This window comes from Cebidichthys violaceus, unplaced genomic scaffold (genome assembly GCF_023349555.1).
Source record: "Cebidichthys violaceus isolate CVI_PGR_0920_01 unplaced genomic scaffold, fCebVio1.0.p SCAF_8, whole genome shotgun sequence".
Taxonomy (NCBI): domain Eukaryota; kingdom Metazoa; phylum Chordata; class Actinopteri; order Perciformes; family Stichaeidae; genus Cebidichthys; species Cebidichthys violaceus.
This window is the reverse complement of record NW_027176964.1, coordinates 3,756,355-3,828,443: the sequence shown is the minus strand read 5'-3', so window position 1 is coordinate 3,828,443 and position 72,089 is coordinate 3,756,355. Positions and strand designations below refer to the sequence as shown.

The 72,089-nt window shown below is 40.8% G+C and overlaps 2 protein-coding genes across 7 annotated transcripts; one reads left to right on the top strand and one right to left on the bottom strand.

Annotated features, from left to right (window-relative positions):
- The first annotated feature begins 12,777 nt into the window (after nt 1-12,777).
- LOC137892831 (homeobox protein engrailed-2b-like) lies at nt 12,778-18,658 on the top strand. Its single transcript, XM_068738221.1, has 2 exons — nt 12,778-13,625; nt 16,115-18,658. The coding sequence occupies exons 1-2, from the start codon at nt 13,130-13,132 to the stop codon at nt 16,429-16,431; spliced, it is 813 nt and encodes a 270-aa protein (XP_068594322.1). The 5' UTR covers nt 12,778-13,129; the 3' UTR covers nt 16,432-18,658.
- Nucleotides 18,659-33,711: 15,053 nt separating this feature from the next.
- cnpy1 (canopy FGF signaling regulator 1) lies at nt 33,712-56,127 on the bottom strand. Of its 6 annotated transcripts, none has more exons than XM_068701617.1 (7): nt 55,974-56,063; nt 55,423-55,640; nt 52,781-52,883; nt 51,621-51,736; nt 36,245-36,457; nt 34,443-34,539; nt 33,712-33,891 (listed from the first exon to the last, which is right to left on the bottom strand). In XM_068701617.1, exons 3-7 carry the CDS (start codon nt 52,872-52,874, stop codon nt 33,851-33,853), a joined length of 561 nt encoding a protein of 186 aa, XP_068557718.1. In that variant the 5' UTR covers nt 52,875-52,883; nt 55,423-55,640; nt 55,974-56,063; the 3' UTR covers nt 33,712-33,850. The 6 variants fall into 6 exon arrangements, with proteins under 6 accessions (XP_068557718.1, XP_068557721.1, XP_068557720.1 ...); XM_068701620.1 differs by having other exon boundaries at nt 55,487-55,640; XM_068701619.1 differs by having other exon boundaries at nt 55,505-55,640.
- Nucleotides 56,128-72,089: the final 15,962 nt, after the last annotated feature.

Below are 72,089 nucleotides of genomic sequence, written 5' to 3'. Positions count from 1 at the left end.
GTAATACGAATACAATAAGTGCAACAAGCTAGTATGAATACAATAAGTGCTAAGTGGAAGGCTCAGGGTAGCACTTCCTGAAGAGGTGGGTTTTCAGCCTGCGCCGAAAGATGGGCAGCGACTCTACCGTCCTGACGTCAGTGGGAAGTTCATTCCACCACTGTGGAGCCAGGACAGAAAACAGCCGTGTCGATCGGCCACAGGGACCTCTGAGCGACGGGGCAACCAATCGCCTCGAGGCAGCAGAGCGAAGTGGTCGGGCGTGGGTGTAGGGCTTGACCATGGCCTGGAGATACGAAGGAGCTGTTCCTTTCACTGCCCTGTAGGCTAGTACCAGAGTCTTAAACTGGATGCGAGCTCTTACAGGGAGCCAGAATAGAGAACGGAGAAAGGAAGTTGTGTGGGAGAACTTGGGGCAATTGAACACCAGGCGAGCTGCGGCTTTCTGGACAAGCTCCAGAGGTCTGATGGCCGACGCCAGGGCTCCGGCGAGTAGAGAGTTGCAGTAGTCCAGGCGGGAAATGACAAGAGCCTGGATGAGAACCTGCGCCGTCTCGTCAGTGAGGAAGGGACGAATCCTCCTTGTAGAGCAGGAATCTGCAGGAGCGTGTTACGGATGAAATGTTTGCTGAGAATGACAGTTGGTCATCCAGGGTCACACCCAGGTTCCTCGCAGTCCGAGTGGGCGTCACCACGGAACAGTAGTTTGGTTTTGTCTAGGTTATGGGACAACAATGGAGCTCTATGGCACAGAGGAATATCAGGCTTTGAAACACACAATACTGTTATTAGGTACATTCACTGTTGGTTTGGTGCTACACATAATCTTCTTGTCAACCAATAACATTATTCTTATTGGTTGACAAGAAGAATAATCTTCAGACAGACAGGAGTCATAACTTCTACAGATTCTAGAGGGCTTTGCCACTTGAACATAAGCAGCTGCTGTTTCGGAGCATTTGCTTAAACAAATGAAGCTCTAGCGTAAGTTCAGACAGGAAGACTATACTCTTGCATGCCTGAGCCCATAGCTATTTACCATACATCTGCCATCTCTCCTCATGCAGGCACACTCATTATTTCCTTGCTGTTATTGTTTGGGGCTGTCAATCATGATATCAGCTGTCTAGATCAGCTGGTCTCTTCTATCCATTAGCACAACAACACAAGGACAACGTTTGCCTATCATCTTGCTGTCTCTCTTAAATATGATTGTCTCTCTACCTTCAGTAGTTCATGCTACTATTATGCAACCCTCCACCTCCCCATCTCCGCCCAATCTTTTCAGATTCATCAGCTTCATCAGCTTCATCAACTCATCATTCTATCAACCTCATCAGCCACCATCACCACCAGTGTCTGGACTCCACGGGGGTATTTACATTGTTGCCGCTCAGGGCAATCACAACTCAATCACAAATCTCCTTGTCGAGTTCAAGCGCCAAATAATTTCTGTGTAACTCATTAACGCAGCATGTGCCATAATAAATGTTAACTACTAATCATTCACTTGTCTCTCCTGATTGAACTAATGCTGTCACCTTTCTTGGGAATCATGCTGCACAGAAAGATGGTTTGAATTCACTCACAGGCCTTTCAGATTGGAATATGTATGTTCTTCCCATCTGTGGATTATAATCAGAAAAATTACATATTTAGATTTAGTGCCATCTGCAATTTACACTAGGCCTTTCGATGAAGCACAAAATCCAAATGGAACCGGCTTCTTCTTCCACTACTTCCAGTTAGCAAATAACAAAATTCTGCATTTCCATGCCATCATCTGGTAAGGAGAGGAGTTTCAGAGTCAGGTTGGCTCGGCCTGTGCTGCTTTCATTTTCACCATTGTTTTCAAACCTGTCTCTTGTGAGTCCCCCTACCGTATTGAAGTGCCATAGAAATTGTTGGAGTTCCCAGTTCATGTAGCCAAATGTTGCTTAGATCCTTTTGCAATCCTAACTCAAGGTCCACTGAATGGCTTTTTCTAGAGCTTTCAACCATATGACAGTCTTTATCAGCAGATGAAGTCCCTGTCACTGAGATGGATCCAGATTAGTAGCTGTTGTGATTTCATCCATTACATACACCATCAGAATAAGCTTTATAGGCCACCAATGTGTACACATACAAGCAATGTGACTTTCGGTTTTAACTTGCGCTCCATGTTCACAGTTACAAACCGTTCCATGAACAATTTACAGCCGGGCTAAAGACATTGACAATGAAGCAAACCAAAGAGAGGTACAAAATAAAATACTGTTATGTATATGTGAAAAGTGTATATATGAAAATAACGAAAACAATGACCAACAACATAAAACATCTATATGTAAGGCAAATCTTTCTGTAAACTATAAACAACTAGCACAGTGGAATACATATTGAACCGGTATTGTACTTTATATACAAATGACAAATATAAATTCTGTATAACATGCAGGAGTTATATTTGACAACACTAGTTGTTATGTACATGTTAAAGCACAATGTGTGTGTTAAACTGTAAATATATAATTTATAATTTGTAGGTAAGTGAATGTTTTGGTGTTTCAGGATTATGGACACTATGTGACTGATATCAGTGCTCATCAGAGGGACGGCCTGTAGGAGGAAACTGGTCTTGTGTCTGGTTGTTTAGAGTTCTGTAGCGCCTCCCAGAGGGGAGACGATGAAACAGGTTGTGTCCACACTGCTCTGCAGTGATGCATTATGATATTTCTGATAGAAACAGGTAATAAATACAATAATGTGTTAAAACATCAAGCCAGGAGAAACTGTCATGCATGATAACATTTCAACATTTGCTCTTAATCTACAGCAAAGAACCAGATGAGCTACACTGTTCTGTAATATTTCTTTAGATTACCTGCAGAAGTCCCCAACCATGCGGACAGTAATAGCACCAAGGTTTGAATCGCTTGAAGCAGCATTTACACCATCATGTTCATCAGAAGTCCAGAAAATAGAACTGAACAGAGAAATCCAAATAATTCAAAATATTCTAGATGCTTACATTTTTATACATTTTTTTTTTTTTTTTGAGCAGACAAATTAAGTATTTCAAGGGAACTACATTGAGGGAACAATAGATGTATATTGAGCAGTGTAATAGTGTAGGACACAAATTCCAAACATGGCAATGAAGAATATATAAAGGACGAGCTGAACAGTGTGTGTGAGTAACCATGGCCGAATGAAGGAAAGATGAAGATGAAATTTCATAAAAATTCAAATTGATCTGCCCACACTGTTTGATTGACACAATGCAAAAGCATCACAGCAGGGAGAGCTGTGGAGTTATATGCCTTTTTTTAAATGAGAGGCTGATAAGGTAAGAAAAATAGAAAGCTCCTGTTGTTGTACAGATTCTTCTACCAGTACAGACGTCCTCCATACACTGCCAGTGTATTCTCTGTAGACGAAATGCTGTTATTGGGCCATTGTGGAGCAGCAGTACATTTTAATACCTGGGTGTTAATAGAAAAAAAAAAACAGAGAATGACCTCCAAGAGCCAGAGTGGAGAGAAAGAAGCCTGAGATTGTCTAATAGAAAACCTCCCCAGGGTTTTACAGACAGTGGTACTTACTGCCACCCATATTCAATCAGCACCATCAGATTAAAGACACAAAGCAACACAGTTTTAATTAGGGCACTTAAAGTATGATATTCAGCTGGAATGATAATAGCTTTTGGCTGATGGTTGGTGTGAAGACGACAGAAGGAGAGAAGATAATGGAAAGTAAAAGGAGATGGTTGTGATACATCAGGCCAAGGTCAAATTCCTGCTGCAATGATTCTCTTTTATAAATGTCATACACTACAGCCTTCATTGTCATTTTAAAATAGCTACGAAATATTAATCAAATGTCTTTGTTAGAGTTTGTGTTGAAATGATTTTAGACATTTGAAAAGGGTAATTTGATTTGCACTAAACCTTTGATCCTGCCTCCATCAACAGCTATCACTTTAAAACACTTTAATGTGCTTGTTGGAACATTTGTGTATGACAAACCACACTTAAGGAAATCCATATCACATGTAAGAAATATCCCGTCATTTTCAGATTAGAGTTTTTCACATGATGAAGGCAAATGTGGTTTTGGGACATTTCACATAACGACTCTGTGGATCCTAATACAATAAATACAATTCATAGGCAAAAAATCCCCTCAGAGGGGATTTAAATTATTTAATTTGTTTATTATATGTTTATTCACATTGGATAAGAAAAATATCCCCCAAAAAAAGTTTTAATAGGGAAAAAGGAAGAAACCTCAGGTAGAGCAATAGAGGAGGGATCCCTCTCCCGGGTTGGGCAGAAGAGCAATAGATGTCATATGTAAAGAATGAACAACATAATCATATTTTGAGAGTAGTAATAGCAGTAGTAGAACTAATAATAGCAGAATAATAATATAAAAATGATGACTGCTAATGATAACAATAAAATAAGTGCACACAAAACAATGAACACAGTACAACACACACCTGCATGTACATGGCTATTGCGTAAACCCTAAGCCAGTTCCATAATAAGTACAAACACACATACAAATTAATATTCTGTCTACGTTGGGACTCTTTATATCTTGAGCCAGAGTGTAGAACTCTGAAGTAAACAGAGGACTTGAATGACCTCTGTGTGTGTGTAGAAATACACTCAAACATCTCAGGTATTTAGGCATCAGCTTCCACTTCATTAAATGCACACAACAATGTGTTTCACTTTGTGTTCCTTGACTGTGATGATGTTGACTCCACTGTGCAGAATCCTGTGCCATAAATATATGACATGGTGTTAAGTAATGTGAGAAGTACAACTTGTTGTTTTTAACTCAACCACTGCAGCTTAATTGTATTATATATATTAACCTTCTTCCCCAGCTTTGTTATTCATCTTTTTTTCTTTTTTTTAATACTAGCTGTTGTTTTTTTTGCATGGATGTCAGTTTGTGGCACATCTTTTGTTCACTTATGACTTTACATGAAAGATGAGGGGGGATTTTTCAGTTTACAGTACATGTAACACATTACTAATTCAGATACACAAATAAATTCACTGTATACATTCAAGTCCCTTTGTACAGTGCTCACTTTTTCCAGTAAATTCTGACCTACTGAAACAGGAATCTAAAAGTCTCACTGTGAAAGACTTCAGCTGGAAAACACTGATAGTCTTGTGTAGTACAGTCAACAGAACAAAACAGAGAGTTGTATATAAGAAACATTTGACTATCATGGTAAAGAAACGTGAACATTTTTACCAGTACGGTTCAGACCATGACAAAACATCTTTTAATTCTTTGATTTACTGACACAATAACCAGGTTCTGAAGCATGATGGGAATGTTTTGGTGAGCTACAGATATGCTATAGAGTTGAGATGTCAACTGAGATGCCAGAAACTGTTAACAAAAGAATATTTGCTTATTTATATTCAGAGAGTCATTTCATGAACTTTTTTCAAGGTATGTTATAAACACATGAACGAACACGAGGAATATAAGATACAACAAGAGTAAATAAAATACAATTGATAACACAAATGAGTTTAAAGCAACACTACATACCACCTCAACACTAGCCATGTTTGGTCTTTTGTGAGACAGTGTGACTAATGAATGAAAGAAGATCACAGCCTCTGATAATATCAGGTAACACTCCTCACGTCTGCATTCATAACAGTAAATCTTTTTAGATGATATGAAAAGACTCTGGATCCAAAGCAGTACATATGTGGAGAAACCAGAGCACGTAAAGGGTTCTGCTGGCCTTAAGAACCTGGTCCTGTTCCTTCAAGACGCAGTAGGACCAAACAGCAAACAGCAGCTCAGCTTCGGCCTTTCTAACAAGCGTTTCCTCCACTTCAAACACATCCCTGTTAGGCTCCTGCTATAGAGGCCTGTGTGCTGCATCCTTTTCTTCTAAAGAAGAGAAGGTTAGGGAGGCCCTTTAAAATTAAAAAAGCAACGGAGCAAAACCTTCCTTTGTCAGCCAGCACTGCTGTGAACTCATGCAGGACCGAGCTACGGTCCGGGATGCCAAGCTCCGCTGGAGCCTGGGAGGCCCGTCAGTCTGGCCTACAGGCTGCTTTCAGCCCGGGTTTATCTACGGCACGACGATCAGGAGGATTAGAGCAGTAACTGATAGCAACAAGGCTGCTCACGGCCTTTTGAACATGCTGTCAGATGCCAGGAGAGAAAGACACAGTCGAGTGGAGCTGGAAGAGCCGAGGACAAGGACAAGGACTGAGTCCAGGTAGGACTGTGTAGACTGTTACAGTAAGACTTTATGCTGTTATTGATGAAAGTGAATGCACCTAAAGTAATTATATCAAGGTGGTGGAGGTTCATATTTATCTATATTTCAGTTTTGTAAATTGTTCATTTTAATTCAGTATTGTTTTTCAGTTACAAAACATAGACAAATTAAGTAGATAAATAAATGTCAGGTTTGGACAGTCAATATCAAAGTTATGAGATAGATATCAGAACCCCAACTGGTTTTAAATCAGCTGTTAACTGAAGTACAAATGTAGACAAATAATAAGATATGTATGTGTATCATTAAAACACAGTTGAAACACAATAAAGACATGACTTTACATAAACATCAGGCCTGAAAGAAGGAATGAGGAAGGAGTGTGTGTGTGGAAACACTTCTAGTCTGACGGCGTTAAGATGCTAGAACTATTGTTCCACATGTACCTTTTCTCCTGAAAGGGATTATAGAGCCAGCTTTTGGACCAACATGTCAGTCTGGTTCAGCAATCGTGCTGCTCCTCCATCGTACTGTAACTGCATCAAACAGGACTTCCTATTGACCTGGAAGAACCTCGGTTTCCTCAGGAAATAGACCCTTTTAAACACAGCATGAATGTTTTTAGTTTGATATCAACATGAGTATCCAGATGTGATTTTGGTGATATAGAGCCAACAAACTATGTCCTTAGTCATACTAATATTAATATCCAAGTGTCTCAGCCATGTGTTAGGTCTGCTCCTCAACATTTATGAGGCCAGAATTCAGATGACATGACGTCTGGCTCAGCCCCCACTCACATTGTATTCAGCATTTGTTTGAAAATGTTCTATTTTGTAGTGATCTGCTTCAATGACATTTGGCCATTTTTTTCCTGTTTGAGAAAAATAAGTCTTAAAGGAATAAAACCAAAAAACGATCTGAGACAGCTGTTCTTACAGTTAGACGTTCTCTTAAAGATATGAGAGAATAAAAGAAACACACAAATCATAAACTACACACAAAGCTTTCTGTTGGTCTTGGTTATTCTTTGCCTTGGTCATAGTTCAACCAGCGTTTTCATCAAAGTGTGTGTCCCTGCACTAATTCCCCTGTCCCTGCGTAAACAGAGCAGACAGAGTGGAATAGGAAATGTCCCCTAACCTCAGAGCTCCCCTGGTCCCTCCTCCCCCTCAGGGAGGTTTTGTAAAGTGGACAGGAAGCTGATGGTCCCGGCTGACCTCTGCTTTGTCTCCCGGCTCATCTCACATCTGGGCACCAAGACAATGTAGGAGACAGCAGCATTCAGTGTGTTACAAAGCCTGTCTCTCATTCTCCAGAGGCTGAGATATGGAATTGATATCAGAGATGTTGTTGTTGGTCATCAGGTGTGCGTCCTGTCGGCTCTCTGCTGGGTTTTATTTCACATAAAACCTGTACAATCCTTTCGCTCATCTTTTCCTCCATGCTGCTTCCCATACACTCCCAGCAGCAGCACACATACATGCTGCTGCTCCTTTACCTCACCATCACCTCTCTATGAGATCAAACACTACTAGTTACATCTTTTTTACATATAGGTTATTAACTTTCATGACACTCATAACACATTCTGAAATGGAATCACATTTGTCAAAGTGTATTCGTTTTAATGAGGCTGAGAGAGAAAAAAACATTTATGTTTTTATTATTTTCTTTTTGAGAGCTTTTTTTTTACATATGAATTATATGACTTGTTATTGTCATTAATAGTAAATGGACTGTTTAGATCACACTATGCTTTAGATAATACGTTTATATCAAACACAACATGGCGGGCCTGAAAGTGAGACTGTGTTGTGAGGATTGTGAATGTCTCGTGGAAACACCTCAGATCACATGCAGCGTTCAAACCTTTCTATAAATGATTGCCGTATGTACTTTTGCTATGATGGGTTTGTGCCGCTCCTTTGGTGAATTACAACCGCACTGTTTTAGATAAGGCAGCGGAAGTGTTCACCGCTTCAGGTTTAACTGTCCGAAGGTTAGTGACGTGTGGAAACTATAACCAATCAATATTAGATGATAAGATCACACACATTGCACATTAAATAGCAATACATTAATACCAACAACACATTACATGCATACTAATAATTATAATAATTAATGTGTGCATATTATATACAGTCTGATACACCTATAAAACAGGAGAAGACTCAGTATAGTTCATATATATATATATGTGTGTGTGTGTGTGTGTGTGTATTCAGGGTACCTTTGTCCTCGATATGTTTCAATGAATATGAATTTGTGTATGATCTATATATTTATTTATTTATATATTTTTGACGTGTCAAAATAAACCAGATCAACATATTGTGCACACAGCAGTCTGTCTCTCACCATCATGATGGTGATGTCAGTTATATACCATGTCTCTCATTATATTAATAACTCGGGACTTAGTTTGTTCATTTAGTAAAAAGACACCTCTGTGTCTGAGCTTTGATACTCTGGTGACTATTTCAGGAACACACTCCGACCTTCCTGTTTTGTTTTATTTGATTTCTTTTTTGGGGGATTTTGTGATTGCAGTCTTTTTTGTTGTCGTCTCATTTTCAAATTGGAAACATTTGACTCACGTGTTAAATGGATCCTGCTCATCAGCTTTTGAGTTTCAATAAGTTAACTAAATTATAAAACATATAAATTAATATAAATACATTATACATGTAAATGTTCATACCTCTAATCATAAAAAATACCTTTGCATAAAGTCACCATAATCAGCAGCTTTTGATCTGGGGTAGAATAAGTGTGTGTGGAAAGTGTGTTAGCTGTCAGTAGCTGTAGATGTTTTGTCTAAACTCTCGACTAAAGATTTGGATTGGCTTAATAGAGACCAGGGGCGGCAAAGTTTAACTCTAATGCTCACTGTTCACTTGAGACATGCACGCGGAGAAGCGCTCAACATGAAAGCTCCGTGTCTGTCAGAAAACATAGGCAGTGGGTTGATTTTAAGCAGGGAAATACAGCAGGCTGCTGGTGAAACCAAGCTATTACTCGCATAGGTTGTAGTTTATTTAATCAGGCCGTCTGGTAGGATGTGGTTTTTGCAACCCGCTTTATTGAGTTAAAATCCGTTCATCTCCAGTTCTGCTATCGTTGTGCTTTGGATCAGTTGCGATCGTTCATCCTGAGCCCTCTTGGCTTCATAACAAACCTTGGAAATGCTTTGTCACTTTTCACTTTTTCATTTGAGAATTTGTATTTAAATCGTGTGGGATACGTTTCACCCCGTTGAGTTTACTTTGCTTTACAGTTAAGCATGTGATAATGTGTCCATGAATTATCTCTGTTCGAGTCCACTTTGAGCTTGGTGATATGGTTTAACATTTCGCGAGGAGTGTGACCTACATGCTACAGTTATGAAGGGACCACTCTCTTTTCGATGGGCTGAGCCCTCATTACTGCTGATCATTTTTTCCTGAATTATATTTCAATATTTTTTCGTATTATTGCTACTTCTATATTCAAAGTGTTTGGGGCTTCTTCAGTAACGACAGTTCGGCTGAAACAAGTCTTTTACGAACAAGTTGTGGAGATACAGGCCTTTCATCTGTGTGCTTCAGGGGCTTCAGCTCAGTGACACACATGGGCTGCTCCAGAGTTTCTGATGCAACTCCGTCACATGTTGTCCTGAGACAAAATTAAGTTCCGTTGTCAATATGTTTACTGTGAAGAGCTGGATCCTCACCATTCAAATAAGCATCTTTATTTTTTTTAAAGCAAAGACACATACATCAAAGCCGAACACCACTGTTAGGCCTACAGTGTCCGTGAAGAGGGTAACTCATCATCAACAGAAAATCAGCAGAACAGAACGATCGGGCCTGTTGTATAGGCCACATTAAATAGCAATTAACTGTGTATTGCAGCTTTTAAATGAACGGCCAATGTGCATATAAATGAGCATATATATGGACATATTAGGCCAAAATCAATGATCTCAGCAATATACTCAGAGGTCGGGCTTTGAGATGAAACAGCCTTTATTAAGTCATGGATGGAGCCAGTGCAATATCTCATCATTTCACTTCGTTGCTTAATATATCTCTGAACATGAATGTGAAAAAGAAACATTTTAAGCGGCGTGGTTATCTGTTAGTATGTCAGAGGCTACTCCTTCAGATAAACAGCCGTGCATTTACAAGCACGTTAACGGAAGTGCTTTGTATGTTCGCTAATAGCCCTACAGATGGAAGCCCACAATGTTCAATTCAATTCAATTCAATTAATTTAATTTCATTTCAATTACATTCAATTACATTACATTATGTTTGATTTAATTTAATTAAATTCAATTCATATTACATATTGGCATGAAAGCTTCAAAACAACAATGTTGCCAAAACATCAAAATACAAAACTACGCAATAACAATACAATTATTATTATTCTCTATCTCTCTCTTTGTGTGTGTGTGTGTGTGTGTGTGTGTGTGTGTGTGTGTGTGTGTGTGATGAGGGGGTGTCACTAGGTTAAATGTGACTGTCACCACTTCAGCAGTATTCAGTTTGTTCTGAGCTGTGTTTAGGTGTAATAACAAACGCATTTTCCTCTGGCTTTAGTTGCGCAAAAAAACGACCACCGGAATGTTTCACTCAACCAACGTAGTGTGCTGACACATAGCGGAGTATCTCACTCACACACACACACACACACACACACACACACACACACACACACACACACACACACACACACACACACACACACACACACACGTATTGCGTCATTTCCCTCCACGTCCACGCGTTCCTTCACAGAGGACTCATCCAGATCGGAGACTCGGAGCGGATCTTCGCCTCAGTTCGCGCTGGAAGCAGCGAAGCCCGTCTCTGTTCGGCCGCTCGCGTGACAAAATTACTTGGTATGCATCCACGCGCTGGTTTGTAACGCGCCTTCTCCGTTCCAATAGGCTACTATCTGTTCACATTTGCTTCATTATCATATCTATGTAGAGTGAACTGAAACATTCCCAAATGCAATGAAAATAGCGGTCACTTAGCAAGCATAAACCAGCTTACTGTAACAGCTACATTATAAACTAACTATATATTAATAACACATTACCTATAGATATATCCCATGTATAGCCATAAATGGTGCTGAGCTATTTGTGTTAAGAAACTTGACCTAACAAACTGGTTGAAGCAAAGCCTTTTTGTCTCTCATATTTAAAAAAAAAAGATGAAAATATAATTATTAATATAATGAGGACCTCACAGTTCTAGTATGCAAAAAAGAGGGAGATCGCCCACCGTATGGCTACAAGCAACACCACGTGATCCCCAGCAACATGCAGAATGCCTCATTCGGACCGGAGGCCGGGTCACTTAGCCTGCAGTTCACCCATCAATACCTCTGACGTCACTGGGACACAAACACATGCAGGCATTCAAAGCAGTGATGGCTTAAAGGCACACTCCATGATGTAATGTAACTATTTACAATAAGCAGACAACTACTACATGTTGCATAAATCAGGAAACTGGCTGATGAATATTTATATTATTCCAAAATGACTGCATGAGTCTTAAAAGAAAAAGCATGAGGAGATTGAGATGCTGCAGTCACTGTGTTATGATCCACTATATTTTGTACTCTGGTAATATGACTGATGGATGCTGCATTTAGGCTATGTGGGGAAGATGATGCAGCAGAGCCTGCAGGTCACCCCAGTATTGAAACTAAATGTAAATTATACATTTCAAGTGGTGAATAAGCCACCAGTAAATACATTTTACCTCAGCCTGGTTTAGCACTCCACAGCTGGAATTCATTTTCATGACTTTTTCAATTCAGTCAAGTTGTAAAATAATAATACTGTTAAAATACAAACCAGGCCTACTTGGACACTTAACAGCACAATCAGCCCTGCTCACAACTCTTTGGGCCACTGGCCAGGAAATATACCATAATATAACATCAATCTCTCTGTCCTTTAACAACGTGTATTAACTGTTTTACATGTCTTTGTTTTAGGTAAACTGAGCTATAAATCATGTTGGGCCCACACCACCAGCTCTCACAAAAACTTGGAATTATATGTTTAGCTGTATTCAAGGAAGCAACTGTATTTCAGTTTGGTCTGTAAATGTCTCTTAATGTTCATGTGATGACTGTAACTATCTGAGAGCTGGGCTGAACATTATTCTCCACTAACAACCTTAACCTTATTAAAAATTCAATCTGTGCCTTTAAATGTTCAAATAATAAGAAATTTCCGCTGTAACCTGAATGCATCATAAACTCACTGGGTGGATTGGATTAATCTGCATCTCCAGGGAATTCCGGGAAACTCACATGACACCAACTCTCTAGTTCTATTGGTCCGAGGCACGTGTCTGAGAGACCCGTAGTGCAACGTCATCACAGTGTCTCGCAGCCAATCATAAATGAGAACCAAAATCTGTAGTGAAAGTATTCAGCGGCGTCTTCATCAGGGCAGTTAGTTCTGCTGGAAGCATCAAAAATTGTGTGCAAGGACCCGGAAAAAATCAAGAGGCTAGACTCTAGTTTTTTTCAATCATTTAAAACATTTTTTAGATACAATTTTTTTAGCACCAGGTCCAGCCATGAGAAGTAGGCTTTAACCAGAAACTGAAGCATGATTTTTCTTTGTCAAAATCATAAGAGGCGCGTTTTCACAGCAAAAGAAATATCCGCTATTCTGCCCCAAAAGGAATTAGTCTAGCTCATCGACGTGTTTGTTTTTGGAGTCAGAAATATAGTAGAGTAATTAACTGATAAGAAAGTGAACGGGACAACACGAAATTGGAATTACTACTTTGTAGCAGGGCGCAGAGAACGAGGTGCTGAGGGTGAGTAGGCTTCATCATTATGGAAGAAAATGCTCGCCGAGACCCAGAGCGCCCAGAGGACTCCGGCGAGGAGTCCAACCGGGCCATCCTACCTCTCCTCCCACCTGGCAACCAGTCCCACCGGATCACCAACTTTTACATCGACAACATTTTAAGACCGGACTTTGGCCGAAAGAGGAAGGACGGGACTCTGGTGCGAGATGGAGACAGTCTGGGAGTGATCATACGAAGAGAGGAGCAGACAGGGAGAAAGTCTTCCAAAACTGGCAACCCGCAGCAGGGTGGAGCAGGAGGTGAGGAGGAGGAGGACGACGACACGGGAGCATCCGACAACCAGCATCCGGACACTGAGGCCAGGAGGCCCGACCTGATAGCCGGTGATGTGGCCGTGAAGGGTCGTGTGGGCAGCGGGGACCGCTGCCGCAGCCCCGAGGCCGGCTCGGCCCCTGCGTCCAAGCCGATGCTGTGGCCAGCCTGGGTTTATTGTACCCGCTACTCAGACCGTCCGTCAGCAGGTTGGTGGGAAAATATTGTTCGGCCACTTTTTGTTAATTGAAAGAAGAAAGAAAAGAAGAAATAAACAAATAATTAATTAATTATTGAAGGTAAATGAAGAAAGCCTACTTAATTTAGTCCGTTAAAAAGAGGTGAATTACAGAAAGCAGTAGTTCTTCTTTCAGAGAGAGAAAAGCTCCCATTGCATCATTTTTTAATTTAAAAGCTGTGGAGGTTCATTCTTTAGAAAAAAGAGTGACATTTTATTCTCTGAGCTCTGCAACCCCCAATCCTACTTAATAGACATATCACTTGTAACAATTGACAACGCAGTTATTGCACCATCATTACTAGTATTATCTTAATTATTTCACTATTTCAATATTTAAAAACATGATATAGCATTGCTAGAAAAGACACGGACATATTTTACATAAAACAAACTACTTTAACGCAAATTAGAAAGTAATTCGAGTTATTTTTGGTGAAATTGGATTTTTGGCTTTAAATGACGATAAAGTGAACGATACGATACGCTGTTGTTGAAGATTGTTGTGAAAATGAAATTAAAATGAAATACGAGTCGAACATTAAGTGAAAATTATGGAGAAGTGAAGTAAACCCAAGTTTAACGCCATTGTTCCTCAGTCTTCTTTGTTGATGTTCTATTAGCATATCTTTTTGACAATGGGGGGTCTAAAAAGTGAGGGCCGTGTGTCCCAAAAAAAGCAGCATTCGATGCGAAATATTAAACAGAATTTCAATGTCTTTTCACCCGCCAACGAAATAAAAAACGATTTTTGACAACATGTCTACGTTATGAACACAATCTGAAATGTTTGGTTTTGAAACAGTTGGTATTTCAGACGTGAAGCTTGTTGTGTTGCCGCACCGCTGTGCTGTTTTATCACAGCTTTTAAATGAACAGGATTCCGTTTTATAAGATTAAGTGAAACGTTTGCTCTATCCATTTGTTTGAAATGAAAGCAGGCGCACTTGGACTTTTCCTTTGTCGTGATTTCAAAAAGGCCTTCAACTGTTAAATAATGTTTCTCAAACAAACTAGCAGCCAAGCTGAGGGAAATATGTATCGAAGAAGCGTCTGAAAAAACTCATAACGAAGCGGAAACAGTCCGAAATGTTGTGTTTATATGGAAAACAAACCAAAAAAGTTTCCATCGAGGTCCAGGCCGAGCTTATGGAAATGACCACAAAGGGCCTTCAAAGAGGTCAGGGAGGCTGCTGCTAAACGAAGCACAACTTTGTAGGAATTAGTAAACACTTTTATATTATACTATAAGATTATATTTTATAAGATTGTATACAAGTGTAATGATTGTTGTCAAACCAAACGCAGCCCTTTACTTTAATGGGATAATACATAACTTTTAACTGTTGGATGACACAATGCTATATTTTTACACTTCCGTAGCAAAGCTGAAATATATTTTATTCCGTTCATTCTCGTGCATTTGCTCGTTGACTTCGTCACGATAGAACCGTCTGAATATTATAATAGAAACAACGCTCTTTTTAGGAAACTACTTTTTTTAAAATGGAGTTCCTATGGTAACAGAGAGGGAAAGAGGCGCCTAACTCCCCATCCTCCATCATATCCTAACCCCACCCCCATCTGCACCCTCCTCCTCCCGTTCTCACTGAAGTCTGCAGCAGAGCCGGAGGACGTGCAGCCTGCAGCCTGATGAGTTGTTACTCTAAACTCCATTTCAGTGCTGTTGAGGGTGGAATGAAAAGTTCTGATTGGGAGGTATATCTCATAATATTTCGCTTCAGAATGACGTAACCTCCTCTTTCAAATATTTGACTTACCGGTACAACAAAATGATAAATGATCATAGAATATATCAAGAAGAAGACAACTTTAGTTTGATCAAGAAAAGTCAGATCGAACCCTCATAGCCCATGAGATTGGTTAATCATTTTACTGAGAGGTAAATCCTTATCTACAACTATAATTTCAATTCTTATACATTCCATAACTTTTTTATTGAGTTTATTATACAAAAATTATTCCTCGATCTCGAAGCAGAGGGACTCCTGAAAACCCTCCTGACCAAAAGTGCATTCCCCCCCAAACGCCCAGGGATTCTTTAGCCATTATGCATTTAAAGAAATAAATAAAATCATATTCAATTACACACACACACACACACACACACACACACACACACACACACACACACACACACACATATATATATATATATATATATATATATATATATATATATATATATATATATATATATATATGTGTGAATATATATGTGAATATTAATATGCTTGTTATTCCTTTCCTATTAAGGCACCATGTTATCATTAACCTGACAGTCACACTAATGAATAATGTACAGGCTACCTTATAACTACTGTAATAACTAAAGTGATAATAACTTAAGTTATTATTATGTGGTAAAGTCTGCCTATATGAAGCAAAATGTTTTCAGAATCGTAACGTGTTTTGTCTTCACCCCCGCCCTCACCCAAGGTCCCAGATCCCGTAAGCCAAAGAAGGCCCCGACCCCGAGTAAAGAGGACAAGCGGCCCCGGACGGCCTTCACCGCGGAGCAGCTCCACCGGTTAAAAACTGAGTTCCAAAACAACCGGTACCTGACCGAGCAGCGGAGGCAGAGCCTCGCCCTGGACCTTGGCCTTAACGAGTCTCAGATCAAAATCTGGTTTCAAAACAAACGGGCCAAAATCAAGAAAGCCACCGGGAATAAAAACTCTCTGGCGCTGCATCTCATGGCGCAGGGACTGTACAACCACGCCGGGTCCAAGGATGGCAAGTCGGACAGCGAGTAGAGGGGGCCCGGGGACCGGAGGGGGTTCTGAACCATGCAATAAAATCACTCCAGTACCAGCATTCATATTTAAAACTCAACCAGAGACGATATTGTGACATTTGCTTTGTCCTTATGTGTGCGCGCGTGTGTGCGTGCATGCTATACGTGTCCTCGGGGCTGTAGTAATGACGAAGTCCAATCCGAGCCAAACATTCTACTGCGGTCACGTCACAGCCAGAAGTCGGAGTTTTCTATAGAACAACTTACAAAACGCAACTTCCGTAGGTAGACGTCCACCTAAAAAACAGCTATGGGTGCGTGTGCACTAACCTTTACTGTTAGCACGCGACATCCATCCCGGTTTAAGTCCGTTTAGACGGCCTACGAGTGTGTCACATAAGGGACACTCTTTAACATCATTTAAAAAAAGACTGTGGACCATTTGCTTGTTGCTGGTTGAAACATGCATTATTTGTTGGCTAAAATGTTAGGAGCCGCTGGCAGATGAGGCACTACAGTTGATTTCCGATAGGCTACCATTTATATTAGGGATAAAACACTGATAGGACTTAAATGATGCGCTAATAAAATAAGGACTACTTGACATTTTTCAACATTATAATTAATGTTACCATACGGTGACGTCAGATGGCCTGACGTTTCAGCCTACTGGAGTTGTATTTTCCAGAATAGCGTTATTGACGCGTATCGAACGCATGCACTGTCGGGTCTAGCGCGAGAGTCGAGTCGAGGTCCAAAGACGTGGACACCCGGGACACATCACGGTCAAATGTGGACCAGAAACAGTGGCCGGAGCTTTCGCCTGATGGTTCCGGACTTTAGAAAGTGTCCCTCTGCCCTCCGACATTATGTACAGACGAATTAAAAGATAACGGACAGCCGTTCTCAGTGGACACACTGAACTTTTGAATGGTAGAGAAAAGGTAAACATAAATGGACCGAGTGTCTCTGATGTTGTTGGAGGCGGGGAAAGCGAGTTAGCGACATCCAATAGGAGCCGAGAAGACGACGAGCTCGAGGCATAGGAAAAGTGGACTGGACAGCCGTCACGCACACTACAGCCCCGCGTCCCGTTAGGCTCGACTGTTGTGTGTGAGGAACTTTATTGATTATGAAAACTATATGCTGAAATCCAAAGATATTTTTTTTTCTGATGCATTCTGGGAACTGTGAATTAAGAAAATAGCCGCTTTCGTGTTGTCTGTGTTTTGTACTTTCTGACTTTATTGGCTCCTTTCTGCTCTTTTTCCCCCTCTTCATTTTTATTGTGTTCTGTCGGCGTATACTGTAGTGAATGTTGGCCTGGAGGGCTGCTGGTTTAGGTGTCACATAGCCGTCTCCAGCCTTGTACGGGCGACACAATGTGGGGGAATTAACGACACGCTTTATATCTGGAATTAAAGGTCTGCTTTATAGAAGCTGTCTGTTTAATACAAAATAAGTCCTCACTAAAGAGCTGGCAATTAACCCCACACGTAACTGAACACAACAGCCCATTCCATTTGAATTCATCACGTGTTTTTTTTTTCAAGATCACATTCGTTTTGATTTTCTATTACCGCTTATTTGAAAAGATAATTTACCGGGACACTCAGATTTGATACTAACACCTCCAAACAATTCTCATTCTGTCCTAAAGCCAGACTTCCGTCAAACATGACTCTCTTCCCGCTCATCTCCGACCGTCGGCCGCCTCTGGCACCGCACCCTCTGGCCCAACCCTGGACCTCTAGTGTAGGCTGTCAAGTACTTCTACGAATGTTCAAGAAAACAGGCAAAGTGTATGTGTTGTTAACAAAGACCATTATATTTTTTATTTATACAAGGAACATCTGTAGCCATGTGGAAACGGGGCTCTGGAGTGTTTACATAACTTATTTTTCCTGCAATAACTTGTGTGTTAGAATGCTACATGTGTCAGGCCTTCTGCGGGTCGAAATGATGTGGATCCAAACCAAACCGTGGTCTTACGATGCTGTGAATGTTTCTGTTTATTTTCTCTACTGTGTTCTAGGAGGTCAGTTTCTCTTGCATTCAATCCCAAACCTGGACGAGCGTCTGCCTTAAACGTACAACCAGGGGATATTTACTGTGTTATAAAGAAAGAGCAGCTGTGTTTTCTACAATTACATTTTGACATCAGGATTTTTAAAGATAAAGTAACAAACACAGTTAGTGTTTTTTCCCTCTCAGCTGAGGGTCTCTTTTATATGATGTAAATAATTTATATCATAACAGTGTGATGGTAAATAAAAGACAACAATGCAAATGTGTATTTCCAGAAGGTCATTTTATTATATACCCTGAAACACACACACAAAAAAGTCACATGGACCAAACATTTAGTATTTTGCTGTGAAGTTGATTTGATGAGTCAAATGTGTGAGTGGTTGTACTGAAATATCTTCCTAATGATTAGCATGACAAAGAGAGACTGAGGAGGCAGACACATGGAGGACACTTCTAGTCTGCACACACAGCTAAGACTACTGACTTGTCCTAAAAACCACAACATTCTACTTTACGTTCACTTTTAAAAAGACATTACAAAAGGCCGTTTGACAGAGAACTGATATCAACATCTACTGTATCATGTGTGTCTAAGGCTGGAAAGAATGGGTTCATAACGATGCAAAAATATCACAAAGTGAAGCCCATATTAAATATAACAAAATGTATCCAGTCTAATGTAATGTCAGTTACAGCAATATGTTGTTGTCCCACATGTTAAATAGAATTTTTTTTTTTATAAATCCAAATGAAGCTCTGATATCATGTTTTTAGATGAGTTGAGGGACTGCATGCTTCTCTGATAAAAGAACATTTCTTGGTTCAAAAGCATTTTGAACTCGATTGCACTGTGTCAGAGGTGTATTTTAACAAGTTGTTTATCTATGCTTCTAATCCTGATATTTTGGATTTTTGGAGATACGAAGTTCTTGAAATACGGATTATGGAAATACTCAGATTCAGTCTTTTCCAATCATAATTGCTGGTCTTGACAGTCCTGAGACTCCAAAATAGGACCAGAACATTTTGAGAAACTGTAATTTAGGCTGAAAATCATGGTGGACATGAACAGGTGGATAAGACATCAATTCTATTAATTTAAAGAGATGACTCCTGCCTTTCTGGTTCGGTTGGGCCAACACCTCTCTGATGTAATGACATCATCATACAAGTATGAAGATACATTGTGCGTTATTCATGTAAAGCAGTGTGTTTAGCAGCAATCAAACTCTCTCATCCAGAACCAACAGTCTTTGCTCCAGGTTATCAGAACTTTAATCTCTGCAGTGCAGCGTCTACGAATTGGATCATATTCATGTTTAACTCAGGATTGTTTCACACCAACACAATATGAAAGCCACTTTGGAAGAACTGAACTGGTTACAGAGGAATGATATGAGAATAAAAAGGTATCGAATAATGACTTGAATAATGAAGATTGAACAGCACAAATGAGAACAGACTTCTGGAAGCATAACATACTGTATAACTTTACACATTGACTTCCTGATGAATTGATATGAAGACAGTGAACATCGATTATTTTACAAGTTAGGAATAAGTTAGCATGTAATCTTTGACAATAAGTTTGCTTGTGTCTGTCTATGAGAGTCATTCAGAGGATTTGAGATAATGTTTGTGGAATCTTTTATTTTTGAATATGCAGCATCCACACAAACTGAGGGTTCCTGTCTTTTACACATGACACAAACAGTACTGATGGTTCTGAGTGTTTGCCTAGATAAAATGGTAAAACGGCAGGCGACGTTTGGAAACTAAGCCTCTTGGTCTTTACTTTGACTTTATTGTCCCGATCAGTTTGTCTAAGTCTCAGTAACAAAGTCTGCCACATCATAGATGGAACTTGAAACATACGCGACTAAGGACCGACTCCTGAAAGCTAAAACTCCTTCACAAAAATGAGTCCACCAAGTATCTTAGAGCATCACGGATATGTCCTTTGTGTATGTTGTTTACCTGACATCTGACCGAGTTGGAAAAATAGTGGAGGAAAATGAAATAGAGAAAGAAATATGGCGAGCAGAAGGAGATCCATCAACAAAAAGCCAGAGGGTTTTCTGTGACTCGTCCACTGGCAGCAGCATTGACCTGAGCTCTGTGAATGGCCGCTGGAGCCCTCATCTGCATTTCCTTTCTTAGCTGGCTTGTATGTGGAAGTAACGCCCAACGGCCGCTGATTTGATGAGCTGAGCTACTCTTGACTTGGGAGAGGAAAGAGGGAGAAAAGCTGCGAGCTGGGTTTCTATGCACAGTGTGGGACTGTCAGTCTAAAGGGTTGGAGGGGGGGGGGGGGGGGGTATAATGGGCCAGAGAACCTGGATGAAGGTCAAAATGCTTTGGGTGTCCATGCAAAGAGCAGCAGGTGACAACACTACAGCCAAGAAATGGTGAGAAATGGACATCCCTGTTCCCAGTACGAAATGGCTTGTTTTCACTACGGCTCTGATGTTGCATCAATTATATTCTGTTCAAATTAAATCTATTTCTCAAATGTATTCTGATATTGGGTCTGAGCCAAAAGCTTTTTATGACTTTCCGATGTCAAGAATTTCATATACAACCTCTTAGAAACATGATGAAACCATTTGGACTAAATCCTTTCTTCTGTTTCCCAGTTTGCAATGCTGCAAGTCAAAGATTGTTCTTACAGTTTTTTTTTTTAAAGCAAAGAAGTATTGGGATGTGTGCTCCGGTCTCGTGCATAAAGGTTGGATGTGCTACAACCACCACAACCTGAAGGGTAAGATATTCCAAAGTGGACATGCATATATAGTTTTGTATTGGGTATCAAAGGCTGATGTGGTGGCTGATGTTTTTCGGCACGTACGCTCTTGTGAGTACATTAGGACTGGAATGGATTCTGAAAATGTGGTCTTGAATTTGGTTTCCACCCCAAAGGGCTGAAAAACCATCAGATTCAAAGCTACTTTTTTATTTCACATATTTTCAAATTAATCTAATCTTTTTCTAATTATGAGATTTATTAGGATTATTGAAATGTACGTATGCACAGTTAAAAAGATTCAATTATCACCTCACAAAGTTTCAGAATAAATACACTTCCTAGGCAAACATCATTTTAAGTCTATTTTTGATGTTCTCTCTTTTCTTGCTGTAAACTACATATGTATGTCCTGACTTCTCTTTAAAACTCCTAAGGGAAACATAATCTCAACTCAGGATCCACTTACTATCTTTTACATGGCTTTCAACTGCGTCTCATGGTCTTCATCATACTGATCCCACATTCTAGAATGAAATTCCAAGCTTTGCGGCATCATTTGGAACATTATAAACGGAGCAACAAGATTCAGACATACACTGCTGCTCTATCAGGTTACAACTAACAACACAATTAAACTGCAGGCCCGCTTTATTCTGGAGTTCGAAATTCTCAAAAGAGAGCCGTAACAGTAAAACTAAGCACCAGTGTCTTGTCTGCTTGTTGAGGCACAAATGCTGCTAAATATGTCCTGTTGTTTTCTGGCTATAAACAGCATCAAGCGGGCAAAACACAAAAAAACAAACATCTTATTTACTCAAAGTTCATCCATCTCCTTGTCATAAACTTAACCCCTCCAACAGGCAGAGGCAAAGGGCAGACGAGCAGAGAAAAGAAAAGTACATATCACAAAGTATTGATGACCCCTGTGTCTCCATCAGACAAAAGACGGCCCGTCCAGTCCCCCTTCCCCCCACTGAGTAATTTAGCCATAGTTCTTTAAATGCTTCCCAGTCAAACTTGGAATATGGAATGAAGGGGACGGGGGTTTTGTGGCGGAAATATAATTACGGCAACTAAAAGCTGGTGAAGGAGGAGAATGGGGGATGACATCAGACCAATTTCACACCCGGGCCTTGGATGGCCAGGCCAAGCCTGGGCCTCGCCGCGCAACACTGATCAAAGCCTGCTGCAGCCGCCCCAAAAGCCAAAAAAAAGGGAGACTTAACTATGCTAATCTCCAGGACAAATATATTTTAATCTTGTTAGAATACAAGTTAATGCCGCAGCTCAGTGACCAAACTTTATGATATAAGAGCAAAAGGACACAAAATCACACTTTGTCTCCAGGTTTCTCTATTCAATAAGTGAATGTTGAGTCTCAGAAAAACAACAGTTGAGGAATTCTCAAGTAGTCATAATCCTCTCCAGACACTGTAAGTACATGTCCTAAAGTAACGGATAGACCTAGGTGTGATCATTGGCTGTAATGATACATCTCTCGGTCATGACACATAGGTGTAAAAAATAGTGCTCTGCTCAATAATCAATATTCAGAAGAGGATTAGGTCATTCTTCAAGTATTTCTCAGAAACAGAGCTGCCCAGTAAGGAATGAGATCTGTATTGAACAGTTGCACACCTCATTATTTATGTCCCAGCTGAATGTTCAGTGTCCATGAAGGACATTAGTGTGTCCTTTATGAGGTGTGTGGAGGTGGTGGATGGGTTTGTCCACTTTCATACAGTAGACAGAAGTTCATGTCCCATCACAAATCAACGATTGCCTCCACCATAACCTCGATCTCTTCCTAATAGTGAAAACTTGCTACCTTTCATGTGGATGTCCAATCAGTGCTGATGGTAAATGTAGTCCACTGAAGAAATAAATTCTGCAGTGCTGTTGCATTGACAGGAAAAGCTGATCTCTCCTGTTGTGCCTACATGTACCAGGATGCATTGTGCGTGAGCTGCGAGTCTGATAAATAAACAAAATAGAATCACAAAACGTCAATGAAGGAAAAAAATCGTACTCCTAAACTGAAAAATATAACAGTACACCTTCTGAATTCAAGTTTCTCCCTTACACTGAACTAAGGCAGGCTTAACTGCCTTGTTGACTCATCGTAAAACACACTTCACACAAACTAAATAAAACTCCCCAAACAGGTCTTGGTTAGTCTTTCCACTGTTCCAACAATCAGAAACTCTGGTTTGGTTGAAATAAACCCTTAATTCACTGAATAAGATGAAAATATGCCGGTTGTACACATTGCTTTCCCCCAGCTGTCTCTCTCTGCCAGGTCTCCAGCACGCTCTGTCCAGGTCTGAGGAAAACGTTTACGCATATAGTAACACATCAACGTATCTTCATACTGTCATATACGGTAGTCTAATGCGCTTGCGCATATACTGGGGTTTATACGGGAGTTGGGGTTACGCATGTAAAGGAGACACACGGTGATCCATTAAAGACCTACTGACCAAGATTACGAAGCCTCTATTGCATTGCTTTACACGGTGTCAGAAGTGAAAACGGAGTCATGGCAAAGTTCAATCCCCCGACAAACTTTTCCTTCGATAAACCAGGAGAATGGCCGGAGTGGAAGCAGCGTTTTGTGAGATTCAGAACCGCCACCAAGCTGGACAAAGAAGATGGTGCCGTGCAAGTGAGCAGCCTGATATACGCTATGGGAAGCGAGTCGGAGAACATCTTCCGTTCGTTTGCATTTACCGAAGATGGACACAGAGATGATTTTGTTAGGGTGCTTGGAAAGTTCGATGAGTACTTTGTGCCGAGAAGGAATGTAATACACGAACGTGCATGTTTCCATCTGCGCGTGCAAAGACCGGGAGAGAAAGCCGAGACTTTTATCAGGGCTTTGTACGAACTGGCAGAGCGTTGCGAATTCCGCAGAGATGAGAATATCCGCGACCGAATCGTCGTTGGAATACTTGACAAAGACGTCTCACGGAAGTTGCAGCTAACGAAGGACCAGACGCTAGCGCTGACCAGAGACAGTCAGGCAGTCGGAAGAGGTAGCTTCGCAAGTCAGCATGCAAGGAGAGACAACGGGGGTGATACAAGAAGTTACTCACGAGCGCAGAAAATACTCCAACCACTACGGTAAACCAAAAGGGGAAAATAAAGGACAATGTGGACTGTGTGGGAAAGCGTGGCACGGTAAAGATGAAAATTGCCCGGCCAGAAAATCCACATGCAATACATGCAACAAAGTTGGACATTGGAGTAGAGTGTGTAGGAGCAGGAAGGCAGTGAGTGAGGTTACAGAGCAACCGCAGTCATATTTTCTTGGGACTGTGAGTAAGGCAGGTGGGTCACCAGAGCAATGGGCCGTCGAGTTGCTGGTGGGCTCTACACCAGTTGACTTCAAAATCGACACAGGGGCCGATGTTAACATCATTCGCGAGGAGACCTACCACTCACTCATCCCCAAAAGACCACTGGAGCCTGCAGATATACCACTGGACAGCCCAGGCGGTGAGCTGCAGTGCATAGGACAGATCCAGAGCACTGTGACCTACAAAGGAAAGGCTCACCCACTCACAGCATATGTCATCCGCGGACGTACTGTAAATAACCTACTCAGCAGGCCGTTGTCAGTGGAAATGAATCTGGTGAGAAGAGTGGATGAACGGTGTGCGACAGAGGACATCCACGGGCATATGGTGAGCATGGGACATTAAAGACTGAACCGGTGAGAATACTGCTGAAAGACAACACTCAACCATATGCTGTATACACAGCACGACGCGTACCTCTCCCTATGCTGCAAAAGGTAAAGGAGGAGCTCCAGAGGATGGAGGGAAATGGCATCATCGAGAGGGTAACACAGCCCATGGACTGGTGTGCACCCATGGTGCCAGTCTTGAAGAAGAGCACAGGTAAAGCCCGCATCTGTGTTGATCTCAAGAGGCTGAATGAGGCTGTGAAAAGAGAAGAGTATATCCTGCCTACTACTGATGAGATTACAGCAAAGCTGAGTGGGGCCACTGTCTTCTCTTCGCTCGATGCCGCCAGTGAGTTCTTCCAGATACCGTTGCACCCAGACAGCTGTAAGCTCACTACCTTCATTACTCCATTTGGCAGATTCAACTTCAAGCGGCTACCATTCGGAATAACAAGCGCACCAGAAATCTTCCAGAGGAAGATGATGGAGACCCTGCAGGGGCTGGAGGGTGTCGAGGTCTTCATGGACGACATTCTGGTCTATGGGGCCACGGAGGAGGAGCATGACGGTCGCCTGGAGAAGGTAATGCAGCGCATAGAGACAGCTGGTCTAAAGCTAAATCGTGAGAAGTGCTCCATCAGGCAGAGTCAGCTGCAATTCCTCGGGCATCTCATTGACCGGTCCGGGATCCGGCCTGACCCCGACAAAGTGGAAGCTATTTGGCAGCTGTCACCACCAGCAGACGTGCAAGAGTTGAGGAGAATACTGGGAATGGTGAATTATCTCGGAAGATATATCCCCGAACTCTCAACAGTAGGACAGCCGCTGTACGAGCTCCTGAAGGACAAAAATACATGGATATGGAGCCATGCACAACAAACAGCATTTGAACACATCAAGGAGCTGTTGACAACTGCACCAGTACTCGCTTTCTATGACTTGAGCAAGCCCACAGCTGTGTCAGCGGACACAAGTAGTTATGGATTGGGGGGTGTACTCCTTCAGCTGCACGGGGAGCAGTGGAAACCTGTGGCATATTGCTCCAGACGCCTCACTGAAGCAGAAACACGCTACGCCCAAATAGAAAAGGAAGGTCTGGCTGGTGTGTGGGCATGCGAGAAGTTTGACAGATACCTCAATGGACTGGAGCAGTTCAAGCTAATCACTGACCACAAGCCGCTAGTGCCTCTCATTAACAGCCACAGCCTGGACAATGTACCTATACGATGTCAGCGTCTCCTCATGAGGCTCATGAGATTCAATCCAGTGGCAGAGTATGCTCCAGGGAAAACTCTGATCGTCGCGGACACCCTGTCACGCAGTCCACTGGCCAGCACGTGCGCGGAGACAGACACACACAGTGAGGTGGCATGCTACGTGGCTAGTGTAGTAGAGGGGATCCCTGCATCTACAAGCAAGATGGATGAAATCAGAATAGCGACAACATCAGACGCCGAACTGCTGTCAGTTGTGAAGCTCATAAAGAAAGGATGGCCTGAACACTTAAGCAATGTGCCCATGGACGCGAGAGAGTACGTCCAAGTGAAATCAAAGCTATCAGAACACAATGGCCTTGTCCTCAGAGGAAGCAGGATTGTTGTGCCAAGGGCAATGAGAGGTGAGATCCTTCAGAAAATTCACGAAGGGCACCAGGGCCTAGTCAAATGTAGGGAGAGAGCGTGCTCATCTGTGTGGTGGCCCCGACTCTCTACGGAGATAAACAAGCTTGTGATGTCAGGTGTGCTGTGAACTGAAAAGAACGCAACAAAAGGAACCTCTCATCTCCACACCGCTTCCGGAGCGACCCTGGAAGAGAATTGCAATGGACCTTTGTGAGCACAACCACCACAACTACCTGGTAATCTCAGATTACTACTCCAGGTTTCTAGAGATACTGCAGCTGCCATCGACAACAAGTGCACAAGTCATCCAAAGACTGAAAACAGTCTTCGCCAGGTTTGGCATTCCAGATGAGGTGGTGAGCGATAATGGACCCCAATTTTCAAGTGCGGAGTTCAAGGAGTGCGCGAGGCAGCTCGACTTCAAGCACTGCACATCCAGCCCTCACCACCCACAGGGCAATGGACACGCAGAGAGAGCCGTACAGATGGCAAAGAAAATTCTCAAGCAAGAAGATCCTGTGATGGCTCTGATGAGTTATAGGTCCACTCCCTGCTCCACCACAGGCTTCAGTCCAGCCGAGCTGTTGATGGGGAGGAAAATCAGAACCACACTCCCCACTCTGGAGAAAAATCTCCTACCCAAATGGCCCAGCAGGACAGCTGTGAAAGAGAGGGACGGGAGGGAAAAGGCAAAACAGGCTCACTACTTCAACCGCCGTCATGGAGCCAGGCCCTTACCTGCCCTGCGACCAGGAGATGTTGTATTCTCCAAGTTGGACCATGAAAAGTCATGGTCTTTGCCAGCAGTGATCTCAAGCGAGAGCACCACCTCGAGATCCTTCGTCATCAGGACGCAGCATGGAGTAGAGCTGCGACGGAACCGCCGTCACCTCCAACCAGTGCCGGTTCCCCAGCCCATCCCAGCAGTGCACGGGGAGATCACAGGGACAGACACACACTCTGACAGAGCCACCATGTTAGAGACTGTTCCTGTCAGTCAGAGTGTGGCTACACCCACAACCCCTCTACAAGCAAGTCGACAGGCTTGACCTGTAGACAAGTGTAGATCATATGGCCTTTGGGGGGGAGGAGAAAAAAAAGAAAAAGAAAAGTTGTACATGATAATGTTTATTTGTTGGTTGATTGGAAAGAGACCAGTGTATGTTGAAATGTCTCCATTTGATTTAATTTGAGTTCATCTTGGTTCATGCTATGTGCTGTTTGAATAGCCATCTTTAGTTAAATTGTTCCTTTGATGTTATTGACATAACACTCAAAAGAGGGGGAGATGTCATATGCGGTAGTCTAATGCGCTTGCGCATATACTGGGGTTTATACGGGAGTTGGGGTTACGCATGTAAAGGAGACACACGGTGATCCATTAAAGACCTACTGACCAAGATTACGAAGCCTCTATTGCATTGCTTTACACATACAGCGCTTTGCACGATATCTTGATGAAAAGTTACTCCACTTTTTCCGTACGTTTTCCTACAAAACTAGTAACACGTGCCAATTTCCGCTTGTTACATGCATACAGTCTTTTCAAAATAAACTTCCTTCTGCACAGGGAACTCAGGTTTAGGCAACAAAACTACTTAGTTGGGGTTAGGCAACAATCCTACGTAGTTAGATTGAGGAATAGACGTTTTGTTTAAAATAACTACAAAAGTGCTTTTACTGAAGTGCGCAAGTTACAATAAATCAACATCAACTTCTTGTTTCACACGGGGAACAAACAGCGGTCTCCTGGCTGAAAGATAGATGTTCGTTTGATCCATCCACCTCAAAGCTTTTGTGGTCTGGTTCATGATTATGTGGATTACATAAAATCTGACTTAGTGGGATAATTACAGCGCATTATTTTTTGTAGGTATAGCTACGAACGCCTGAACGCACTCACGGCTGGCTCTCTCTGGTTTGTCGTTGGCAACAGTATCCAACACAAACTGCCCACATTGACATTCATTACAGTAAAAGTATTCTGCTTCTGTTGCCACCAGAGGAGAATTTGAGCAAAGGCTCCACCGGTCGGTGTGTGCTCTGGGCAGCTGTCCTTCTGGAGGGTCCCCACCGGCCATATCCTCCCTGCAGCAGCTGCAGCCTATGAATACGGCTGAAGATTTGAGTCAGCCAAAACACTGTCCAATGTAGACCGTAGACATCTTCGTAAACAGCGTTCACTCAAAGTTTGGGATGTTATTTTCGCTGTTGGAAATGTCACTAGTTTGCAACACCACCAAAGAAAACAAGGATGTCTTTGAATGGCATTGCGCTCCACAGCTACCAAAGCTTAAGTAGCACTCTGTAGTTGTAGTAAGAACTTTGACGTCATGTCACTGGATGCAGGAAGACCCCTGTGCCCAGCTACGCTGCAGAGACACAGAACATCAGAGGAAGAAGAACATGAACGTCAAATGGGTGTGAACACCCCAACACCTGAATCTCAAGCTCAATTGTCACTTATTGGGCTGTGGGAAATGAGCATTTAACGGGTGCAAGGGTTGCTGGTAACCCTTGTTCTGTCATGCAGCTACGTCATGATCTTGTATGTGTCCTACTGTGACTCCAATCACTGGGCAGAGGAAACCAAAAGGGGAGGGAGGATGGTAGGATCAACAGACAGACAGAAAGGTGGAAACGCAAAGGTAGACCTGTTCATGCTGGATGTCTGTCATGTTAACTAACAAAATAAGCAGGTGCAACGCTATGTAAGATGCAGAACTTGCACATTCTCGGCTTACAATGGTAAATGGTTTAAAATCACTGGTGGGAATGTGCGTTTGTAAATGTTTCCAGCATTATTATCTAGAAATTAATGCTTTTTGTAGCATTAAAAGATTCAAGCTGGTGAGCCCTTGCTGGTAGTGTTTTATAGCAAACAATGTCTGTTTGAGGAATGAGAGAAGAGATGTTTTTGTTGAGACTGCAGATGAATGATGACCGTATTTTGGTTTCGTTTCAGTTTGTTAATGTAAATGAAGGGAGACAGAGGCTGAGCTCAGTGCACAAGAAGAGGACTGGAGCAGGCTGACCCAGACAGTGGGGGGTGTATGGAGCGACTGAAGGAAGCAGGTCGAGCTCATGAGTGCTTCAGGAAAAGGTTGCATCTTATTCTTGTTAACAATCACGGCATTAAGGCTTTGTTGTGGCCTGTTAGTGGCTGGTACGTCCAAAAGGCTTAGTGACAATTAATTCCCCGAAACTTAACATTAAATAATGGTACCAGCACTACCTGTGCTGTGACATAAATGGCAAACTTGAATAAATTCCCATTTCCTTCTTTCATATATAGCGCCTTTGAACAGTAATGCCTGAAAGTACATATTAAATGAGACCGACACTTGAATACGTCCATGTCATTTGCACAATTATATAACTACACCACAGCAAAACCTTGTCACTTTTCCAGATTCCTTACATTCTTTCCAGGAAAAACTGTCCGACTGCAAAAAAATCTCTTATAATTGTACCTAGTTTTTGCAAAAAAAGAATGACAATCGGAACCAGTTTTTTGAGTCAAAGTAGGAAAAAAAAGCATCCGTCTTGACAAACTTCTGTTTAATTAAGTGGAGGAAGAACTGTGTGTTCTGATCAGTCACTGAGACAGGAGTTGAGAAAGGTGTTTTGGGTGCTGCTGGGTCATCTCTGTTGGAGAATGTCAACATCATTCTGGAGTGAGAGGGAGTTGGATGTAAATGGACTGTAAATGTATTTTCTTTAGTTATGGGTGGGAATTGCTGTAGGTAGATCTACTGTGCATAAGGGATACAGCGTTTATGTAATATGTAGAATTGTTGTAGGTTTAGGGAATATATATAGAATGATTGTTTGCTTTGTGTGTCTTGAATTTGTGTTGCATGTCTTGTTAGTACTTGACAATGTGGTATAAGAGTATTCTATTTATTTATTGGTTTATTTGATAAGAGGCTATTTTCATCTGTAGTCCCAGATGAAAAATGATGATACTACTTATATTAATATTCTCACTTCTTTCATTGTTTGTGCATGCATTGTAAAGGGTCAATATTGTATAATCTTGTAAATATAATCTTATATTCTGTTTTTAAGTTTACTTTTTAACATCTGCCATGAAAAATAGCCTCTTAGCTAACTCTGGCGCATTTACAGCAATGTATTTATTAATGTGCACTGTCCCTTATCAAATAAACCAATACATAAATTGTTTGAAATTGTGTTTGTCTGGACAGACATTCTTACGGTCAGTTTTGTAATCAGACATTGATTGTTGATGGGTCCCATCACTGACTACTGCTATCGGTCCTGTGATCCACTTTGCTATATTCCAACCTGCTGATGATCCACAGACATAACCCGTGTGCCTCCATCAAGCTGTGGAACGCTAACGCTAAATCTTGCAGTAGAGCTAAAAAGCTGAAAAGTTCAGAGATTTTCAACTTGAAGCGGTGGCACCAAAAAAGTCTGAGCGCTCAGAGAAAAAGATGCTCGAGGCAGCTCTTTTTCTTCTCTTCTTAAAAAAAGAAGTTGGCAGTCAGAAAAAAATGCTATATGGACATCTATATAATTGTTCAAATACATTTGTATGCAATCCACCAAACATAAAACTAAATTCTTTTTCACACCACTTCTCAGATGGTTTGGTGTCATGGTTATCTGTTCAGCATAACTCACAAGATTCCTCCATTTTGCGTTATCAAAGAGAACATTGTTAGTGTAATTAACTAAGACATTCTAAAACATCTGGTCACTGACTCAAACAGCAGGAAATAGTGCATTTGTTGGGGACTACTTTCAGCGATGGATTAATCCACATTTGGTTCCCTAGTGAACGTTTGTTGCAGCAGGACGGTGTGTGTTAGATTGTCTCAAAATAAGATGCAGTGTGTGTGTTTATGGTGACGAAGTGCAACAGTGTGGCTCACTTTATAATGCAGCTCTATAGCACATAGGAGGAAGATACTTCAGGCTTACACACACACACACACACACACACACACACACACACACACACACACACACACACACACACACACACACACACACACACACACTTAGTAGACACACCCCTTCTGGTTTGGCTCTGCACATGGGACGATAGCAAAACTATAGAATACCACCAGTCAGCGCTGTGCTTCTTATGACTGAGTGTTACAATTAAACATACAGTTACCCACAATTCCTCACCAATCTCTTGCCAAATGTAGGAGCAAGTGGAATATGTGAGAAGCCACGTTTCTCTATAACGTCTGTCATACTGTGTTGTTCATATTGCATTAAGTTTGGGCTCGATGTAAAGCTAATTTGACTAACATAAAGATCCCTCCTCTAATCTCACAGAAGACTAACCATGTGCTAACATAGCAGTGCTACACAACTATACATGTGACCTAATATGAGCGTTGGTTTGGTCACGCCCACTGGTCTTCACATAGAAAGATAAACATGGAGGACAGAGCTGCATCATGGCCCATTAAATAAATTGAAATTTCTCTTATTGTTTCTAAATGTAGCACTTGAAGTTGATGTACCTGCATGATTCTTTCTATTTTCGGGCTTTACCACATGGTATGAATGTGTGATCGATTGCCAAAACCGATTCAGAGGCACAAGTATCTTAAAACGAATAATAAGATTTACAAATGTGCACTTGTGTATTTTTGTGTAATTTTGGGTACTCATGAATGTTCCAATCCACACACAAATACCAAGCACTTTGAACACAAATTAATCAGTTTTACAAATGCAGACATAAATAAATATTAATATTTCACATTAAGATTTTTTACTTCAGCGTCACAGATCTGATTATTTAGCTGGCGTTTGAAAAGCTTCCTGTGTATACAAAAGTCTAAAAACATTTGTGACATTCTTGACAAATTTTTAACTGTGTGCTCACGGACCAGGTTCCATTTGCGTGTAGAGTTTTGAGGCTATTTCCTCGGTCCCCAGCTTCAGACAGATCGACAAATGCATGCTGCATTTAAGTGCTGGTGGAAAACCGGGACATCTGCGATTTCGGTGAAATTGTGTGTAATTTCAAAGTGGGAAAGAAGTTTCTTCTAAACAGACAAAATAGCTCGTCACCCGTCGACCCCAACTACTCTATACAGCAGCCTCTTATTGTAAATATACAGCTTCAATAAGCTACTGGTAGGTGGGGGACGTGTTCCTCTGCTACTTGTTCTCCAGCCAGTCCAGGCTGGTTGAACAGGTGAGACTAAAGTTACTGTTTTTAAAATTCTGTCCACATAAAGGTTGCAGAAACACTGTTTTAAGGTGTTACATTCCTACAATTTAGTGGTAACATTTGCGAGGTTAATTGAAAGTCAGGTTTGAGTAATGTTTGAATATATTGAGAGGAGCTTCAGTATGACCCGGTCTCTGTCACTGAACATGCTCCCCATGCGGACGCGCAGCCTTTAGCATATCAACGCACAGGGTGCTAGGCCAATCATCAAGCAGCTGCTGCTACATCTGGCCCAATCAGACAATGGATTTTTCCAATGTTTGCTGCAGTCTGTAGACCTGCTAGTTTGTATGAGAAGACACTTGACTGCTCACATACTGCTGCAGCTCGTCGTTCAGACTAAAGCGGTACGCTCCTCATCCTAATCATTTAAAAAGCAACAAAGGTCAAATCATTTTCAAAACAAAAATCATGTGACTTTGCGCCAGCAAGGATTATATTGCTTTATTTATAATAACAATGTTATTATTATTATTCATAATAATACGTGTTATTTGTTATTATTATCATTAATAATAATAATAATAACACAAATTATTGTGAAATAAACAAACTGAAATAATCATTTCAAATTTTTTAATTTCAATTTCTTGATTTATCATTTAGTCTACAGAACATCAGAAAATAGAGAGTCCCGTCTGTCACAAATGTCCCACTGTGATACAAAAAATTTGGAGAAGCTGGAACCAGAGGACGTTTTAGCTTGAGAAATGTATTGGTTGGCTAATTATTACAGCACCGTGTTGAATGCCTTCTCAAATTTCTATTTCTCCTGCAGCTCAAAGCGACGAAGTCACACTGACTAAAAGCATGCAAACACAGCAGAAACACAGCCATCTTCATTAGTGTGCCAGATTGTAGGTGTGATTGTAGTACCAGAAAACCAATAAGAAGCAGCAGGTGACAACACAATACGCCAGTCTGACTCAAGTGAGCAGGAGCAGCGACTTCAAGCCACAGACAAAAAAACACCGTGAACAAAATGGTTTCTCAAGATTTCATTCTTTTATTTATTTAAAAAGATTGACAATTATTTGTGAAAAACTGATTTTGTTAAAGCCTCTTTTTTATGATCTCTATTACAAAACTGGTCCCGCCTTCCACCACTGAAAATCTAGAATGCTACAACTCCTCGTTTGTGTGACGGATGTCTTTACAGTAGTCTGAAATCAAAGACAAGAGACAACAATATGAGCAGTCGTGTTGAGGTTAATGACATTAATAAATAGATAAATTAAAAGGTTGTATTATGTTGCATTGTAAAGAAGTTTACCAGGACGATTTATTGTGCTCCGTTATAATTAACGGTATAATTCTGTCTTGTGGCTTTCAGCTGAGTCACATTCTAACAAAATGGCCTCTCTCTCATCTCTGTTGTTACATAAGGCTGTGGAAGCCAAACCCAACGGAGAAAATAAGCAATTTAACCACAGACGAGTACATTTTACAAATCATCTTTGTATTTCCAAGCAAAGGGAAATACATTCAACTATGAAAATATTGAAATGCAGAAGCAAGCAGAAACAAATCACGTGAGCTATTCTATCAATGTTATGAATATTACCAGATTTGTGTATTGCGATAAATTCACCATGAATTTCTCCGGCTTTATTCTAATAAAACAGATTCCACCTGATGTGAAGAGTAATTTAGATGTCCTGTGTGGTGTCAAAGCTATCTGGTAGAGAATGTGTGCACTATAGCGGCTTGGTACCTGAGACAGTGTTGCATAACTCCTGGTGCACATGCTCTATGTCCTGGCTGAACAGAGAGATGATATCATCCTCCAGCTCCTCCACGACGGTTTCACACTGAGAGAAAAACAAGCGCAGAAGAAAGACTTGGCCTGGGGAAACAGAGCTGAGGCTCGGCCATGCATACACAACACACACCCGAGTCTCTTCGCACAATGGTGGTCACGCTGTTTGCAGGGCGGAGGCCATGTTTCCTCTCCGCTTGCCAAACTGTTCAGCCATTTTGACCAGTCGACGGTCACACCGCTAAGACACAACTCCTCAGATTCACTTATATTCGCAACCTGATACTAGTTTACTCAATTTTGATTTCAGCAGCTAGTCCTGGAAGAATTTGGATGGAACCTGAACGGCAATATGTAATTGTAATGTGATGTGAATGTCAGGTTCAGGGTATTAAATGAGGTGAGCAGCAATATCAGGTTGGAGCTTAATACATCTTAAATTCTGAACAAAGCACCGGGAGCTCCCATTTTACATTTGGCTCAAGATCGTTCAGATCAGCTTCAGGTCTGTCTGTGATAACCAGATAATAGAGATGTATAGTACAGCAAACACAACGTGGACATGCATCTTTAGCCAGTAAGACTAAATATGATAAAAGGAGCCTTTGAGGTGGTTCTCTACGGCATTTTGTTCTTGCATGGGGAACCTTTCTCGAATCCACTGCCCTGTCCTGATCAAACATGATTTTATACATCCGTTTGATTTATGACATGCTTGAATTTAAAGAGGGATGCTTTCCAAGCGAGACCTCGCCATATGACTGTATTACACTAGAACATTACATTAAGCATTTCACATGCAAGATAAATACAACTGCTATCTGGTGTTAACTTCATTTGATCATTAATGTCTGAATGAAACAGCACAAAACTCAATATGTATTCAGGTGATTCTGAATGTGAGAGTAGTTATTGTATCATGTGAACACGGCAGAAATCATCTGTATGTTCTATTGCACCTGGAAACATGATCCACATTCAAGTCCCATTCATAAAAAACACTACCGATGCATCAGTCACATGACGCAACATGGCATAATGTGGCAAAGCTAGCAGCTGTTCATATCAAGCCTAGTTACAACCTGCTACAGTAGTCACAGACACATCAGTAAACAGGCTGCGCCACACAAACTAGTCATTCTGTAGAGAGAACAGGCTAGCTCAAACATGACACATTTAAATTACAGAGTAAAAGAGGATATATGGCTACGCGTGGGATCGGAGACTTGAGTGAAATGTTGGGATGAGTGTGCTGTGTGTGAGGAGGATATTTCTGTGAATTTTTTTTTCTCTTTTGTTTTTAAATTATTATTTGTATATATACATATATATACGTGTATATATATATATATACGTATATATATATATATATATATATGTATGTATATATATATATATATATATATATGTATATATATACACATATACATATATACATATACTATATATATATGCGCAATAATTCCTGTTTACAAAAATGGATTGCTTTTGAATGGACAGTGCCACATATGCATCCAATTCACACAGGGTCCTTTAGACATTCCATTCAATCTTTATGCAGCAACCCAATTTAGTAAATGACTAGTTGAAAGTAGCAAGTAGTTACTAAGAATTTTGGAAGGACACAAACAGTGAAGGATTAAGCTGGTGAAACCAAGTCCTGTTCTGCAAAAGCCTCCAACCTACACATGTCCCTAAACTAGTCCACTTTACAGCTCTATGACAAATACACTTTAATTCTGCACTTTTGCACTCACTGCGAATTTCAGGGCGTTGGATGCCTCGGGTCCGTCGAACTGGAAATTTTTAAAGTCGGGGAAGTCTCCGGTGGCCCCGCTGCTCCTGGGAGCAAACCTCATGTACTGTTTGTGCTGGGTGTCGGGGTCCACATGGAGGGCGTAGTCGCTCATGCTGTTGCACACCCCATCAAGGAGCTCGCTGAGGTGAGTTTCTGAGCGAGCCAGAGGTACCTGGCCACACAACCGAGAGAGAGAGAGAGAGAGAGAGAGAGAACATGGAGACCAGACGTTGAGCTGTTTGGTGGCCTGAGTGGACTGATGTCCTGTGTTCCGGTCTGGATCTTTTGTCCTATGACATTCCTCTCATTTCCCCAATGTTTCCTATACTAACTCAAATGCCTCTGAATGTTGGGTAAACACACGTAGACCAAGCTGAAGATATGGTAAAACTAATTTTAAAAAACTAACCTAAAATATTAAAAATACACTTCCAGATGGCACATGTGACACTGCCATGACAACCAAATAACACAAACGGTTGGCTAATGGTGAGGAAATAAATAGTCTTTATGAAGCACTGGGATGCTGACAGTCCTCAGAGGTTAGGTTGCCCCGGTGTCAGCTGTGTTACACCACAGGGCTCTGTGCGGGTCAGCAGGGTGACCTCTTGTTTCCGCTGGGTTTTCTACGTCCTCACTAACAAACCTCACCCTCCAACTCTGACTTTTAACCTGAGCGCACACCCTCCCCACCACTCCGTCCAAACTCCACCATCCTCTTCCTCTCCCCCCTTTTGAGGACAAAACAGCAAGGCGGTGGTGTCTAGACGGGTCAAGACAGGTGCAGCACCCTGCTCCCACCATCCCCGGAAGGAGATTGGGTGACAGGGGTGACACCCGGGGGGATGAGGGGGCCAGGACAGGCGGTGAAAAGGGTGAATGGGGGGGTGCTCTTTACACCTCCAAGTGGGCTGAGAAAAGCCAATGGGTGGGGGTGGTTCCCTAAGAGGGGTGGGGTCAGAGGAGGAGATGGGAGAAGCAGGAGGCCTCCACAGAAGCCAAGTGCAGGGTAAACAGCTCATTTTTTCAGCCCCTGCTCTACTTCTGCTGCTTCTTTTGGCCCATTCATCCCCCCTCCATCCTCCAATGATCAAAGGAGGAAATCTTCCTTGTCTTCTTTGGTCAAAAGGTGGCAGGGTGGGTGTGGGGGAGGGTTGTGGGGGAAAGGAACAGAGCGGAAGAGGGGAGGGTTGGAGGGAATCTTACCGATGAACTGGATTTTGTAACAGTGCAGATTTATTATTCCCTGAACCCTTTGTCTCTTTTCAGAATTGACTGTGTTCCCTTCCGGGCCAAGCCTACTGATTACATTACACGCACGCACACGCACACGCACACACACACACACACACACACACACACACACACACACACACACACACACACACACTCTTCGAGATGTCACAAAGTGACAAAGGGCCTCTCCGCCATCTGTTTTCCTTCCTTTGCGTTCTCTGTTTTCCTGCCTCTTCCTCCGCTCAACAAATAGCTCCTTCCTAGTAAAAATGAGTCTAATCCCTCCATCTTTAAGGTCCACCCCACCTCTTTATCTTTTGGATTCATTCAGCAGGAGATCCCTTGAGCTTGACAACACTGTTGTGCTGAGGAGGAAGGAAGTTGGCCGGTCAACAGAATGTGTTACAGCACAGGGCCAAAGGTTAGAGGGCGAGCACCGAGGGATGTAGGTCACGCAGGCCAATGACGATGAGGTTCACCTATCAATCAAAATCTGCTTGTGATGACTTTGACACTAGTGGTGACATGTCATCCACTGAGTGGGTGAAATTAGTGATAATGTCTAGTCCAGCATACTTGTGGGACAGATTTAAGTGGGGCTGATTGTTTTCATTATCTACTTTCTCAATCAATAAACCAATATTTTGGTCTAAGAATGTACAAAATGTTTTGTATAGTTACAGATATTTTCTTTCCTATTGATAAAAACTAAGAGAAGCACTGAGTCACCGCTTTTGAGGGGCTGGAACCAGGACAACTAAAAGTCACTCATGCAATTAAGCCCAAATCAGAATTGTTGGTGATTTATTTTCTGTGGCTGGACCAACATAGGACACAAGAAGGTCTGCTTACTGGCTTTTATTGAGGCTTTCAACCACATCTTATGGTTTGCTTATTTGTCATGGAGATGGCTTAGTGGCCATTATTACTTTCTTACTTTTAATTATATTATTGTTTCTATTTATTAAGTTTATTTTGTCAAAATACAATTTACAATGTTGTACCTAAAACTACAGCACAATGGTTTCCTTCTATTTCTATATTTCATGAGTTGATTCTATTCTCTTGGTGGTTTGGTTCAGCAACAACTTTGACTCCTGATTTATGTTTATCAGGGGACAGAGCTCAAATACATACAAATATTAATTTTCACTTATTATGATTAGGTATGATGACATCCTCTGAATTGCATTATTGATGCATTAATAGGTGAGTATAATTTACATGTTGCAGTTGGCCAAAGTGAAGCCAATCTGAACTACTTTATTTATTTCATCTATAACAATGCATCATTTTTACAAAAGGACAGCTGGTTCTATGGCTGTCAGGTAAATGTAGTGAGGTAGAAACTGTCCTCCTTTTGTTTAATAAGCAGATATTCTTACTGTCTGAAATAATACAATTATCAAACTAAATAGGACAACTATAGGACATCATTACACCTCAAAAGTGCATTTTCTCATCAAATATATGCATTTGATACAACTAAGTTTGAAAATTAAACTCAAACTAAATCCTCAATCTCATCCAAACCCCATTAAAAAAAAAAAGAAGAAAAAAAGACAACTCTCCCTGCCCGACAATAAAACCAAGTCGGTCCATCTCAGCCCGTGCTTGGGTCTGAGTCTTTATCATGCCATGCTACAAAATGGTTTGGAATTAAACCCCTTCCTTGCCAGTCGGAGTCTTGTGAAAAGGAGCTGTCAGTCACAGTGTTGTTTGAAGAATGGGGCTGGGGGACGATGGTGGTGTGTTGGGGGGGAGAGACCGGTTGGGCCAGAGAATAGGCTTCTCAGGGATGCTATCCTCCATTCAATTCCCATTGGATAGGGAGCCATTATTGCACCGCTGTGGACAGGGGCCTTTCAATTTCATTGTCCTGGTGTTATGGACCAATGAAGACCCATAAATTAATAATAATAATGATATTGTCATTAAAGCAGTGAGTAGAAAGAGAAGCTGAAATGTCATTTTGACCATTATGCCATTTAAAGCATGGATTAGTGAATAAGAAAGTTCACGATAATGGTTTTGATGCTAATAATATCACTTCATTATGGCAAGAGAGAAATAGTAAAGCCATTTGTAATTAGCTGGCAATTCTGACTATAAATGATATGCATCCTTAGCATAGCATTAATTCATAGCCTAGAGCTGGTTAACGTCTGAATGTGGAAGAGGATGGAGAGCAGGTGGCGCGAGGCCCAGTGCTTAGAAGTGATTTTTTGAGAAAGAGGCTGTTTTTTTTTTCCCTGAGTCATTGTCAATGACAAGATCAACATCCATGCAGAGTCAGGCTGTGGTTAGCTTAGCTTAGCACGAGGAACTAAAGCAGGGGTAAACTGCGAGCCTGGCTCTGTCAAAAAGAAAATAATAATCATTTTAGTTTTAGGAGGAGATAAGTGCTGGAACTATTTCTCAGTGGTAGGTCAGTGATGGATCATGTCCTTGTTGCTGGTCATCGGGATCTTATTAAGGAACAGTCCAAAAATACACCTAACGAGGCCTCGAAAGCTCACATGTTTAATCTGTTCACAAACAGGAATCAAAAATAAAAAAAGACAACAGTTGCTGTGTTTTTTGCTGGAACAACAGTGACTTTGTGCACCAAACCCTGTACTTACCTGTATTTGGCTACCCACACCATACCATAGCACTCTACAGTGTACTGGGTGGATGGATACCCTGTCGCTCGTCAAGAAGTAGTTCCTCCCCCTTAAACCATACATTTCTGTTTGTGTACACATCAAACACACAAGTTATGTGTTAACTATTCAGCTTTAGAGTGTTGGTAGGTGGATTATTTTTACTTTAGAGAGTGTACAGAGGACCACACTGTTCCCTCAGTAACAATGACTACGTCTGCATCCACACTGATATCACACTATTATTCTGATTATGAGAGTATTCTGAATTTGATGCAGGTCATGTAATCAGCGTATTCCTGTTGGAAATTCTAAATTAAGACGTATTCTGAATGTATAATTTTCCCATAAGACATGTTGATATTATCAAGGAGCATTCCTTGGACACGTCTACAGCACAGTCTGAATAAGCGTCTCAATTGGGTTTGTTAATGCAGTCTCTTGCCTGTTAATGGTCAGCTCGGTGTGTTGTACACAAACCAACTAGCCAAACAGTTTGAAAGGCTTTTTTCTCTTTATTTTGCGAAACTTGAAGAACGGTGACAATGAGGGAAGACGACAGGAGCAACATGACAGTGTAACCGTACAGGGTGTTGCTGTAGGATGTACACGTGGTTGCAGTATGCACAGCTGCATTTAGGAATATTAATGGAATATTCATTCAGTAGGAATATTGTCCTTTTCAGAATCAGGGCAAATAACGGAATATTTCGTGTATGTCATTGTTGTCAGTGACATGATCCTTCCCAGAATTCCTGCTGAAAACTATTTTTATTTTTATACATTTCTGTTTATCGATTTAACAAACAAGAAATGGGGCATGTTGGTTGCTGAACAGTTACAATGTCTCTCTCTCTCTTTCTTACTCTGTTGAACCATTCCTTTAAGCACCCAGCAGAGAGCCAAAACCTCTGTGGATTAAAAACCAAAATCGGTAAACTGGATGTCACCTCACTCAGTCACATTTCTGGGCCATGATATTATGTGTCACTGTGTCAGCTTGACATTGTGCATCCTCTCATTCTCAATGCATGACTTCACACCGGACACCATGAGATCAGCTCACCGCTCCAACTAAGTTCAATGTCTTTGGAGGCCTTAAATGTGTCATTGTTACAGCAGGCAGGTTTAACTTTTGTGCCACAGAGCAGCCCCATGCCCCCAGGAAGTCCTACTGTGAGGAGGCCAAAGAGCAGAGACTTAAAACCTGCAAATCCTCCTCACTGATGGCATCTAAGCTGTGACATCCCTCCCTCTCTGATTCACACTAGGTCAAAAGCTTCTGAAAAGGAGGGAGCCGGGAGGGCATGGGATCAAGGTTTGGCTTCTTCTGTGGCTCAGTAACATTTGATTGACCAAACAATGCAACAGGTGGAGGTTAGTGTCAGCTAAGGGCAGAGGAGGAGCTCCTCTCTGGTGGATCCACACTATCCTGGCATGGTGACTACAGCATGACAACAACCCAAACTGTTTTCAGAGCCGAGTTATAATAAGCTATTCAAAAAAAAAAGAAAAAATTCTCCACTGTTAAACAAATTAACCACTGATGCTATAATGTTCAGTTTACTCATCCTGAGGAGAATAACTCAGCCTGTACAAACTGTAATCTGTCTGTGTCTGTTTCTAGTGATTTAAAATCACTAGAGTACTTTTGATATAACATGTTACACTAATAAAATAAATTATTCTCCTTGTGTGTTTTTGAGGGTCAGTGTAAAATCACAGGGACATCACAGGTCCAACACAAGGACATTACCATGAGCCCTGTTCTGACATGTGGATGTGTTGCAAAGTGCCCATTTCAATATATTACAATGAGCATGTTAGCATAACCTCTGCCTGTCTTGAGTTTACTACTAACCTACTGCCTTTTCTTTAAAAGGACACACACACACACACACACACACACACACACACACACACACACACACACACACGGGGCAAATTAAATGAAATCTAAGCAGGACCCATTCATATCTAAATGAATCCACCTAAAGACAACTGCTTAATGAGAAGCCAAGAATGACAGATAGCAGCATCAATAGCACCATGAAGGACACTTGGGTTTGGACGACATAAATGCAGTATCCATAATGGAGATTAACAATAGTTCCATCAGGGCTGCTGTTCATGTGTGTCAGATACTTTTGTCATAGAGTCAAAAAAATGTTGGCAAAAAATGGAGTCCTGGCTTTTTGTTGGTGCCATTTATGCAACCCAAGTAAGATATAGTGTTTGCTACCACATGAGCTTTGCCCTCTGCAATTTATAGTCATAGGGAGTCAACTCATTGATTCATGACGTCTCTTAGTGTTACACAAACGCTACATCAGTTCAAACGAACACTGGCCCAGTGTTTCTACAGGTCCACACTAGTCTGGGTTAAATTAACATGGTGTTACAACACTAGTGTCTTTTATCAACAATTTGCAGTAGGACTTTAACACCATATCGACTCATTAAATATTCAACACTAATAATGTCATTTTACAGCGCACATTTTATTTTATTTTTTAAGTCTAAGGACACAGGGTGTCCTATTCGCAACTATAAATGGTCAATTTGTGACACAAATTGATCAATCCTATCATTCCAAGAATTATCATGAGCCCTGGGCATATTTACATAATTTAACAAAATCAAAATGAGCAATGCAAATACAGGTGAGAAGAAAGGCAAAATGTTTAAGCAATTATATGAACCGTATGTACAAGGTCAGTAAATCTGCAGGCTGTCAGCTTTGATAACATCTTCTCTTCTTCATCTAATATATGACTTTGTAGGCATCACAATGTTCACTGTCAATCAGAAGCTCATCGCCAACTAAGTAGAAAACAGTGTGTCGAAAAGGCATGGGACAATATGAAAATTTCATTTTACGATTATCCTGGCCAAAATAATTGCAATTCACAACATTATCCTGTTAGCCATCTAATTAAAACTCTTAAAGTAACATTCAAACATACTAAAATCACTTTACATTACATTCTGTTAAAGAAGAAATATTCTCATTGCATCAGAGAGGACATCTTTTTTTTAGCAAACATCCTTGTAGTGAAAAACAAACAATCTTAAATAAGATAATCATAAATCATCTGCATCCCCCTGCATAAATAAAAGAAGAATAAAAAAGGACATATTGTGCTCACATTTAGCAAACATGCCAGCACCTCACCACTAAGACTACATTTTGTAACATTGGGTTTCTAGCAGTGGCGGGCCTTGTATTTTATACCTGGGCCTTCAGTGCTGTCCTACTACAGTTGAACCACCTCCTAATAACCTCATTATGTATTATGTAGCCACAGCTACGAGTCATTATTTTAAATGTGTAAAAAATGGATTTTAGAACACTCCGTTAATGACGGGATGCTTCGTCATTAACGGAGAATGCATATCGTCAAAATCAATGTATTTAACACGATGACAAGAACAAACTCACAAGAACCAGTCACATACAGTTGAAACCAGAAGTTTACATACACTGTGCAAAAAGACACATAACACTTTTTTTCTCACTGTCTGAAGTTAAATCAGACTAAACCTCTCCTGTTTCAGGTCCGTTAGGATTACCAAAATTATTTAACTTTTGCTAAATGTCACAATAATGAGAAAGAGAATTTCTTAGAGAATTTTATATTAGTTTCTTTGAGGTCAAAAGTTTACATACATTTCCTTAGTATTTAGTAGCATTGCCTTTGAACTGCATGACTTGGGTCAAACGTTTTGGGTATCCTTCCACAAGCTTCTTACAGTACTCTGCTGGAATTCTGGCCCATTCCTCCTGACAGAACTGGTGTAACTGAGTCAGGTTTGTTGGCCGCCTCGCTCGCACACGCCTTTTCAGATCTGCCCACAAATTTTCGATGGGATTCAGGTCAGGGCTTTGTGATGGCCACTCCAAGACATTGACTTTGTTGTCCTCAAGCCACTTTTTAACTATTTTGGCAGTATGCTTAGGGTCATTGTCCATTTGGAAGACCCATTTGCGCCCAAGTTTTAGCTCCCTGGCTGATGTCCTGAGATGTTGCCTTAATATTTCCAGGTAATGTTCTTTCTTCATGATGCCGTCTATTTTATGAAGAGCTCCAGTTCCTGCTGCAGCAAAACAGCCCCACAACATGATGCTGCCACCTCCATGCTTCATAGTTGGGATGGTGTTTTCAGGTCTACAAGCTTCCCCCTTTTTCCTCCAAATGTAACGGTGGTCATTATGGCCAAACAGCTCCACTTTAGTTTTATCAGACCACAGGACATGTCTCCAGAAGTTAAGGTCTTTGTCTTGGTGTCTTTTTGCAAACTGTAATCTGGCTTTTTTATGTTTCTTTAGGAGTAATGGCTTCCTTCTTGCCGAGTAGCCTTTCAGCCCATGTCGGTGCAGGACTCGTTTTACTGTGAATAATGACACTTTCTTACCAGCTTCAGCCATCATCTTCACAAGGTCTTTAGCTTTTGTTCTGGGGTTGATTTGCACATATCGGACCAAAACACGTTCATCTCTGGGACACAGAGCCCGTCTCCTTCCTGAGCGGTGTGATGGCTGGACATTCCCATGATGTTTATACTTGCGTATAATTGTTTGCACAGATGAACGTGGCACCTTCAAGCATCTGGAAATTGCACCCAAGGATGAACCAGACTTGTGGAGCTCCACGATTCTCTCCCTGATTTCTTTTGACTTTCCCATGATTTCAAACAAGGAGGCAGAGTGTTTGAGGTGTGGCCTTAAAATACATCCCCAGGTGTGCCTTTAATTAACTCACATGTTGTCAGTTAACCTATCAGGAGCTTCAAAAGCCATGACATCATCATCTGGGCTTGCCCACGTTGTTTAAAGACATAGTACTTTTGGTGTATGTAAACTTTTGACCTCAAAGAAAGTAATATAAAATTCTCTAAGAAATTCTCTTTCTCATTATTGTGACATTTAGCAAAAGTTAAATAATTTTGGTAATCCTAACGGACCTGAAACAGGAGAGGTTTAGTCTGATTTAACTTCAGACAGTGAGAAAAAAAGTGTTATGTGTCTTTTTGCACAGTGTATGTAAACTTCTGGTTTCAACTGTATTTATATGACAACAAAGCATGTAGAATAACATAAAACCCAAATAACACAATTCAACAGGCCTCTGCACATTCCAGCAAAAGTGCGGCACTAAAACACGCATTAAAACACACTCGAGAGCACCATTCAAATATTATTTACAGAGGGAACAATATTAACCATATCATAAAAACAACGCAATAGAAAAATTAACATAGTAGTAACGCTACTGCAGATGTAAAAAAAACAAAAGCAGTTCACTTACCAAAGCTGCTGTTCACTATTTAAAGACAAAGTCCATCCTCCTTTCTTTGATTACAAAGAGTTCAATGACACGGTTGTACAGTACATCGGTGCGGTTCAGTTACAGTAAGAGGTCCTTCTCGATTCATGGACGCCAGTAATGACAGTGGAGTCTCCCCAGTTGTACTTCTTGAATACGTTTTAATGCATTTGAGGGCTGAAAATGTCCGCTCCACAGAAGCAGTAGATATTGGGATTGTCACCGCTAAACATGCCAAAACGCAAAAAATTTAATGTCACGTAAAAGTGTCTTACATATCTTTAACTCTTACTACTACAAAGTTCTGCTAGCTAGTTTCACAACAGTCACGCTAGCCCACTGACCAGTCAAGCCGCACGTTAATGATGACGTACTTGTAGGCCAGCTAGAAGGCTCTGGCATGTCAAAGAATACGCCCAACATGTCAAAATAAAAATCTGATTGGTTGAAGACTATGACAATCAACAATATCGTCCCCATTTACTTAAACTGCAAAGAGATTCACTTGTAATTCTGAAGGCCTCCGGCATATTTTTTTACTTAGAGACAGCATAGGGGCGAAATCTGATTGGATAAAAGCACTACTTAAAACAAGCTGTGCTGGAAGCAGCACAACAGAGGAAAACAGTAGCTATGCAATGAGATAATAAGCTAATGGGAAAAAATATTAAGAATACATGTAGTGTATTTATGAAAAATAATTAAATTATAAAATAGCTATAATTTTGTGATTCTGTCTAGGTCAGCAGAGAAGGCCTTGCTGGCCCTGATGGCCCACCTCTGGCTTCTAGTGGTCCGTATTCAATGTCTTTAAGTGGTGATGTCTCTCATTGTTAAGCTCTTGCCACTTGATCTCAAGTATTTTTTAATACCTTGTGCTTTGTCCACAATTCCATTCACCACATTTGATGGGGACTTGTTTTTCTGATATATGTGGCGTAGTGCATCATGAACTGATGTTTTGGTGTTAGGGTTCAATGTTAGGATTCCTGTTACTGACTCGTATTTTGCAATCCAAGTATGCATAATCATAAGCATAAAACCTGGAGAGCAATTTGTGTTTTCTGAGATACGTTCAAAAAGTAATTTCATCTCATACTCATCGCCCCTTTAAGAACATCATGTATAACGTCAAAGGAAATATGATGGCAAACATAAAAGAACTGTGAACTGTTGAGTGCAAATCAAAGACAGAGAAACCAAAGTTAACAGATGGCCACTGGCTGCAATGCAATTCAAAAATATCTCACAGAATGTCTTACTATTCATTTAACAGGGACGAGCTCTGGAAAAGTTTTACGTTAGTGGCTCTGACGTATTTATTAGAGGCTGCTGCCAAAAGACAATCTAGCCAATAGAGCAAACAATGTGTTACAGACAACAAATTTGTTCCTCCACGGATTATGTTGGACTTGCAGTTGTAACAACTTGATTTTTTGACATTAAAGAACTTTCACACAGACGACATGTTGTGTGTGTGACATTACTGTCTGTGCCGCTGTGTACTGAGGAAAAACTATCATCATGTAAAACTGAAATTTTAAACTGATTGGCCAAGTTTACACACGTTTACACCCGGCTGAAAACCGTCTGTTTCGATTGGCAGCCGATCGATCGGTGCATCTCTAAAGACTACACATAGAATATAAGCATGTATTTTATTACCCGGTAGCTGTTTCAGCTGCATTTTCAGCTCCGTTAAGGTTTAAAATGCAACTCAGATGTTCCATAAATGCATTGTATTGTCCTAATCAGACCAGCAAGTGAATAACTATTTCTTGAGTCAGCTAATGTTTTTGAATTTTTCCCCATCTACCATTCATGAATTTAATTTAGGCACAAATGAAAATAAATCTCTAAATCTGAGGCCATGGTTCTCAGCAGGAAACCGGTGGATTGCCCACTCCGGGTAGGGAATGAGTCCTTACCCCAAGTGAAGGAGTTCAAGTACCTCGGGGTCTTGTTCGCGAGTGAGGGAACAATGGAACGTGAGATTGGCCGGAGAATCGGAGCAGCTGGGGCGGTATTGCAGTCGCTTTACCGCACCGTTGTGACGAAAAGAGAGCTGAGCCGCAAGGCAAAGCTCTCTATCTACCGGCCAATCTTCGTTCCTACCCTCACCTATGGTCATGTGGACTGGGTCATGACCGAAAGAATTAGATCGCGGGTACAAGCGGCCGAAATGGGTTTCCTCAAGAGGGTGGCTGGCATCTCCCTTAGAGATAGGGTGAGAAGTTCGGTCATCCGTGAGGGACTCGGAGTAGAGCCGCTGCTTCTTTGCGTGGAACGGAGCCAGTTGAGGTGGTTCGGGCATCTGGTGAGGATGCCACCTGGGCGCCTCCCTAGGGAGGTGTTCCAGGCACGACCAGCTGGGAGGAGACCCCGAGGGAGGCCCAGGACCAGGTGGAGGGACTATATCTCCAAACTGGCCTGGGAGCGCCTCGGGATCCCCCAGTCAAAGCTGGCTGATGTGGCCCGGGAAAGGAGAAGTTTGGGGTCCCCTGCTGGAGCTGTTGCCCCCGCGACCCAATCCCAGATAAGCGGACAAAGATGAGATGAGATGAGATGAGACTAATGAAAATAACAAAAAATAGGTCTTTCCAAACAAAGTAAGAGCCGAACCTGCATTCATCTGCTACAGTCCAAAGTGGATAATGCAGAGACTGGATGTTCAATTTACTGTGAATAAGTGCAGCTTAACGAACGCGCTGAAACCACAGGCCCCTAGGTAGCTTTGGTGAGGTTGTTTGGTGTGAATGCTGGACTCAAACTCTGGTGTGGAACAAACAACAGCTCTCTGGTCTGCCTCAATTGGTGGTCTTGGACTGCCAACATGACAAAAGCGATGGTGACAGACTTCCATAGGAAGACACAGACCACAGCGCTGGGCATCCACGGATTGGATATTGAGATGGTGAGAACATACAAGTACCTGGGTGTTCACCGCAACAATAAACTAGATTGGTCAGACAACACAGGTGTTCTGTACAAAAAGGGCCAAAGTCATCATTTGTTGAGGAGACTCTTCGGAGTGTGCGGGACACTGTTAAGAACATTTTATGACGCATCCTCTATGCAGTGTTCTTCCTAGGAGGTGGAAGCAGGGAGCAGGACAGAAAGAGACTCAAAAAACAGTTTTTTAGGGCTTGCTCCGTCTTGGGCTGCCCTCTTGATTCCATAGAGGAGGTGGGTGAGAGAAGGGTGTGTTAGCCAAGCTGAAGTTCATCATGGACAAAACCTCTCACCCACTGCATGAGACTGTAAGGGCTTTAAGCAGCTCCTTCAGTAACAGACCACGTTACCCACAGTACAAGAAGGAGCGCGACCACAGGTCCTTCATATCAATGGCAGTCAGGCTTTTTAACACATTTTTATTAATCACTCAATGATTTTTCTTCCTTTCTTCTTAAGACTATTGAGCGGCTATAACAATTGAATTTCCCCGATGTGGGATCAACAAAAATCATATTTTATCTTAAAACATCAATGGACAAAATGTGCTCAATCTGCTTTTTCAGTTACAGCAACAAAACAGTAGAATGTCAACTAACACACCCTAATTTCTCTATATAAAGAATTACATTTGCCTAGAGGTTTATCATGAAGAAAGCGGTGAAGTTGTTGTAAAAGAGAGAAGCACAGCCCTTAAACTGAAAAACAACTACTGAAGAAAGTGAGACAATAGTGTCCAAGATGGAAGACAAAAAAGGCAAATTTTTCCAAAATGTTTCCAAGGGAGTGATGATGCTAAAGAAAAAGGAAGCTTGGGTGGTGAATGTTGTGTCACCTGAGATACGGACTGTGGCTCAGGTAAAAAAGAAGTGGTTTGATGTAAGGTCATATGAAAAAAAGAATAACAGACCAGACGGAAAGAAAGAAACAGGTGGAGGAGGACAAGGACCATCTGATCTGTCAGCCCAAGACGAGAGACTTAACGCAATTATTTGACAAACACTAATAAGTGGATATGCCAGCAAGGACTTTAAATAAGATATAATTCATTTCATAATTGCATGAAGGCTGCTCTGGATAGTTTGAAGCTTTATTCATAATGGTTTTTTTTGCATATCTAGTTATTCTGTTAATTCTGTATTTCTACACAGTGTCAGATAAAGATCAGGCTACAGTAATAATATTAGTACTACTGGCCGGGTCTTCATCATCTGTGTGTATGCATGGTCTGAGGCAGTTCTACATTTGTTTGCAGAGTAAGAACAAAGTCAGGTAAGAAAATACTGATGAATCCCAGATTTGTGCGTAAAATGCTCACACTTGTGTACTTGTGTGCGTCTGTGCTGTTTGTGAATCAGGCCCAATATCCTACATTCTTTTCTTTGGTAAGACAGGTCAAGGTACACGATTTATGAACAAGGTTCTCATACCAGAAGGGTGGCTAATAGTCAGCCTAGTGGAACCTCGTCCAGCCCTGTTGTATTTCTTGCACACACCATTCAGGGCAGCTATCAGTGATTAAAGCCCAGGAAATCAATGGCAGAGCTATGCCCCTCATGATAGCCTGGTCCCTGGGCAATAGAGGATGTGCAGGTTCCAGTGGGATGTGACCTCATTAGACCAGGACCAATAACCTGAATCCATAGGCTCACTGTGCTCACACAGCATCACACACACAGCAACACCAGAGATCAATCTGCTCAAAGGAGAAAAGGACTGCAGTGATACCTCCACATCACTGACTACAGTTCAACGTTCAAGTGTTTAAAGCCCAGTGTGTGTATCATAGGGCTTAAACGATTATAAAAAAGTAACTAATTGCAATTATTTGGACTGATATTGCAATTGCTACATGATTTGTGATATTAGAATGATATATTTTCATAATTATTCTCTTTTTCATTGAAAAATATATTTAAATGTTGTCTGAGTATGTAGATTAGAATATGATGTGTAGGCCGAGACATCACTGCAGACTACAATATATAATATGAAATGGTATTTTCAAACACATTTCATTTTGCAATATTGTGCGTGCCGTCTGTGAAACTACAGTAGTAGTATTGATAAATTGATGCTATATTTTGTGACCGTGTATAGTCAGAGATGTCTTCTTGTCAGGAATCATTTAATACTGCTTGTGAATATAATCTATTTAATCTTATTTACATATATGTATTTTGTATGTACCATGTATCCTTCAGCTAACTTCAGTAAGTCCGTCATTGTCAGCTCTATCTGGGCCGTCAGAAGGCATTTACTGTCAGCTGATTGGAGTCAAAAATTTTAAGTAATAAGAGGAAGTGACACTTTGCTTCCTGAGACAACGGCATTAAAAATGTTTGAATCATGTCCGTTTAGGGCTTCCGTAGAGTAGGAAATACGGCCATTTCAATACAATTTGTATTCATTGTGCATCCCTGGAGCATATAAGCTAAAAAAAGTTGGAGCATTATGAATTTACAGAGTATCCCCATTCACATTTTCCTTTACTACACTACAGTGATTTGTTATCGCACTTCCATAATGTCGGGGAACAAAAAAAACTACAATGTTCAACACTGAAATAGACATTTTGCATAATGCAACTAGATGGCATAATTCATTAGGTCTTCCCTGCATGTTAAACTCCACACCTAAAGTCTCTAACATGTTAAGCTGAGATAACCCAAACAACATCCCTATGACATCATAGTTTGTCAGACTAGACAAAGATCCTCCAGAGCCACAGAAGACATCACACTTTTTACAATAGTACTCCTCTGTAAGTAAACTGAAATGCAAAACTGGTGTAGTGCCCCTTTAAACAATGTTTTAAACTGGAGTTAGATTATCTAATGGATAATCCAACGAGCCATGTGATCATAGAAAAAAATGTAATGTATTGAATAACTAATGACATATGACTAAATAGATGGTGAAATACTAAACAGCTGATCTGTACACCATGATGTCACTTTCTCTTTCTCTTGCTGCAAGTTTTTGTAGTCGTGCATTTTCTGTATGCCAATATTTCCACTCTGTATGTGTTTTGTCTTTAGGGATCCTGTATTAGCACCTGTTGACCTGCTGTGAACAAAAGCTAGCTAAGTGTGAACCAGCATTCACTTCAATCACTACATTTAACTAAGAGCTGGAGGAGACAGAGTGGTGTCTTCACATCAGTGTGCTGTACCTTTTTGTCTTTCAAGGTTCCATCAGGGTTGAGTCTAAAGCCGCCGACGTTGATGGTTTTCTTTGGGTCCACCTGACTGATTGAGTAGTTCAGTTCATCCACAATTGCTTTGCATGCTGGGAAACACAGGTAAACCTCAGTGATGGCAACAAGATAAGCTGTAGCTCATATTGAACATCAGTTGATACAGTACACGTTAAGTTATTTAAAAGGTCATTCCTGGTAACTAAAGAGTGCTACATGTCATTATTAAACTAAACTGACAAACTTGCGTGTCTGTCCAATACACTCATACTTCAGATGACACTGAGTTTCTGATAATATTTAATACAATAATATATAATATACAAAATACCAGCTGAAAGTAACGAAAGCACGATTAGCATTGAATACAAACATGCCTTTTTATCATCTGGATTTTATTTTTGAATTTTTACTTGGGATGAAAGTGATTGGTGAACCCAACTGATTTGGGGATTTTGAAGGCCAAGACCAAAATCAATATTTGAGTTAAAAACATGACCCAACAATAACATAATAATATACAGGCCAAAATGCATTATATAAGATAAACACATATCGTAAGCATCTTTGACAAGTATCTCTCAAATATGGTTACTAAAAGGACTGTGACCACGACATTGAATAAAAATGTACTTATGCTTGTGCTCTCTGGAGGACAGACTACTGAATGGAGACATTATTTTTGGGCATGTTGCACCACTATTTACTGTTGTTTGTTGACCAACGTATACACTGATCCAATATAACTATAGTGTGCAAATATTGTCTGATGTTACAGAGTAAACTGTAGATCTTCCACAGCTACTTCCTGATTTAACGTTGTGCTAGTGTGTATACTGAGCATATTACAGACATTAAGGTGCAGCCTGAAAATGAGTAGGCACAACAGTGGTTGCTGGTAACGTTTTTGTTCAGCCCAGATAAAATTCATATGTATCAACAAACTCAAAACCAACACCTTCAAGGGCGTTAATAGAGAGAGAATGGACCTCAGTGTTACTGGGTGCAAATAGCATCGCAGTTTCAAATTTCAAACATTAAAAACCTGACAGATTGAATGTCTGTTAAATAACTCTGAAACTGACTGGCCACATTACGACCAATATCATCATTCAGTTAGAGCGCCGGTGACTTACCAGAGCAGTAGATCTCCTTGTCCCTCTTCCCCTGGCTGCTGCTGGTGAAGACAGACAGCACCATCACAGTCATCTGAATAATCCATGAGGCCATATTGATGACCTAACAGGACAGGCAGACAGTTATACTGACAGTGAGATTAGACCGTAGCACATTACATCCCATTATAATGTCTTTTCTAAAGGATAAGGATAAAGAGGTTTTTATTGTCATTGTAGTGATACAACAAAATTTCACATTTGGTAGCTCTCAGCAGCAAACAGCAGCAATATCAACAATATACAAGATTAAATACAAAAGGAAATACAAAATGCAAAAGGAATAAGAACGTTACTAAGTAACAAAATTTAAGTAATACAATTTTTGACCGAGAGCACCAATCCGCTGAGTGTGCACGTGTCGCCATTTTTTTCTAATCTAAAGGGATTTCAATGAGCAAAATTGCCTTTTTCCATTAAACTGAATTATTTGCCAGCACATGAAGTGAGTCAAAAAATCTCTCAACTACACCTTTTACTAACAAACAGCTGGAAAGGTTTTGAGAAAATTAATTTTACAATTTGCAGCTGAAATCAATTCACTTTTGGACTCTGGGTCAATTTTGGATGAATTCAGGAATTATAACAATGTCAACAAGGAAGCATTTGGAATTTGCTACTGTTATGAGTTGTGCCTCTGACTAGTTTCTTCTCCATAGCAACAGGGGCAGAGGCTCATGGGTATTGTAGTATTTAGAGCCATTTGCCAAAATGACAAAGAGCAAACCTGATTTGTCAGAAAGAAAGTGTACATAATTCAAACTGCTATGAACGTTACATTATTCTGCAGAGTCCTGACTTTCTGTGTTCATTCAAAGAAAAAAAATTAAATGGGAACACAGAATGGGGAAACACTTCAAGAACCAGGGGCTCCTTTACCTCTGTACTTCTATTTGTATTATCTGTCCACATACTATCATACATATCATGTGCCATTTTGATTCTTTGATGAGCTCTCTGACTTATAAGAGAACAGCCAGTTACAATTTAAATTAATTTGGAATCATTTGTAATTTGTAGTCACCAAAACCCAGTAAAGGTGTAAGTTGACCCACACTAACAGGTGGACTAAAAGCGGATGTGAGGGATATGTCAAACTCAGTGTCTACATGTCCACACAGTCCTGAGAGGGTTTCTAATTGGCCAAAGAAGAGAGATGGCCTGTTAGGTCCATACAATCTAAATGATTGTGCTATCAGGTATCAAATACTAAAATATTCAGGCATGCAAACGCATCAGGAGTGACAAATGCGACAAAGATTTAAACCCCCCTCACTCTCATGAATCACGTTGGTGTATCATTTTGGATTCAAAGCGGCCAATTTGCTTAAAAGGTGACAAGTTTGCGTGTTTCAGATTTCAAGGTATTCCAGCTTCTAAAATTCTGTTTCAAAGCATAAAAAAAATAAGTTTCCAGTCTCATTAATGTGAATAACTGTCTAGCATTCCCATTACATGTGTGATGGGTGTATCTTCTTTAGGAACCAATGATTACCTCATTTATCACCTGCAGCATGCTTTTGTTGTGTTTATCATTAAGCATCTTTACCTTTGGTGCCAGTTTGGATTGAAACAACCACCTCACTCTGATGTGTAAGCAGTGGTTGGCTGGATAAAGGTGGGACACAATCATGAAGGTGTAATTTAGGATTTAAACAGAATGAAAAATCCACGGTTCAGTATTTAGCTACCAGAGTTCTGGGGTCACAGTTCGATGTGTTTGAGGTTTACTGGGAAAAATAAATAATTAAAGAGCACTTTGGATAAATAAAGGTATTCTAAAACATCTCTGAAATTTCATTTATATCTAAATGTCTATTTTGATTATTTTAATAATATATTATTTATCATTATTGTCATTATCATTAATAAACATATTCAAACGATTCTGGTGTTTTTTTTGCAGTGATCTGAACCAAACAAAGATCTTTTTAGTAGAACATGATGTGTAGGCCAGGACAACAATATTTCATTTAAAATGGTGTTTTGACACACATAGATAACATAAAACTGCAGCAGGCCATATTGATATTTTGATACAATTTCGATTCATTGTTCAGCCCTATTTGGAACATGACTAATAGACGCAAATTCATATTTCAAGTAAAAAAACTGTTCCATTTCGAGAATAAAGGTGTAATAGAATAGGTTGCTTTGCAGTGGTTTCCTCTGACCGGTAGCTCAGGGTCACTGTCTCTGCGTCCCCTTCGCTTATAGACATCTTTGCTTTGTTTGGGTCGGTCTCCAGACACCAGGATTATTTGTGTAGACAATATTCCACACAATGGTGAGATTTAAGCATGAACGGAACTGTTTCTTTAAACTTTGTCTCATTCAGAGACCAGAGTCCCAAGCCGTGTTCTGTGTCTCTTACACAGAAATATTACTTTTAACACTGCACTGCAGACTAGCAAATGGACAAAGACATTTTCACCATAAATTGGTGCATAACAATTCACCAGGAAGCAGGAAATAAAGTGTTTGATGCTCAAATACAGAGTGTGACGAGTTGTCAACTCTGTATGATGTCGGGCAACCCTAAAGTGGCCTGCATTGCCACGTGCACGCGGACAGGTGACACGCATTTTCAGCCTCTCCATTACCTTCCTTGTTAGCTCAGGTTAGGTTAGGTTACTTTTTGCAAAAACAACTATTGGCAGCCCGTACTGCACACAAACGCCTCACTCAGTGATAACGTTAGTGGTGTTCAGTCGGTCGTTTGATGGTTAGCAGACTCCCAGTGACTGCACCCGAAACCTCTGGCAGTGTTGTACCGCTTAGCCTGCGGGCAGACGTACGTCGTATGTTCTGTTGAAGAAATCTTGGGACACATGTGGGAAGTAAAGCAAACAAATGTACAATGTGATTATTAAGTGCAGTTGTGTACTTCGGTCAAATGAGAATAACAGGTGAACCAAAATGTAGACCGAATTCGATTCTAACCCGTGGTGCTTGTGATATTGGGTGCATGCCGAAATGTGGGCTGACTCGAGACAAAAAAAGAGACGTAAAACCTATTTCATTACGTGTTTGCCGCGACCAGTGTTGGCCAGTACGCGAGACCAAATTAAATTCCTACATTTCGCAGTAGCGTACCTGGTGTACATATCGAGGCTATGGGATAGCTGGTCGGCAAGCAGGTAGCTTGTCTTACCTGTTGAGGAGAGCAAGCGACAGTCGACAGGCAGCGGACGCGGGGTCGTTCAGCTGTGTTGTGACTAACGTTACAATGACGAGCTGTCATGAACTACTTTTTCTGTACATGCTTAATATCTCACCACAACTTACTGACAGGTTCATTCACACTACCAGTGTTTACTTTCCGGTCGTGACTTTCAAAGTAAAACAAATTTTGAACAACATTTTGCAAAACTTGAGTATTACACTATACTGACTATGGTAATAAATGGGGATTGAGATCACACTTAACATGAAGACGGTAAGTCCCAGTAAGTAAAAATTGATTTGCCAAAATGTGCTTCCTGCACTACTTTATCATATATGCCTAGTCCATACAAGACGAGTTCTGCTTTAATCTTGAAGGCATAGTGACTTCTAATGTCCCTCCGCCTAGTTCCTTCTAACTTGACGCGGTTGTCAGTGAAGCGGGTGTCTTTACGTGCCCGGCTGTTGTGTAGCCACGTTCAGTCAGGCACCGGCCTGGTCAACCAATCATGTTCCAAACTCACAAAGCACAGACCAATCACACAGCTACGTGTATCAGGCGGTGTGTTCCGGAACGCTTTCGTAGAATAAGGAAATGAGACTTTCGGCTCAGAAATACCACAATATAGATTATTAATATGGGTCCATATACAATGTAATACAACGCAATCTAATTACCATGCCCCAAAAAGCCCTCTCCCTGTTATGGTTAGGTAAATACAATACACAGATGTAAGCTTTAATACAAACCAGATTTTATTTACGTATAAAAGGATCCATGCAAATTAAATGTATGCTAAAATTAAAAAAAGATCTCAATAAATAACTACTTAAAAACATAAAAGCTCTCGTCTATGCTGGGGTTAATCAACCAATACATCTTTCTCACTTGTGTGCACGTGTGTTTGTATGTGCATGTGTGTCAGTGAGTGTTAGACAGGGTTCCAGGTGGTGTCTTCACAGGGGGATCTGACCTGGTTTCTCTCCTACTAATTGAATGTCGTCTATAACATCAAGGTCTTCATTGCACAGGTAGAGAAAAACGTCCTCAGTACATCATGACATGCAGCGCTGTGAAAGGTAGAGTCAGACTAATCCGTGCTGGGTAAAAGCTGTTAGACAACATTTAACAGAGGTTAGCAAAAGTGTGCTTTTGAGTTATAGGTAGTGGATTGTAAATAGTTCACTTGTGATGTTGATTTAGAATTTCTATTTGAGAACAAATACGAATGATTTGTGCTCAGAGTTGCAGTCTTTTAGATACATATACATTAGAGACATTTAGATTACTTTTGCCATGTAATCAACATTTCTTAAAAGAACAGAATGCAGTCGACACATTTGTTAGACCTCAGGGAATCACACAATTCTTTTTGGTGAGTTACACTGAATGTAAACATGACTTTTGTCCAGTGGTGGGCCGTCAGGGCCAGCAAAGCCTTCTCTACTGGCCTAAACAGAATCACAAAGTTATAGCTATTTTATAATTTAATAGTTTTTCATAAATACACTACATGTATTCTAATTATTTTCCCCATTAGCTTATTTTCTCATTGCACAGCTACTGTCTTTCTATGTTGCTCTGCTTCCAGCCTGCAGCGCTGCTTCCAGCACAGCTTGTTTTAAGTAGAGCTTTCATCCACTCAGATTTTGCCTCTATTTCTCTAGGTAAGAAGCTAGGAAGCCTTAAGTTTAAGTAAATGGGGACAATATTGTTGATTGTCATAGTCTTCAACCAATCAGATTTTTAGTTTGACATGTTGGGCGTATTCTTTGACGTGTCAGAGCTGTCTAGGTGGCCTACAAGTACGTCAGCATTAACGTGCAGCTCAGCATTAACGTGCAGCGTGATTGGTCAGTGGGCTAGTGTCACTGTTGTGAAGCTGAAGCTAGCTAGCAGAAGTTAGTAGTAGTAGTAAGAGTTCAAGTTGAAAGATATGTAAGAAGTTATGACATGTTTTTTTAACACTCAATGGCTGAAGGAGGAGGAGAAACGGATTTGGGAGTTACTGGCAACGCCTTTCTGGAGAAGGACATTTCCAGAAAAGCTGGACATCGTAAGAAAGGGTTGGCCAAACCCACAGCTAGCAGCCCTGACCCAGCCAGGAAAAGGATTTGTATGAACGGTATTCCTGGCTGACAGCCTCAGAGAAGCGTTGCACATTTTATGGCTGGGAATGCGTTTTATTTGCGACTGAGCGTCTTGGTGTTTGGAGCTACGCTAGATTTGCTAACCAAGGCAGCAACAAGACACCATAGCACGACAGGACACTTACAAGCTACGATGCTTTTGAACATTTTTGCTGAGACCCGAGTGCATCAAAAACTCAACAAACACGTTCGCAGGAGGACCTCTGGCTGGAATTGAACCGCACCGATGTACTGTACAACCGCTGTAATAAACTCTTTGTAAACAAAGAAAGGAGGATGGACTTTGTCTTTAAGTGAACAGCAGCTTTGTTAAGTAAACTGCGTTTGTTTTATGTCTGCAGTTGTGTTACTACTGTGTTAATTTGTCTATGGTGTTGTTTTTATGATATGGTTAATATTGTTCCCTCTGATGTGAATAGTATTTGAATGGCCCGTGCCCTCGAGTGTGCAGCGGAATATGTGTTTTAGCACCGCAGTGTTGCTGGATTGATTTGTCATGCTTTGTTGCTCTGACTGGTTCTTGTGAGTTTGTGCTTGTCATTGTGTTAATTACATTGATTTTGACTATATGCATTGTCTGTTAATGACGACGCATCCCGTCATGCGCGTATTCATGTATCTGTTTTCTTTTACAAAACAAGAATTATGGTCTGGAGAAATGGGGATTGTGTGGCAATTGCTTTAGCCCTGTTTGAATCAGTAGGTAACAGCTGCCTAAACGCTGCGGGGAGAGTTTTCAGTGTATGTGCTGCTGTTGGTTTTCCTGCTAAGCTAATTTAGCATAGCCTCCCAGAACACACACGCCTCAACAGAGTAATGTTTATCTTCCGTGCACTACGTTGGGTGGGTTGCCAGGTTGAGCGCAGTGGCTCCACCGAAAGAACATTATATTTCCCACAATGTAAGCTTCTGCATTTTCCAAATGCACTAGTATTATTCAAACGTATTGTGCGGTTCCTAAACCTCGTACCGAACGTTTTAATACGAATATGTGTATTGTTACACACCTAGAAACAAATAATAACCCGTAGCTGTGATGAGGTTATTAGGAGGTGGTTCAACTGTAGTAGGAAAGCACTAAAGGCCCAGGTATAAAATGCACGGCCCGCCACTGCTTTTGTCTGTTTACAAAACTCCACAGGTCAACTTTAACATGGATCACCCAGAACTTCCACCAGGGTGAATCCCCTATGATATCCCTTATCAGGAAAACACACGAGAGAAGCGACACAGGTGTAGCGTTATGATGTTGTCGTCGGCACACACGTTAACAAAAAAAAGGCTGTTTCCACACGCTTTTACTATTATCCCTATGCAGATCTGTCACTGTGTTATGTGTGATGTTTATTCATCCAACACTCCAGGTGCAACAACAACTGCAAATGCAACACACAGCTCAGGTAGCTACAGGTGAGGCAACCCCTGTGCCAGGTTTCCCCTCAACTCGTATCTTGCGCTCTCATTGGCTGTGAGACAAGCTCCCAACAGATCCAGATATTTAGCATGCTGATATCTGGAATGCATCCATGGGGCAGAGCCTCTCGACTTGCGTCTTTGAGCAGTTCACAGATGCTCGAGTGCCGATTTGCCTCTGGGACTTTTGTCCATGAGATCCAAAAACGGCGAGAGGAAAATCAAGGCTTAAGTCGTGTAGTGTAAACTGAGAATGACTTGACAAACAAAAGTGAAGATAAATTTGAGATGAAATTGGAGCCTTCTCTATTTTTCACTCTTTGCTAATGCTAAGCTAACTTTATCTTTAGTGGCACTCTCTAAAAGATCAAAAACAATATTTTATTTCACAAAGGGCCAGTAGATAATTTTAATGGATTGGCATTGCTAGGCAACAGCTTGGGTTCATGTTTACTTCCTGTAACCTGATGTTATTCACATACACTACAACAAGGATTATATTAAAGGTCATTACGTCACTGAACTCTTGGTGCCAAGCCGTTAGTATACATCCATTGTAATGGAGCATCTTTGTAATTACTGACCAAACATCAAACTCTTAATGATATTTAATAATATTCAGGAAGGCTAACGTCAGCCTTTTCTCTCTATTATTGTCAGGAGGTGGCGCCAATTGCCACATTTTATAAAGGCATGTTCAGTGTTTTGGCCGTCGCTAGCCGCAGCAACCTGTCAATCACAACTTAGCCTCGCCCTAAAGCAAACTCCGCTTTACAGTCAACTCTAAATGGACCATAATTTACTAAATGAACATCATGCTGTTTTGTAACTCATATTTACAGTGTTTACTGAGGTAATAAATCAAGTGAGAAGTAGGGTCATTTTCTAATAGACTTCAATATAATCAGAATTATTTTTGCAACCAGAGGAGTCGCCACCTGATGGTCAGTAGATAGAATGCTAAAGAAGAAGTTTAAGACACTTCTGCAATGGCTTCACTTTACAAAACCGGAGGTTGCGGTCTGGTAAAACCATATTCTGTAAATCAAAAGAGCAGATTCAGAAAACTTTCAAGAAATGTTTCATTACAGGCTATTTGTTCATCAAATAAAGATATCATGACCAACAACTTTCTAATCGTTGCACTCCATTATGATTTGCCCAGAGAACCTGATGTGGAGAGATTGAGAGTACCGACAGATTGTGAGAAGTGCCGGTACCAATGAGTACCTGCTCACTTCAAGTACTGGTAATGCGTCTATAAATCTGAACCGGTACTTGTTACTTTGTTCGTCAATGAACTAAATTAGCAATTGCACATTGTTTCGCTAACGTTAGCCTCTGTTGAGACGTCCTACATTCATTTGGAGATAAAACTCTTAACATTAGTCAGAAATAATGCTTGTAAAGTGTATAACAAACAGAGAGGGAGCTGCAGTGTTGGTGAGTTATAGCAAATTGAACAACCCTTCTAGCTTTATCTCTGTCATGACTTATGTGTGTGCTAGCAAATAATGTTAGACAACTGGTATGAAGTAAGCCTCTAAGGCAAACTGCAGGCAAGTCTTATATTGATCTAACACAGACAGACCATATCATCGTGTCCAACCAGTTATAATCAGAACCATTAATAAACTGATCTGGTCAGCAAAACTAGTTTGGTCATGTATCATGATGTAGCTAACTTGAGTTGAGCTACATGCAGCTGCTGCAGAGCCATGGTCTGTTTAGAGAGCAAACAACAAGGAAAACAAACACACACATTTAGATTAAAAATATATGTCAATCACTTAATCACATAATTTACTTATTTTTTATGTGTGGAAGAATTTTTTTGTAGAAGGACAACACAGTCATGATGAATGAAGCCTTTTGAGGCAAATTTGTGATTTGTGATTTTGGGCTATACAAAATAAATTGAATTGAATTGAATGATGGGTTATAGTGGGACTTGCTATGCCTGCACATTCATTGTAATAGAACTGGCACAAAAGTCTGGTACCAATGCAAAATTGGAATACTGTCTCAATGACTTAATGACACTTTCCTCTTTTATACATCAAAATCAGAATCAGAATCGGTTTATTGCCAAGTATGTTTGGACATACAAGAAATTTGACCCGGTGATTGGTGCATTACAATAAACACAGTACAATAGACATAATTAAAAATAGATATGAAAATGTACAATAGAATGTGATAAACAAACAATCAATATAAGAGTCTGTTAAAATAAGTCTGTTATTAAAGTGTCAAGTGTATATTTAGGTTGTGATGAAGAGTTGTCAGTTGGGGTCTCGGGCCTTGTTGATGAGCCCGACTGCGGGCAGGTATAAAAAAATAATTATGGCGTGAGGTCCTAATAGACCACAGCATCCTGCCAGAGGGAAGGGATTCAAACTGTGTCCAGGGTGAGAGGGGTCAGCCACAATCTTTTTTTGCCAAGTCATCTTTAAGTCATGGAGAGATGGCAGATTGGAGCAAATCAGCTCCTCAGCAGCAAAGGATACAATGGTACCAGATGGTGATGGAGGAGGCGAGGATGGACTCAGTAATGGCAGTGTAGAAGCGCACCATCATGGTCTTTGGCATGTTGAATTTCTTCAGCTGCCTCAGGAAGTACATCCTCTGCTGAGTCTTCTTGGTAATACAGCTGATGTTCAGCTCCCACTTGAGGTCCTGGGTTACAATCCTGGGTTACAATGGAGGAATCATAGGGACTCCACAGAGTCAAACAAGGTGATAGGGGCAGGTGGGGCTGCCTTGCATTGCAACAGGAAATAAACTGGAACATATTTGGAATATTTACATTTATTACTGTGAAATGGTCTGTAGCATTTGATATTCTGAGATGCCCCAGAGTCCTTCACACCTAGCAGTTAAGATAAGATGAAGACCTTGATGATGGTCCCGATTCCCATAATAAATAGTCTTGCTGGATCTGCGAAGACTGGGCAGAGATGAGGAGGTGGAGGCGTGCGTAACAGCAACATGAACGTACTGAAGGTAGAGAGCAGCAAGATGATAGCCTGAGGAATGTAATTATTTTGTTGGATAGAGGAGACCAGCTGATCTAAACAGCTGGTATCATGATTGACAGCTCCGAGCAATGAAACTCTAAGTGAGCATGTATGAGAAGTGACCGGCAGGTGTATGAGAAATAAACTACGGGCTAAGGCATGCAAGAGTATAGTCTTCCTGACTGAACTTACGCTAGAGCTTCATTAAGTTTAGCAAATGTGATGTTACGTGAAGTTTTTGCTATGACTATGTCCAATCTACACATGCTGTACCAAGATCTACTCTGAATTCAGATTTGTGTATAATAAACACATATGAAGTTGGTTCCATTATTCAGTGAAGATTGACCAAAACAAACGTATTGCATCGCAGCTTTGATAATGTTAGTGTTTGTTATCTCAGCGTTTGAAAGTCTACTGATGGGCAGTGTGTCAGATAAAGAGCTGCATGCTGACCTTTAACTAGAGATCCAGACCAAACAAAGAGGTTACTTGAACTTTTCCCACATCACCATGAGCTGTCAGCACTGACTATACAAACACCATATGTTGCATAACAAATTGCTGTAAATTTACGGTTGATTTTCAACGGTATCTTACAGTATTTCATAATAACTGTAACATACAGTTAAATGTTCATCCCTTGCATGTAAATTAACAGTTAATACCATAAATTAACAGTTAATGCCGTCAATTAACAATAACAGCAGACTACCGTAATTTAACAGCATGATACAGTATTTTTTGTGAAGAGGGGGATATATGCATCTCTATACAAGTTCAGTGAATCACAATCCATCTACATCGTACTGTCTACTGTGTCTGTAATGTCGATAGAATATTTTTATTATTCAAACTGTTCATTGCCTAAAAGTCATTTTTGAGCTACAAGACGTGACCGACTGCTCCTGAACGTGACTTTGGACACAACAGCTTCAGTTCATCCTTCTGAGCACAGCCATGTGGAGATCACATGTAAGTTACCAATGGAGGAACCGAGGTAACTTACACTTATCACCCGAAATTCAAAGTCTCCAGTATTGTTTTGTCTTGAATGATTATTGAACTGTTAACATCTCAGATAATGTATCACTTGGTCGTTTTCGTTACATCAGGTTAGTAATATTGGTGGAGCTAGCTCTGTAACGTTAGCTAGCTCGAGCTCAAGTAGTCTTAGAAAGGTTAGCTAGCTCACAGCATAGCAAGTTAAGTTAACATAAATAAAGTTAATCACCAATTACAGTGTTACGATGTAACGTTAGTAGCCAAACTTGTGTTTACTTGTGCTGTTATTGAACCGACTGTAGGACTGCAAACGGGATGATTATCAAAATGGAAAGTGGACCAGAAATCACCGACATGTGTTTAAGACATGTGTTTAAGCTAGACTGTGATGAAGTTCTATTACACTGTTCTTAATACTATTTTAATTCAACGTTTCACTGTTGATGCTATTTTAATTCACTGTTACACTGTTGATGCAAATGAGTTTAGTTAAGCTGGTCATTAACGATTTTATTAGTTTATTTGTTTTCTTCTAAACATGCAGTTCATTGTGAGTTGTGTGATATACAAATGTCTCTTTATTATTTGAGAACATGCAGCATGCAACAATTATGTATTGAATGTCTATTGTTATTCTTTTATTTGTTGGGAATTAAATGCAAGTATTGGGTTGTATTACCCTTTGTAAATAAACAGTAACATTCTGGCATATACCGTAAAATCACAGTAAAACCCAGTTATCCTACTATCACATACCGTAGTCCAGTATATAGTAAAATACCGTAAAAAACAGTAAATTACTGGCGTCCCTGCTGCCAGTAAGTTTCCGTTAAATTTCAGTGAAATAATTTAGAGTGTATATATATATATGTATATATGTGTGTATGTGTGTGTGTGTGTGTTTTCAGGATTGGCAAAGGCTCATGTTGCTCTTTACGAGAGCAAGATCAAGGTGAAGGTGAACATACATGTGTGATGTGATCAATCTACTGACAAACGGGCAAACAAGGATTATGTGACTTTTTTGAACAAAGACGGGTAACATCACTCTGACACTATACCAGGGGTCGGCAACCTTTACTATCCAAAGAGCCATTTTGCCCTATTTTTCACCAAATAAATTTCGTCTGGAGCCGCAAAAGCTATTTGATACCACAGCTTATAAAGTTGTATATATAGTATTATATATATATATATATATATGTATATATATATATATATATATATATATATATATATACAAAAACTATAGTTTGTTGTATTTATGAAATTATAGAACAAGAATAAAGGCAATTCTTGACATTTTATTGCTATTTCACCTGTTATAATAATAATATCAAACTCTTATGATGAGGAGAAAAAAAACTTGCTCAGTTTGCTGCAGCAGTTGATAAATCGCTCTTTTTCGCTCATCTCCAGCGTGATACTGTTCAGCAAATGTGTGTTTGTTCTGGAAGTATCTTTCTACATTACATTTTTTGTTGTTTACCAATTTCTCGTCACATTTCAAGCATACAGGTAAGCCAGCATCTTTGGCAGTGAAAGCAAATGAACACGTCCACGCAGAATTAAACTCTCCATTTTCCTCCGTGACTTTTATTTTTTGGGGGATTTATCCATTGATAGTTTACTGAGGGTTAATGTTGCCTATACTTTATGATAATGATAAAATAATAAACACGGGGCTCCGTAATCTGCGCCAAGATGGCAGCAACTTTATTCACTTCTCCCACACTTCATCAGAACCCCTTTTTCTTTTTCCGTCTCATCCTCCACAATAAAAGCACCAAACACATTCACAGGAACACTGCTTCCTAGAGAGCTCTTAACGTGCTCAACATAATAGCTTACAATAGTTTACTGAGGGCGGAGGTCTGCAAATAATAATTAGCTTGGCAGCGACGTAATAGGATATGACGCACATTTTAGATGACAAACTATTAAAACATTTTTTATTTTGGCGGCGTGTCCAGCGGCGTTACCAGCCCTACGGAGCGGACTTCCTGTTTACACTGGCACCCACCCGCATGCCCAGTGTACGCGAATAGTCACGTGATATTTGTTTTCAGACGTTTTAGTCTGGAAGGAGATCATCTCGAAAACGATGCTGAAACGCCGTGTGGACGGAGATCGTTTTCGTTAGTGTGGATGTAGCCTCAGGGAGCTACATCACACGGAGGGGCTGAAGAGCTGCATGCGGCTCCGGAGCCGCGGGTTGCCGACCCCTGCACTATACAGTTCATAACTCTCTTTTCCTTAGAATTGTTTTTCTCAATTACCTTAATTGTTGTTGTTTTTGTTTCCCGTGCTAACGTCATGCATGGGTGTAATTTAACGGGATGGTGGGGTATGTGCCAACCATAACATTCTCATTCCCAAAGCCATCACCCCCTCAGTTTTGCATCATTTTAAGCCTTGATGTAATTGTAACGGGTGGGTTGTATAAAAATCCCCCTAATTGTCATGCGACGCACAAGGTACCCTTTAGAGATTGAGATGGACCAGGCTTTCAAGGAACTACAATGTAGCTACAACAAAAACCCAGCAGCGTCAAAATTAGACGTTCAGGAAAATTGCTCCGAGAATGAGGTGACAAAGTACAAAGACCAAAAACACAAACAGGATGGGAGGAAACGCAAGACTGTCAACCAGGAGACTGGTTTTCGGTACATATGTTATGTTGTTTACCTTTTATTTAGTCGGTTTTGTTACCTAAATCTAAGTGTTTTTGTTTGAATTCACAACGTTAATCATGTGTTCTATGTTCTGTGTGCTGGACTAAGAAGTGCGTCAGAAAGTTATGCCAAGGAGCCTGACAAAGCATTGGTATGAGACCAGTTGAAATGAGAACATGTTGCCCTACCTATCTGAATGCCCAACCACTAATTTGATGTTAATTACTAATGCGTTTAAATCAAATTTAATTTCAATCAGTTCTACAAAGGTGCCACTGGATGAGAAAGTTTCTATTGGTTTTGTTTACTCTGTTCCTGCCTCCTTTTATTGCAGCAATATGATTGCTGGAATGTATTTTGAATGAATCAGAAACAGCGCAGTGAGGCAAGTTGTTTACTGTTAGTTCCAGTGTTCTGCCTCCGATGAAGACCAGTGTACAGTGTCATCTCTAAACTTGGTCTCCTCCAGAGAGAAGGGGGTCCTACCATATTAACAGAGCAATAACGTAATGCACAGCAGGTCGATTTTTTCTTTAAATAGTATGGATCATATGAGCTATGAAAGTCCAGGAGTTTATAAAGCGCCTCATAGAGGATGTGATGAGGATGATGAGATGGCGCAGGCGGTGGAGGCGTTGGAATCAGTGTCAGACAAGTGTAGTTTGTTGGGCTCCATGCTGAATGTGCTGTCTCTACTTATCACTGTTCTACGCGCTTTTAGGAATAACAAATCGCCACCTCGACCAAATGTGGCTAGCTTCAGAAGGCATTGGCTCCGCTGTAGCGAAAAACACAATCTCCATCCACTGAAATCACCGACCAACAGACTGTATGCTTACCTGCTATCTCTGCTCATGTGCGTGGTGCTGATGCTCCTGCGGTTGTGGTTGCGATGGTTGCACGCATCTACTCTTCTCAGTGAACTTTAGCTTTCACAAGTTTGGCTTTCTTTACCATACCATATTCCAGCATACTTGACAATGGCCTCACAAGAATCGTCAAATCGAGACCAAAATCCACCCGACAACAAATTACATTCCCATCAGCCTCAGATATACTGCTAATTACCAAATGTTAGCATACTAACATGCTAAACTGAGATCATGAACATGGCAAGCATGATACCTGCTTAGCATCTACCACTTACAACTGCTTGCATGGCAAATATGTTTGAATGCATCTGTTTGACAACATCATAACATGACTTCACCACTGTTGTGATTTGCCAACAATGGTGATCAATATCTTGGTATGGAGATTGAGTACCCTGTCTGGGAAAGTCTTAAGGAAATGTTCTGCCAACTTGCTTTGATTAGGACATAAGTTTAGTTTGATTCTATTAGCTTCTTTACGCTGTGTACAGGAGTACACTCCTGTGTTCCAAGACGACGATTCTTTGGCGTCTTTGGTTAAAAACAGAGCTACACATTTTAATAGCTTGATATAACGCTTTCTATTTAAAATTTTTACAACTATCTTCCGAATAGATAAACCACTTTTTTATTCTTACGTTCATACTTACTAGTATCCTGAAATTTTACACTTCTTAAAAGTTCTTCCGCCTAAATGATTAGAAGTAATTCCAGACCCAGAGCAAGTAACAGCATTAATGTAGTGGAGCCTTTACATGTAGATGTATTCAAAATAAATGTGTGAAAAATAATTCAGTCACATTGGGCTTAGTCTTTCAAGTCTTTAGAAGCCTAAGAAAGCAAACACACAAAAACAAACAAAAGCAGAGGTAGCTGTGCTTCGGTGACACCAAAATCAATGAGTCTGTCAATGAATTTGAAAGTGAGTCTGCTTCTCAGCATATCTATCGGATCTGTTTGAATGCCCTCATCCCAGAGGAGGGAGGGAGGCAGATACGAAGGGTGAGGGGAGGCAGGAGCTTTGGGTGGGACTGGCTTCATTATCTCCTGCAGAGAGTCTGTTCTGACAACTTGTTCAGCCTCAGTTCTTCCACTGCCCTCTGGCTATGTTTTCTCTTTGGATGAACACAAATGCCACAGGATAGATAGATACAGTAGACAAATGCATATTCTGAACTGTACCACTGAGCTTAGTTCCACACACTGAGTGGACAAAGCCAGTGGACCCAGGTCAGTGTAGTCCAGCTCTGCCTGGTGGGGACTGACTGGAGCAAAGAGTTATTTTCGATAACTGTGATTTACTGTAACTACTACCAAAACCATACCACATCTTCTTCATAACTAAACTTCACCAAGTTTTGTTTATAACTGAACCTAACCAAGTCTTGTTCATAACTAAACCTCACCACATCTTGCTTATAACTAACCTAACAAATCTTGTCTATAACTAAACCTAACAAGTCTTGTCTATAACTAAACCTAACAAGTCTTGTTTATAACTAAACCTAACCAAGTCTTGTTTATAACTGACCCTAGCCATGGTGTTGTCAGATCATTACACAGACAAAAATATCATCTTAGCTAATGACTAAATGTGTAAATATTGAGCTATAACCTATAATGAGTATAACATGACATTATTATGATATATAGTTGATTATGAGTGGTTATTGCTCATTTACTATCTAATATATCAATAATACGTTTGAAGTTACTGCATTATTAGTATTCAGTTTCTACATTCTGCTCCACTGTGATGCAGCCTGAGGACCATGACAGTCCAGGGCCAGTCCACTCGTCCAACATGTTGGTCCAGATGGCTTCACAAATACGTACCTTAACCTGGGCAGGTTGAAGCCCAAATCATGCGTTACACATCCAGGTAGCTGTGAGGGTCCAAAAGTCTGACTGACCTCAATTTTGGCACACAAGGTTTCACAGTGTGGCATGTGCAGAACCATGTGAGTCCATTGTCCACCCTGCTCACCTGTGTCCTTTTACTGGTCACAGTCAGACTCCTCAAGGGATCAACTCTATTGATAGTGTTGATCCTGTGGGCTTTTCTTCAGCACCACTCTTACACCTGAACGTCCACTCTAACATACTACTGAATGTGTCAGCATATTTGCTGAACACAACTGTTTTAAAGAGAAAAATCCAGTATACAAACATGCAGTGGAGATAGGCAGATAGAAGATGATAAAAAAAATAAATATCTTATGTTGTAAGCTACTTATGAATCCATAATTATTGTTAGTATCATCTGGACAAGCAAGCACTGTTACAATGTGACCTTGACAGCAGAGTGTGCTCTGTGTTTTTCTGTAATCTGCTGTGACAGCTATCAGTGACAGCTAATTCAAAGCTCCTCAATCTAAACTAAAGGCCGGCTCTGATAAACTCTGACTTACTGAAAGGATTATTGATCAGTGGGGTATAATGAGGTGCCTGTGTGACAAGATAATTGTTTCTGCTTTTGTATGTTTTGTTGTAGAAGAAAACACACTGATTTGGGCCGGTGGCAGATGTTAATGTTATGTATTCCTGATACAGACAGTGATATTATAACGAAGCTTCAGAGTAACTGCTGTGCTCACTGGATCAATAGAATCTGACAGTTGGAATAGACTGACAATGTTGAGATGATTCTTATCTTTTCGATATCCCTCCAGTAGAGTTCCAAAAAGTGTTTTCCTGAGACGTAGAAAGTGTTGCCAGTGAACGTTATCCCGACAGCAATTAGGTTTGGGCGGAACCATTTATAAGCATCCCTTTTAGAAAACAAGGTTGTTAGTCCCCATACCTCATCGCTAATCAAGACAGTTTATGTTTGATGATTCTGCAAAACCCTGGATTATGATTTAGTTCTTTTTGTTTGTCTTTTTGTTCTTTTTTTTACATTGAAATTTTCATGTACGTTTTCAGTTTCTACAATATCTGCACATGGCAGCAACAGCACAGTTAAGGTTAGTTTACAGCAAATAAACTGCGGTCAAGGTTAGTGGTGCAAAACACTTGTTAAAGATTGTAGCTATGATAATACATTACTTGCATGTCTGTGATGGGACACTGGTCTCCTGCAGGAAAGTCAGATGAGCTACATGCTCATCCACCACTCCGAACTCCACATGTGACGCACGCGCACACGCAATGTTTTCCTAGTGCTCCATCATCCATATTTCCCAGTTTTCTCCACATTGTTTCTGATATTTTCAAATGAATCCACTCTGGTGGGTGTTTCAACCAGCTGTTGGGACCATGTGTTTGGCCATGTGCTCTGAGACAAATAGACTGGCCCTGCCTAGTTTGCAGAGACATCTGCAGCCTGGTCTGAGTTTCAGATAAAAACAAGCTCCAAGGAATGTTTAGATGCGAAAGCAATAAAGCTTCAACACTGCGATCTAATTGGACGAGGGCCACAGACACCCCAGGACCCCCGTGGCTCAGCCCTGTTTCCACAAAACCATCTTTCTCCCCCAAAACTTTGCCAGTCCATGCGATTCAGTTCCCAAGTAAGGAGGCAAACACAACATTGTTGTCTTTATTAAAAGAAAACCCTAGGTAAACAGTTTTACATTCGCTGGACGAATAGAGACTGCTTGTTTTGTTTTTGTTTCGCATGCTGTCAAAGGAAGCGGACATTTTTCCTGCAGATGTGAAGAAATGGATTCTTCAGAGGAAGAGGACAACTTCTCTTTCCCATCCAAGTGGATTCATGCCGGTTACAATGACGGAGAATTCCCTAAACGAGCTGAAGAAAATTTCTCTGACACACAGAGAGTTTCATCACCGCGCCGCATGGAGCCACGCCGCCTGAGTTCCGCCGACAAACTCAAAAGGACCACATCTTTAACCACAAAATCACCTAGTAAGGCCACTCACGGTGTCTGGGCTGGATTTACTGTTATTGTGTTTATTATCTTGTTTGCGTTGCTTAAATTACTGAGTAATTTTTATAACGTGGTGTGTATGCTCAATAATTGCTGAGATTAACGACCGTGATCGTTAATGTCGTGTAGAAGTTACTGTGTATTTCATACTGTTGCAATCGCGTTGAGATGATTCACCGCTAGCGGAGGCGGAAGTTGTTTCTCATCAGTTCAAAGGCCAGAACCGCAGCTAGGCGACTCAAAGATCACCAGTCGTGTTTCTGTAGATGAGACCATGGCGGGAGAATCTTATTTTGTTTTGGAGGATTTATTTTGTTTTGTTTGCTTTTTCTCTCCTTTTACTAACCCACACACACATATAGCATTAAGTTACATGTAGCTCCTGGTGAGCTAACGGCTTCATACGTGTAGATAACTGTCGACTGTGGATAAGTGGAAGCAGGGCCGTCCTTCAATCAGAGGATCGGCGGTTCGATCCCAGGCTCCGCTAGTCGCATGTCAATGTGTCCTTGAGCAAGACACGTAACCCCCCAAAATGCTCCCATAGCTGTGCCTACAGTGTATGCATGTGATATAATCTGTCGCTTTGGATAAAAGCGTCTGCTAAAATGTCTGTAATGTTAATAATAACAAAACCTCTAGTGTCTATCGCCCCGTCTCCAACTTGCTGTCCCCCGTTTAGATTACATCAGAGGTCTTCAACAGGTGGTCCGTGACCCCTAGGGGGTCCGCGGAGGTACTGCAGGGGGTCTGCGAAATTTTGGGTTGATTAGACAATTTTAATTTTTTTTTCCCAAACATGAATCTGTCCATTATTTTAATAGTTCAGTATTGTATGCAAGATAACAGGTATGTTTATGCATGGCAGTGACACTAATAGGCCATCACTCATTTTTGTTTCCACATTTATGTTTAAAATAAAAACGTCAATTTCAATAGCTTGCATGCATGATTATCATACAAGGTATGTTTCTAAATGGCAGTGGCACGGCCACACTACATTACATTACATTACATTACAGTCATTTAGCAGACGCTTTTATCCAAAGCGACTTACAATAAGTGCATTCAACATTGGT

What these genes read in the sequence shown, in the direction of transcription:
- LOC137892831 (XM_068738221.1), top strand. Translation starts at nt 13,130, where the DNA reads ATGGAAGAAAATGCTCGCCGAGACCCAGAGCGCCCAGAGGACTCCGGC. An exon ending in CTCAGACCGTCCGTCAGCAG is followed by an intron (nt 13,626 to 16,114) that starts GTTGGTGGGAAA and finishes CCCTCACCCAAG; the next exon opens with GTCCCAGATCCCGTAAGCCA.
- cnpy1 (XM_068701616.1), bottom strand. Translation starts at nt 56,063, where the DNA reads ATGACAGCTCGTCATTGTAACGTTAGTCACAACACAGCTGAACGACCC. An exon ending in CAAGGAGATCTACTGCTCTG is followed by an intron (nt 51,737 to 52,780) that starts GTAAGTCACCGG and finishes TGTGTTTCCCAG; the next exon opens with CATGCAAAGCAATTGTGGAT. An exon ending in GAACCTTGAAAGACAAAAAG is followed by an intron (nt 36,458 to 51,620) that starts GTACAGCACACT and finishes TTGTGTGGCCAG; the next exon opens with GTACCTCTGGCTCGCTCAGA.